The 72,089-nt window shown below is 41.4% G+C and overlaps 1 protein-coding gene across 1 annotated transcript; it reads left to right on the top strand.

Moving 5' to 3' along the window:
* Positions 1-13,997: 13,997 nt before the first annotated feature.
* CABP7 (calcium binding protein 7) lies at positions 13,998-59,860 on the top strand. Its single transcript, XM_075213279.1, has 5 exons — positions 13,998-14,106; positions 45,609-45,752; positions 51,034-51,146; positions 56,166-56,319; positions 56,808-59,860. Exons 1-5 carry the CDS (start codon positions 13,998-14,000, stop codon positions 56,933-56,935), a joined length of 648 nt encoding a protein of 215 aa, XP_075069380.1. The 3' UTR covers positions 56,936-59,860.
* The last annotated feature ends 12,229 nt before the right edge of the window (positions 59,861-72,089 follow it).

The following is a 72,089-nucleotide window of genomic DNA, read 5'->3' as shown; positions in this document are numbered from 1 at the left end:
AGTTCATATTGTGCCCAATATTGCCCCAGTTCACATTGTGCCACAGTATTGCCCCAGTTCACATTGTACCACACATAAGTGCCCCCAGTTCACATTGTGCCACACAAGTGCCCGCAGTTCACATTGTACCACAGTAATGCCCCAGTTTACATTGTGCCACAGTATTGCTCCAAGTTCACATTGTACCACACATAAGTGCCCCTAGTTCACATTGTGCCACACAAGTGCCCCCAGTTGATGTTATGCCACACAAGTTCCCCCAATTCACGTTATTCTACATTAGCCAGCTGTGTGTGCGACTCACCTCTTGTTGACATACAAGTCTTCAATTCCGCAACGGGAGTAGAGAGGAGCTGCTGCACATGCGCAGTAGTTCCATTTCAGCGATCTTCTGCTTGAGTGAAAGATGCTTCGACGTGCCAGACAGCACAACGCTGCGCACCATGTATGCCATGGGTGTCAGGGGCTGCAGACCCCTGCTCTTCAGTAATACAGTGCTGTAGAGGGAACAGGAATATGCAGACAAATATCTAGATATACGGTTTCAGAGAAAATCTGTGTCTGTAGACAATCACTTGTAATGTAGAAGTATCTCTGACACTGATTCACAATAGTAAACAGTCTCTGGTATAAATGATGAACACTTAAGGCAGATAACATAGTCAAAAAAGCAGTTGAGCACACAGAAAAACAGTGGCACACTGGCACTACAGAGACAGACTCGGAGCCCCTCAGTGATAATGAACTGAGAGTAAGTACTCTAGTATGTAACTGTAGCAGAGTTTCCTTTGAGTAGCGTGCTGTAGATAGATGAGTTTGTAAATAAGTAGTGAGCTAGAAATCACCATACTCAGAAGGCAGAGTAAGGAACCAGTACCAATGGAGATATTGAGCCAGTGGTGGTTAGGAGCCAGAGGACACCGTAATATAGAGCCAGGAGTCAGGAGCCAGAAGCCAACTGGTGCAGACAAACTATTGTGTAAACATTGTCACTGGCAATAATAATCTGGACAGGTGAGAACCACAACAGGATTAGGGAGAGGATACACCTCCAACAGTTACTTGTCGCTTTATTGCCCCCAGATGTTTATGCCCCAAGATGAACCAGAACAAGTTGGCAACATGCAAATGAACATACCTACCTGGAAAATGGAAGAAAATGATCATTTGCAAATCCCAACAATAGGTATGTGTCCAATTTTTGACCCTGGAATATTGGGAGGAATGCATTGGGACCCATAAGTGTAGTCAGCTGATAATAGTACATGGATCTGTAGTCATAAACAAAATGCATTTTTAGCAGAATACAATTAAAATCTGGATGGATTGTAATGTTTCTCACAAAAACAATTAAATTAAATTACCAATGTTTCTCCCACTATATCTTCTGGGATTTGTTCCAAGCAGCTACTACTCTTTCGTTAATATATTTTTTAACGTTATGTCTGATCTGCCCCCACTAGTTTTAGACAGTAAGGGCAACTGATGACACAGCAAAAATGCAGGTCCCCATTGCATTAAGTTCTATACAGATGTGCCTATCTCTTGCCTTCATGCAATATTTACACTGGTTGCCATGGGTTACACTTTTGGACACATCGTAGACGATAAGCAGGAATTATCATAAGGATGAATTACAGCCCCAGGTGGAAAGTTGGGTTTGTAACACTTTCAATAAGTGTTGCAACGGGTCCCAGCTTTGCAAATAACCCCAATTGTGTTTCACTTTTCACTTTTCACCTTTCCAAGCATGTTGATGTCAGTGATGAGAAAATAAATTAAGTTGTTGCAAGATCACATTATATAATTGATTGAAGAAATTAATTTTCATGGAATGTTAAAAATCTGGGGGACTATTTGAGTGAGTGTCTGGTTGTATGAGTTAGTAGAGAGTACAGTGACCACTCAATAAAGAAAAGCCCCTTATGACTAAGGAGCAGAGACCCTGGGTATATTGACGTGGGTAGAAGCACACACACAGATATTCATTATATTTAAATGTGTTTATTGAAATAACAGAAAGTCAAGCAAACAAAATATAGACTGTACTTCAATTGGCCACAGACTACACACATTGGGTCTGAGTCATCAAGGCATGTATCTTCCAATTTTGAGCTTATCGTACATTAAATCAGTCTGCGTATGCCCAGAACAGGGCCATACACCAATAAACGCAGCCCTGTCCACCACGTCTTCAAATGTATAGGACACTTACTTCAGCCTATGATTTAGGGGCGGTAAAGGGGCATTGTGCCATGGTAAATGTCGCGGGCGTGCCAAACTCAAGCGCATACAGCCACATCTGAATTAAGCTCTGAGCAGGGGCGGGCTGAGCATACGCCCCCCGGTTCGGACAAGAAAAGATTACTTTGGGCCGGTCCCTACAGTCAGACTAGGTGGCTGGCCCCTCCCTCAGGACCAGCCACCTTCTCCCGTTGGCTGCGGTTGCTTGATCCTTCTCCCCTCCCTCCTACTCTGTGTGCTTCTCTAATGTAGTAACATGGGACGTGCACCACATGACTGATGCTGTCCCATGTTTGAAGAAGAGAGGAAGAAAATAAAGTAAGTAAGTAAGGGGGGTGGCGGGTGGTAGTGTGTGTTTGGGTCAGCATATGAATGTAGTGTTTGTGACAGCATATGAATGTAGTGTGTGTGTGTGTGTGTGTGTGTGTGTGTGTGTGTGTGTGAGCAGGGTCGGCGCTACCATTAGGCAGTTGCCTAGGGCACCGGCCTCTGAGGGGTGGGGACCCAATAATGATCTCTAAATGAATGCAGGTGGTGCTATAGTGCAGCACCACATTTTAAAATCTGCCCGGCGCCCGGCTTTTGGCAGCGTTGTGAAAAAGGAGCCGACAGGAGTCAGACAGAGACAGAAGAAAGAAGCAGGAATCAAGAAACTAGAGGCGGGCAAGAAGAGAGAGGAAGGAAAATGAAGAAGCTAAGTTGAGTACATAAAAGAGGAGGCTACAGAAAAACAGAGGGGAATTTGGGAACGGAAGTTATACAAAGGGGGTGAGAACGGAGGCTACAGAAAGGGGGGAGAATGGAGACTATACAAAGGGGGGAGAACGGATACTATACAAAGGGGGGAGAATGGAGACTATACAAAGGGGGGAGAACGGATACTATACAAAGGGGGGAGAATGGAGACTATACAAAGGGCGGATAATGGAGGCTACACAAAGGGGGGGGGGGTGTGGAGACTATAGAAAGGGGGGGTGGAGGCTATAGAAAGGGGGGACAATGGATGCTATAGAAAGGGGGCAGAAATGGATGCTGTAAAAAGGGGGAAATGGATGCTATAGAAAGAGGGAGAGTGCATGCCATAGAAAGGGGGAGAATGGATGCTATAGAAGGGGGGGAACGGATGCGATAGAAGGGGGGGGTGAATGCAGGCTATATAAAGGGGAGATTGAGGCTATAGAAAGGGGGGAATGGCTGCTATAAAAAGGGGGCAGAAATGAATGTTATAAAAAGGGGGGGATGGATGCTATAAAAAGGGGGAATGGATGCTAGAGAAAGGGGGGAATAGATGCTATAAAAAGGGGGGAATGGATGCCATAGAAAGGGGGAGAATGGATGCTATAGAAACGGGGAGGGAGAAAGGATGCTACAGAAAAGTTAAAGACTATGGGGTCTATGTACTATAATAGTGCAGTGACAAATTGCAGCGATGCATAATGAAGCACCGTTGTTATTCACCAAGCCGGGGCTACTCTAGGATAGTTGAGGAACCATTTATGTTTTTTACTATTTGCCCTCTATTTGGCTCTCATTTGTTGCTTTCTATTAGTATAATTAATTTTACATCTACATAATACATTAACAAATGCAAATAATTATAGAACTGTCTAGATTATCTATATCGTTTACATTACCTTTATTTATTTATTTGCATGTGTTAGTATATTTAATATTACATCTACAGAATACATTAATAGACAGCAACAGAGGAGAGCCAAGTAGTGGGCAAATACTAAAAAAATAAATGGTTGCTCAACCAATAAGCATTAAGATGTTTATTAAATGTTTGTAGACAAAAGGGTTTGTGGAAAAAATCTGGTTTGCAAGGAGGTATGTGAGAGGAAAGCAGTTTGGCAAAGAAACATGTTTGGGGAAAGCAGGTGGACAAGGAGGGCATTTTAAAGAAAAGCTGGTGGGCAAAATGCTGGCTACAGCACTTAGGACAGCGGTGTATGTGAGAGATAAGTTGGTGGGCAGGGGGGCATGTGAGTGAAGCTGGTGTTATGTGGGTAGTGACAAAAGCTGATGGGCAAGGGGTGGCATATGTGAGAATAGCTATTGGGCAGATGGGCATGTGTGAGAAAAGTTGTGGGGCAACAGGGGACATGTCAATGTGTAACAGGTGAGTGATGTCAAGTTTTTTTTATGTTTTGTTCTGAAATCTGACATTTGGAGCCTCCCCTCTAGATATCCTGTGTTTGCTCCTGGGCAGCAGTGAAGTCTGTACAGCATTCTGCGTCAGACATCAGTTCATCTAGACTTCAGTGCATCTGGACATCAGTGCATCTGGACATCAGTGCATCTGGACATCAGTGCATCTGGACTGCGGCCTTACCTGCCAGCCAGGAGGTGGTAAGAGTTATTATTTTATTTTAGAAATGTCAAGTGTGTTAGGGGCTGGGAAGTGAGATTTTTGGGAAGGAGAAGGGGCGGAAAGTTTAAGTTTTGCCTAGGGCGCCAAGCAACATTGCACCGGCCCTGTGTGTGAGGGGTCAGCATATGAATGTAGTTTGTGTGTGTGAGGGGTCAGCATATGAATGTAGTGTGTGTGTGTGAGGGGTCAGCATATGTATGTAGTGTGTGGGGGTGAGGGGTCAGCAGATGAATGTAGTGTGTGTTTGTGTCAGCATATGAATGTAGACATTAACAGAATCCAGCATATGAATTTAGTGTTGGTGTCACCATATGAATCTAGTGTGTGTGTGTGATAGCGCAGCATATAAATGTAGTATGTGTGTGTGTGAGGGGGCAGCATATGAGTGTAGTGTGTGTGTGTGTGTGGGGACAGCATATGAATGTAGTGTGTGTGTGTGTGTGTGTGTGTGTGTGTGTGTGGTAGCGCAACATATAAATGTAGTGTGTGTGTGATGGCGCAGCATATGAATGTAGTGTGTATGTGTGATGGCGCAGCATATGAATGTAGTGTGTGTGTGTGTGTGTGTGTGTGAGGAGCCAGCATATGAATACAGTGTGTGTGTTCGGGGGCAGCATATGAATGTAGTGTGTGTGAGGAGCTAGCATATGAATGCAGTGTGTGTGTGAGGGGGCAGCATATGAATGTAGTGTGTGTGTGAGGGGCCAACATATGAATGCAGTGTGTGTGTGAGGGGGCAGCATATGAATGTAGTGTGTGTGAGGGGCAGCATTTGAATGTAGTGTATGTGTGAGGGGTCAGCATATAAATGTGGTGTGTGTGTGAGGGGGCAGCATATGAATGCAGTGTGTGTGTGTGAGGGGGCAGCATATGAATGTAGTGTGTGTGTGTGTGTGTGATAGCGCAGCATATAAATGTAGTGTGTGTGTGATGGCGCAGCATATGAATGTAGTGTGTATGTGTGATGGCGCAGCATATGAATGTAGTGTGTGTGTGTGTGTGTGTGTGAGGAGCCAGCATATGAATACAGTGTATGTGTTCGGGGGCAGCATATGAATGTAGTGTGTGTGAGGGGCAGCATTTGAATGTAGTGTATGTGTGAGGGGTCAGCATATAAATGTGGTGTGTGTGTGAGGGGGCAGCATATGAATGCAGTGTGTGTGTGTGAGGGGGCAGCATATGAATGTAGTGTTTGTGTCACCATATGAATCTAGTTTGTGTGTGATAGCGCAGCATATAAATGTAGTGTGTGTGTGAGGGGGCAGCATATGAGTGTAGTGTGTGTGTATGTGATGGCGCAGCATATGAATGTACTGTGTGTGTGAGGAGCCAGCATATGAATGTAGTGTGTGTGTGAGGGGGCAGCATATGAATGTAGTGTGTGTGTGAGGGGGTAGCATATGAATGCAGTGTGTGTGTGTGTGAGGGGGCAGGATATGAATGTAGTGTGTGTGTGTGTGTGTGTGTGAGGGGGCAGCATATGAATGTAGTGTGTGTGTGTGTCAGGGGGCAGCATATGAATGTAGTGTGTGTGTGTGATAGCGCAGCTTATGAATGCAGTGTGTGTGTGATGGCGCAGCATATGAATGTAGTGTGTGTGTGTGTGTGATGGCGCAGCATATGAATGTAGTGTGTGTGTGTGATGGCGTAGCATATGAATGTAGTGTGTGTGTGTGTGTGTGATGGCGCAGCATATGAATGTAGTGTGTGTGTGTGTGTGATGGCGCAGCATATGAATGTAGTGTGTGTGTGTGAGGGGGCAGCATATGAATGTAGTGTGTGTGTGTGAGATGGCGCAGCATATGAATGTAGTGTGTGTGTGTGTGATGGCGCAGCATATGAATGTAGTGTGTGTGTGAGGGGGCAGCATATGAATGTAGTGTGTGTGTGATGGCGCAGAATATGAATGCAGTGTGTGTGTGTGTGTGTGTGAGTGATGGCGCAGCATATGAATGTAGTGTGTGTGTGTGTGTGTGATGGCGCAGCATATGAATGTACTGTGTGTGATGGCGCAGCATATGAATGTAGTGTGTGTGTGTGTGATGGCGCAGCATATGAATGTAGTGTGTGTGTGTGATGGCGCAGCATATGAATGTAGTGTGTGTGTGTGTGTGTGTGATGGCGCAGAATATGAATGTAGTGTGTGTGTGTGATGGCGCAGCATATAAATGCAGTGTGTGTGTGAAGGGCAAGAAATGAATGCAGTGTGTGTGTGAGGTGGTAGCATATGAATGCAGTGTGTGTGTGTGTGTGTGTGTGTGTGGGGGCCAGTAAATGAATCTAGTGTGTGTGTGGGGGGGCCAGTAAATTAATGTAGTGTGTGTGTGTGTGTGTGTGGGGGGGGGGGGGCAGTAAATGAATGTAGTGTGTCTATGGGGGCTAGTAAATGACTGTCGTGTCCTTAATATAATGTGAGAGGTAGGCTATTAATTTAATTGTGAAGTGCAGGTGGGGGCTAATTATTGGGTGCTATTTTATTTGTGGGATGATGGTGGGACAATTTAATTTAATAGCGGGGCCTATGAATTTATAATGGGGTAATTGGACCTTTAATTTAATGCTGGGATGATTTGGGAACTATTTATTGATTGTGGGCTGTTTGTGGAAAATGAGGTCTATTTATTAAATGTAATTATGTATTATTTAATGCCTGTGATTGTTGTGGGAATTGGTAATATTTGTTAAATGTAAATGCTATTTAAATTTCTCTCCCTCTTTGGAGGGAGAGAAATAGGTTTATATATTAAATGTGTTTGCTCTCTAATATCAAGGTTGGTTGGAGGGAAAGAGATCTATTTAGCAAAAGGGGAATATTATTATTTTAATATTGTGGCTGGAGGGAGACCTAATTATAAAATGTGGGTGCTATTGATTTAACACTGGGACTGGTTGGAGTTTTCTAAATTTTATGTACCCATTTTTTTTTTTTCAAGATAGGGCCTCCAATATTCCAGGATCCAACCAACCAGCAAATGAGCTAAAGTAACCAGCAGCCACAAGTGGTGAAAGTGACAAGACCAGGTAGGAGAGCGCAGGAGAGTCTGCCAACTGTCCTGAATCTGGTGGGGCTGTCCCACATTTGGGTGACTGTCTCGCTTAGGACATTTGGGAGGTATGTCCGGCTTCACCATGTACTGCTCGTGAAGGCAGCACTGTGTGCACCTAACAGTAGTGTACACAGTATTGCCTGTGTATTTGTCTAAAATGATAACCATGCTACATCATAGGGGGTTACCCTGTCTAAAGTGCCCAGGCCTGCCAGAGCCTTAATCCATCTCTGGGCCTGGGCATAAAAATATATATATGGATTAAGCCACACTAAAATAGCCTCTTTTTATATAGATAAATATATATTGTACCAAAAACCAGCCTTTAAGGAAGGGTTGCTACTTATGGGCCAGTACTGTGTGCTTGCCCCCTCTGGTACAGTCTAAACTTTTTCTTTACATAGTTTGATCATTAATGCCTTTAAACTGGTCTCATTAATACATTTCTTTTTCTGCTTCTTTTGCAAATGTATAATCCCCATAGGCTTTGCACTTGTTGTGCAGTGTCTTGTGTAGTAGAACACAGCAGATCTACAGCCCAAATTCAACAGTGTACATATCTTGTGATCCGTGCCTTGCTGAATTCCGGCGTGTGCAAAATACGTGTGTTTTGCGCTCAGTGTGTGTGTCTGGATGAATCAGGCCCTTTAAGAGATTGGCTCCCACTCAATACGCTGTGACTGCTCCACACAGGTCTATTACAGACTTAGCAGCGGTCAAGTCCAGACATCTCTCTACTTTTAGCAGGCCCACACTGGTAAGTTACATTTCAACTGGAAATCACTTGTGTCCTTGCACGACTGTTGCCTGTAGAATTATCAACTGCTTCCAATCACCTTGGTCCAGCAGGAACCATAATCCTCAGCCTGAACTGAACAGGACTACATTCTTCTTACGAAGTTTAGGTGTTTTATACCTCATGTGATTCATATTGTCTGAATTTATCAGGAGGGTGTTCTTGGACATCAATGGAAGAGTGTTCAGAATTTAGGTATCAACTTCACCAAGATGTTTGTGGTGGGGTTGATTAGGGGTATGCTAGAATTTACGTTCTTCATCCATTAGAGACCACTCCTAATTGGCTTCTCATCTATTAAGTAGGCAGGCTTAGCGGGCGTTAACTCATTTGGCAACGAGAGCTCCTCTGGAGCAGTTGGCTTAGTCTGTTTGCTTTTTCCCTTATGGATTACATTGGATCAAGAAAAGAAGAAGATCCCAGGTAAGTATTTATTAGCGACACTGCACTGCAGAAAATATTATGAGGGAAATAATATTAACATATTATAATATTAAGTAGTGCTTTTTGGGCTGGCCACAGGCTCATGCACAACAAGCACATTGACAGACTAGACAGAGCCGTCGCTTCTGGTCCTCGGCAATAGGAGACAACTCGTAGTGCTCTCCCTGCCAATAGTGGTTTCTCTCCTTCCTCTTTGGGAAAGACCTGTGTGATTCCTACTGATTTAATTAAAAGGGATTTTTAGGCAGGCCCTGTTTTGCACCATTGTGCTACAAAGATGTTCCACATACACCTCTCAACAAACATTCTCTATAATGGAGCATTTTAAAAACAGCAACCGCAACAGGTTGACAGATGGAAACCTCTCTGCGGAATTGCATTGTGGCGGGTCCAGCCTTTCACCTAACTTTCAAAACCTGGTGGACAATCTGGTTATCAAGAAGTCACATTGAATTTTCAGATGTGTTTATTATACCTTGTGTTTATATTACATTATAAAGCCTCCAGATATGTTATTACAGATAGGTGTCTCTTTCTTTGAATAAATGTATTGTTTTAACTTCTTACTGAGATTAAAGGTAATTTGTAGTCCTTGAAGTATATATCATGTTATCTATCATTGGACTAGATCCACAGAAGTGGTAACCGTTAAACCTTATAGGATAAAAAAAATTAATGCATTCAAGTTCATAACTTTTAAATCAAGCATCAATGACTGTGTGGAATTGGTGATCTCTGCACTAACCATTTAATCCTCTGTAACAATTAGAATAACTGCATAGGTAGTGTTCTTTAAGGGCATCCTGGAAGCAGTAGCTTCAGCTCAGCCACACACTACCCACTACCTTTTCTTGACATATCTGGGGGGAGGGGGGACAGTTTTTCTATTTTCCAGAGACTGTAAGTGTAACAAGAGAAGTTTGTAGCTCTACAGGAATTCTGAAAGAAGGTAGCTGGGTGGTACTTGTTAGCTGCCCATACTGGGTGAGGATAGGCTGCAAGGGTCCCTGGGAAAGATCCAGAATGGCACTATCTGGACACATGGATGGAATTCCTTTGTTTCCAGAGAGAAGAGCCCCAAAGAAAGGAGCCAATGGGATCTCTAAAAATAGACAGCAACTTGCAGAAACTGAGTGTGAGCTGACTACAGGTTCTTAGCCTAGACAGGGTTCCCTTGTATCCTCCAGCAGAGGACCAGACTTTCCTGGACCAGCTCCTGTAACTGTGATACTGTGTGCTCCCATCCAGTGTGAGGAGACACAGATCTAGTGTGCGTCTTGATGTGGTAAAACATCCTGAATATAGCACTGGAGGAAATTGCTACATCCATCCTTCTTAGGAAACAGACCTGCAACAGAAACTTACTAGTTCGTGTAAGGTTCCCTCTTTTTTTTTTTTTATTAGTATAAACTTGTTTTTATTGAAATCGATTAGTATAAAGTGCAGCCAGCAAAAAACACTATATAATAAGCACTCCATTTTTCCCTTATTATTTTTAAACAATCACTAGAACAAGAGAGAAGAAAAAAATAAAATGATTGGGGGGTGAGGGCAGAAAACTCAAACAGACTAACAAAAAGGAGGAAATGTTGGAAAGGAGAGGGAAGGAGTCAGGAACAAACATTACAGTAGGAAGCATTTCCTGACTGCACTATAAGATACCCAAATAACTGTATTAAAATATAATAACCACTATATGTATCCCATTCTTTAAAGGTTGTCAGCTGAACCAAGTTGCAGTGAACTCTGCATTTCTGTCTAATGCGGCCAAGGTGACGTCCTCCATTGACGTATAGAAATCCAATCTATTACACTAATCCTTAACCGATGGGAGGGATAGTGGGTTTCCATGTAACCAAGATGACCGCCTTTGACACATTATTTAAATGCTTTATTAGGGATTTCTTATATGAAGAAATTGGGATCTTAATCATGTTCAGAATACAAAAGTCCCCTTATTATAAACCTGGGGTAGATAAACCAACCTGGAGTGCAGTGTGATATTTATTCAACTGTATGATAAAAGACTCTGAGATGTTCTTACTTTTTGAATTAATGTAGATAAATGTTATTATGAGTAGCTGCATTGTATGGTACACCATAAATAAAAATAGTTTTTGCTTTCAGGTATATCTACCTTGATGTGAACCTCATTCTAAATAGTGCAACTGCGTTGTATTGATAGGGGTGGACGCAGTTCATCTCAGTCTCTGACCATCCTCCATGCCAAACGTTAGTGCCAGTATGAAGTAAGACTCCAGTCCCCAGATAGAAGAATGTGAAACTGAGTCCCTGGACTCCTAACCAGTTGAGGGATGGGCGGTCTGACCTTGGAGGAAATGTTGTTTGTGCATGTGCCGCATTTAAAGGTATGCGTCTATCCACCCAACTCCTCCCATCAGAGGGAGCAAAACTGAACAACTCCTTATTCATCATATCTGTCTTGCTGATGTGCAAAGCCATGTGCTTATACAGAGGTTACAGAGGTTATGACCAGGAATGGGTATGTAGACTGTGAGGCCCTGGGAGTCCCTCAGATTACAAAGTGGCAGCTTCAAGCTGCCTACAGAGGCAAAGGAAACTTTTACTTTTAGCATCAATAGTTTTTATTGAGATTTTCAAACTTTAGTGATATAGAAAATAAAGTGTGTGCATAGGAATAAAAAACAACAGGAAATAAAAGGGGGAAAGAAACAATGTATTGTAACATTTTTTAACAACAGAACAATATTATGCACATCATTATATTGTAAACAGGTAACAAACATAGGTCAAATATGTTATTAGGCTTGTGGGGACTGGTTGAGGCTATAAGGTAAGGGGTCATAAATAGTATTGGGGTCAGGCAATGGTAGACCTTCTCCATCAGTAACATATTCATGCCATGGAGACTATTTGATAAAAGTGGAGGAAAGTTCTCCTTTTCCGGGGATCATTAGTAGATCCATGAAATATGCATCTAATGGGAACTGGATTTCTAGTTACGATTAGATACATTTTTCATTGGATATATTTATGCTGGCAGTAAGGATGTCCTTTGTGTAAGAGGAAGCAAGAGTCATATGTCAGTCGGCAAGGTCAATCTTGGTGAACAATAATAAATATTAAGCAAAAATTATTAAACTAGAAAGTTGAAAAAAATACAAATGAAATGAATGAGCAAAGGGACAGTGCTGAGGGGGGAGGGGGGATGGCAACTTGGGCTCAGAACTTACATTGGGCTGTTGGACCAAGCAATTCTATTGTTTCAGCATTGTGAGAAAAGGATAGGATAGTGACTGTAATATATATATATATATATATATATATTAATAGGCTGGGATTCACTTCATGATTGTACACAATTTGTGAGAGTAACATGACAGAGGAAACATGTATGTATGTATGCTGTATTACAAAATGGTGCAGGACTGAGTAGTAGAATGAAAAAAAAAGGAATGAGACATCATATCACCTTGGCATAAACACTGGAATGTGTGTGGATAGATAGATAGATAGACAGATAGATAGATAGATAGATAGATAGATAGATAGATTCTATGAATTATATTTATTCCCATTAATGCTTTGTTTAAACACATAGATCAGCTGGTATGCAGGGTACTGCTTTATCTAATTATGAGGACCCAAGTAGTGAAGGAAAAAAACTGATTCACACCCATAAACTATCGTTTATGCCCAATCAATATCCAGACCCTATCAGTCTGTATACCTAAAATCGGGAGATTCACCAACGATCCCTGCTACTGCACATGCTGCGAACAATTGCCAGATGAAATCCTTTGAGTGTATATTCTCACAATCAGTATCAATCTTATTCAAATAGTGGTTGCCTGTGCTCTTAACCTTTTTCATTTAGATACATTAGAAGTGTGAATTCTGAGAGGTCAAGCAATAAAGATTTCTAATTCCCAAAAACAGGACTGTCCTAGGTAAACGGCATTGCTTTGCAGCTCACAACATGAGATTGAGTTATGAATACTATGTTATTAACATCGCAAACTATGATTTCTAGGTTTGGTTATTTGAGGCACGCACAGCAAATCTTTCATGTTTTTATGTAAGACTGGAACAACATGCTTCTGTGTTGGTGCAATATATCTTTGTAAATATGTCCATTCCATTAGTAAAACAAAAAGTATTCTTTAGTGAAATAAGGATTGTCAGTAAACACTCTAACCTGTAACATGTAACATGCAGATTCTTTCCTGAGGAGAGCGGAGTCAGTCACATGCAGGGGGTAATGTAATCGGGAGCGAAGGCTTTGTGTACTCCGTGTAGTTAGTTATAGGAAAGCTTTTAGGTAGGTCCTCACGACCTCTCATTCAATCTCTCCCATATCTGCACTTTTGTATCCCTCCTTCTTTCCCTCTGCTTCCCTGTCTCCAATCTCCCTCTCGCCTTCCTTCCAATTCTCTTTTCCTTCTCTCTCCATCTCTCTCAGTGCCCCCCCCCCCTCTAATTTTTTTCCTCCCCAATCCCTCTTTCATTCTGCCTTTCTTCTACCCTTTCTCCTGTTGCCTGTCTCATTTTTCTGCATTTCTCCTTGCCTTCCTCTCGTAGTCACACTCTCTTTCCTTATCTCCCTATTACAGTCACTGTCATTCTTTTTCTGTCTAAAATTCTCCTTTTCATCTTTCTCTCTCCCCCTTTTTTCTCCATCTTCATTTGCCACTGTACTGTACAGCAATTTCTTGTTCTCCCCCTTCTCTACCTGAGTCCTACCGCATGCTGTCTCTCATGTGACATTCCCTCTCTCTGCTGTTTCTCCATATGACATTCCCTCTCTCTGCCGTCTCTTCATGTGACATTCCCTCATCCTTCTGTCTCTTCATGTAACATCCCCTTTCTCTGCTGTCTCTTCATATGACATCCCGCTCACTCTGCTGTCTGTGACATTCCCTCTGTATGTAGCACACACTCTCACTGTGACAGCGGCAGTCTGTCCGCATGCAGCTCACCTGTGACACTCGTCCATTGACAGTCCTTGCACTGTTTGTTGGTGGTCATCTGACAGTCTCTCGGTGATAGACACTCCGTATGCTGCCCCTTCGGGTTGTATCTGCCCCCGGGTGTCCCATCGCCCGCAGAGATGCCTTTTCACCCGGTAACGGCGGCGTTAATGTACCGGGGGGTCTACACCATCCCCGAATTACTGAGAGAGCACGCACCTACTCAGCTACCCGAAGACGAGATAGAGGGTAAGTTGATGCATTGGGTATAAGGAAGATGTGTGCTTAGGGTCTATGTAGGTGAGGGGAATTAACCCAAACGGGAGGGGAGGTTTCAACAGGTGAGCAGATTGTAAAGGTGTTTTATATAATGGGAGTATCCTAAAGGTGAAGAGGTCACAAGTATACCCCTGTCTAATTCAGGCTTGGCCATAGTAAGACATGTATGAGATGAGGAATTGGAGGTGGGTTTATATATAGTAAGGGCGACCAAATTATTTATACGTATACACACACACACACACACACACACACACACACACACACAGATAGATATAGATATATAGATATATAATAGGTTTGTGTGCATGGACAGGGAATGATCCTTCAACTTTACCCCTCCCCCCATGCACCAGGTGCTCCCATCAGGAGTACTGTATGTCAATAAGGATGTTAGAAAGCTCTTGAGGCGCTTGTGATGTTGGCAAAGGTTGTAATGTGGGTGAGGAAGTCTATGGCATGTCAGGAGGCTGTTCCCATATGTCTTTTATGTATTTCATTCATAGATTGTGGAGTGGGGGTGGTGTATTGAGTAGATGGTAATTGGTGTAAAGCAGTTGTCATAGAGTGTACTGATAGAAGGAACTGTTGCCATTCTGGTGTCAAAGGATGTCATAAAAGGAGAAACTGACCACAAATAGGAACCATTAGGTTTACACCAGAAATCTGCTGCTGCCAACTGTGAAACCACAAACCAGTGTGATGTTTAGCTTATAGAAGCAGTTTACAAAAGAAGCAGTTGAATTTGTTATACTGATATCATTATGCACCATGGCTGGAAGTTTTTTCCATAATCAACCACTCTTAAGTAAACCATCCATGCAAGCCGCCTGTTCCTGAGCTCTTTGCTAGAATATACTACACTTTTGTTATCTTTCAAATTCCCCAAATTGAATGGACACAATATTTTCATCTTTACCTACTGTATTTTGCTGGTACATTTTCTAACTTCTAGGATAATTTAGCACATAATTGGAATAAATAGGAATTATAAAAGAACAATACATGTGGAAAATGGGGTAGCTAAGTTCATTGCCTTCAGTTTCTTGGGGTTCAGTGATGGGGTCATCATCTTGCCGCTTTCATATCCCCTTACCTACCTGTACCTTAAAGTGAAGCTAGACCCAAAACAAATGTGTCTGTCTGCCCCCTAAATTTAGTATGACATTCACATTGTGTGTTTTCTCAAATTAAAGCTCCACCCACTAATGTCTATGTACAGTGAGCTGTGTTTCATATAGTTCATCAATAAATCCATATTTTAGAACATTAATACAGAAATCAAAATGAAATTCTAATTGTCATGTAACCTAAATTGACTGTAAATTTGGCATTTGTAAATTAATAGTCTGTGCATTTAAATTGCAAGTAAATCCAGATTTATTTTCTTCCAAACCCCAAATATTGCTAAAAACTTAGTTCCTAACTGAATCCCAAACTGAATCTTGGATTCGGCGCATCTCTAGTTTTATGTGAATTTGTATGTGAAATTCTGACTCCATCGTTGCTTGTCCACAAACAGAAGTAAAAGTTGGTCAGTACACTGTTATCCATAAATAAATTGTCCTGTCGCAGCAGTACATTTGTTTACTTTGCCAATCCTTTTTTAAAAAAAAAAAAAAAAGCAGACCACAAGAGGAGATAATTTTCATTATGATTTTCTTTCAGTGTGTGTGTGTGTGTGTGTGTGTGTGTGTATACATTAGAGAGAGAGAGAGGGAGATGAAATGATGAAATCTGGGGACTCCGCCTTCTAAAAATTAGCTCCAGTGCCAGTCAAGTATGCAAATAATGTAAAAGTTCAGCTGATAAGGAGTCCACAGGTGTCTTGAAACGGTTTTGGAATAAACTGAATTTTTACATACTTTCCTGGAATCAGTCTATCTGTCTAATCTGTTTATCTGACATATATATATATATATATATATATATATATATATATATATATATATATATATATAAGATACCATTCTTTCAGTTTTAATCAAATAAGCATTTTGGCCATGCATTATTTTAGTAGTTCTATTTTTGTAAGATTCCATCTGCTACACTATAAGCGTTCTTCTGTTGTTTCTCATATATATGTATAAACGTGTATATATACTGTGTGTATCATCATCATCATCATCTATTTATATAGCGCTACTAATTCCGCAGCGCTGTACAGAGAACTCATTCACATCAGTCCCTGCCCCATTGGAGTTTACATTCTAATCCCTAATATAGACACACACGGCACAGACAGACAGAGAGGGAGAGAGGGAGAGACTAAGGTCAATTTTGATAGCAGCCAATTAACCTACCAGTATGTTTTTGGAGTGTGGGAGGAAACCAAGGCACCTGGAGGAAACCCACGAAAATACAGGGAGAACATACAAACTCCACACAGATGAGTGTGTGTGTGTGTATCTATCTATATATATATATATATATATATATATATATATATATATATATATAAATATATATATATATATATATTCTGTAATTTCCCACTCCATATTAACACGGACCTGAGATAAGCAAGTGTACACCACATATATAATTGCCTCTTAAGTTACAATTAAAAAGAGGTCTTTTTAATTTTGGGGGGTTTACTTCTACATTATTCCCCACCCCCCCACAGCTTTGAGATGGACAATGGTTTTTGCACACCAGCCTTGCAGTGTTGTGCACATGCAGTCTCCTGAAAGTAGATTATTTAAGTGTGATACCTGGGCTGTGGATCCATGGGCACTTTTTGCCCAGGGCATCAGGTTGCATGAAAACGTTTCTTGCCTTAAAAGCATTGAGAGATGAGAGTTGAAGCCAGGGAATAACTTAACATGACTCATTTAATTAGATGCTGATATATTAAAAACTATATATGAGACATTGTATCTCTTTTTCAGACTGAATTTATTACATTCACAGTTTTACCTGGTTTATTATGTAGACCATGCACAATTCAGACAGTATCTCATTTATTTGTGTCCTTCTGGATATGGGTGTCTGAGTGTTATGTGAGTATTACTACGTGGTCTGGTCCCTTTTAGTATAAATTACAAGGTTTTGTCATAAATCGTGTACAAAACATTTAAGGGACATTAATAAGGAAATGTTTTGTTTGGAAATTAATGTAAACAATGTTAGTTTTGTTTATCATTAAATTGCAAGTGTATAGTTGCAATTTTCTGATGAAATGTATTTATTAAAATGGCTACAAACCCAGTCATGTGTGATTGATGGGGAGGTATGTCAAGATTTTGTAAGTGTTATTTATTTATTTACAGTATATTATGCAGCGCTGTACAGAGAATATGTAATCATCCACATTAGTCCCTGGCCCATTGAAGCGTGCGATCTAAACTCCCTAGAACAATATACATACATACTAGGGCCCATGTTATCAGAAGCCAATTAACCTACCACTATAGGGCATATTCAATTGTTGGCTTTACTGGCCAAAGTAACGCGGCGCGCGCACTATTACCATCATTACGGTAATTGTGCGCTTAAATACCGTAATTACGGTACCTTTCACACTGGATTTTAGTTCGCGGCTCAGGGAGCTGTAAGCTGAAATCCGGCTTAGTATTACCGTACTAACAGTAATACTTTTTATGCCGCGGAAAACAGGAACAATTGAATATGCCCTTATGTATTTGAATGTGGGAGGAAGCTGGAGCACTTGGAGAAAACCGATGCCAACATGGGGAAAACATACAAACCCCACACAGGTAGGACCCTTGTCAGAATTGAACCCATAATTCCAGCGCTTTCACAGCAATGCTAGCCACTGTGCTACTCTGCTGCCCAACAGTTTATATAATTAATGTTCCTGTTGCTTAGATCATGAGGATGAAAACTTTTTTCGGAATGTGCACCGAGAGCATAAGGGTCCTCTCCGTTGTGTGGCTCATTAGCAGTTCTACGTTCATACAAACAATGATGGTCATTTATGAAAAATGAGGAAGGTACAGTGTACAAACAGCTTTGGACCTGTCATGCTTCTCAATTTGCTCAAATGTGCTTAGACTTTTACTGAAGCACATGGGTTTAGGGTGTTTGTGAAGGATCAAAGGTTTGCACCAGCCGATGGGAAGAGCTGGATGGAGTGAAGACGCTCCTGGCCAAGTACAGAGTAGGTACGCTGGTGCACAGAGCTATGGAGAGCAGTGCAGAATGAGATATCAATTCTCAAAGCAAGATTATCAAAATACTATGAAGAGGGGAGATGCATATTAGGGAAGTCCACTCTCTCATTTTATCATCCCCCCCCACTACCTGCCCCCTGGATCCCATCCCCTCCCACCTTCTTCGCTCCCTTTCCCCCACCACCTGCTCCCACCTCGCTCACCTCTTTAATCTCTCCCTCTCCACTGGCATCTTCCCCTCCTCCTTCAAACATGCTCTCGTATCCCCCATTCTTAAGAAACCTAATCTCGACTCCACTTCTCTCTCGAACTATCGCCCCATATCTCTTCTCCCATTTGCCTCCAAAATTCTTGAGAGGCTCGTCTGCAGCCGTCTCACCTCCTACCTTTCTGAATACTCCCTCCTTGATCCTCTCCAGTCTGGTTTCCGCCCCCTCCACTCCACTGAAACTGCCCTGGCTAAAGTCACCAATGACCTCCTCTCTGCAAAAGCCAGGGGCCACTTCTCCCTTCTCATCCTCCTTGACCTCTCTGCAGCCTTTGACACCGTTGACCACCCCCTCCTCCTTCACACCCTCCAGTCTTTCGGCCTCTCCGGCCCAGTCCTGTCCTGGTTCACCTCTTACCTTACTCACCGTTCCTTCTCTGTCACCACCTCTGGGTCTCTCTCCCCCCCATCCACCCTTCCAGTCGGGGTCCCTCAGGGCTCTGTTTTGGGACCCTTACTCTTCTCTCTATACACCTCCTCCCTGGGTGAACTCATCAGCTCCTTCGGCTTCAGCTACCACCTTTACGCTGACGACACTCAACTATACCTCTCCTCTCCTGATCTCTCTCCCTCCCTCCTCTCTAGGGTGTCCGCCTGCCTCTCTGCCATCTCCTCCTGGATGTCCTCTCGATTCCTCAAACTTAACCTTGCCAAAACTGAGCTCATAGTTTTTCCTCCCTCTCATACCCCATCCCCTTCTGACCTCTCCATCACTGTCGACAACACCTCTATCTCCCCTGTCCCCCAACTTCGCTGCCTTGGTGTCATCCTCGACTCCTCTCTCTCCTTTGGCCCCCACATCCTCTCTCTTGCTAAATCCTGCCGCTTCCAGCTGCGCAACATCGCTCGCATCCGGCCCTTCCTCTCCCAAGATGCCACCAAATGCCTTATCCACTCTCTGATCATCTCCCGCCTGGACTACTGCAACCTCCTCCTCACTGGCCTCCCCCACTCTCATCTCGATCCCCTTCGATCCGTCCTTAACGCTGCAGCTAGGCTTATTTTCCTCTCTCGCCGCTCCTCTTTTGTCTCCCCCCTCTACCTAGCCCTTCACTGGCTCCCATTCCCCTTCAGAATCCTCTTTAAGCTCCTCACACTCACCTACAAGGCCCTCGCCAACTCCACTGCGCCCTACATCTCCACCCTCCTCTCTATTCATGCTCCATCCCGCCCTCTCCGTTCTGCCTCTGACCGTCGCCTCTCTTCCCCCCTTATAACCTCCTCCCACGCGCGTATCCAAGACTTCGCCCGCGCTGCCCCCCTCCACTGGAACAAGCTCCCTCCCGCCATCAGAACTTCCCCTAATCTATCCAGCTTCAAACGGGCCCTAAAAACCCACCTTTTTCTTAAAGCCTTTCTGTCTCCCACTTAACTTCCTACCTTATCTTCTGCCTCTGTCCCCCTACTCTCCCTCTCTCCCCTGCGTCTCTCTGTCTGTCCACCCCTCCCCTTAGATTGTACGCTCCTCTGAGCAGGGCCATCTCTCCTCCTGTTTCCACCACTTCTAACTCTGCTCTCCAGCTACTTAGCCCTCCTCCTCAAAGGTCCTCCACCCCACATCCACTTTCGCTCCCTCCTCCCCCCTGGGGGTCTCCCTGTCTTCCACGCCCCCCTTCTTGGGCCCCGTCATTTTCGGATCCTCCCTCCCCCTTCCCCGCCCTCTCTAGCTGTGCATTGAGCGTACTGAGTTGCTGTGTTTACTGTACTGTGCTGTCTCCCATTGTATTGTGATTTTGTTTGTCTCTGTACGGCGCTGCGGATGCCTTGTAGCGCCTTATAAATAAATATTAATAATAATTAATAATAATGTTCCTTGCTGGGTGGAGGGGACTATGGTCTTTTCCACACTGCAGTATGAGTGTTGACGGTCTTCGGGTCTCGTCCTATATAAATTATACTTAAATCTCTTTATTTAAGGTTTAGCAGGGTACAGAAGGTTGAACATTATAGACAGTTATTAAGAAACAACAGACAGCAAGTCATAAATCAGTTGATATTATTTTTTTCACGGTTGTAACATACTCAATGTAACCTCAATAAATCATTAATTAATTCAATTGTACAGTGCTTAAAGGCAGCATTCTACAATACAGAAGGGAAGGGTGTTGTTGGTTGGTGTAACCATGTTTTTTTGGGTGGCAGGAGGGTAGATGGGAAAGAGATTTAGGGGGAAAGAGGACAGGAGTGAGCCAGGTGGGAGGGCCATGGGAGGTGACCCTATTCATAGGGTGCTTGGTAAAGCGCAGCTATAATGGGAGTACCATGGATCCCAAGTTTTGTCGAATTTTGCAGCGGTATTGTTCTGTATGCTGGTAATATATTTCATATTAGCAATGAACCATGAATTATTGATTACTTCCTGCAGTGAAGGGGGGGTTGCTTTTTTCCAGTTACGTACTATTTGGCATTTGCGCAACATATAGGTATGATAAGTTTGTCTGTGTGTTTATCAATGTAGGCTGTGAGGGTGCATCACATTAGGGCTTTGAGTAAATGCTGTGATATCATATCAGTGATATCATAGCAGTCATAGGGTGTAGTGAGCGGGCAGAACCACCAAATGTGTATGCAGCTTCCACTCTGTCCAGACTGCCTCTAGCACTGATCTAAGGTCTGGGGCGGTACACCTGTCATACCGTAACACAGGTGTCCTAAGGCGAGCTCAGGGAGGACAGAAACCTCCCGTTGTGCAGAAGGGCTGTTCTGGGACCAGGTTCCACCTACTAATAAAAAGGTTCACACAAAAAAAAAGTTTAAGAGGAAATTTGCATACTCTTAAATGCTTTTGTTTTTCAAATATATGTAGTAGCGTTCTGTAACAATATTACAAAGATGAAAGCATGCTTTTCTCTGATTTATTGATTTGAAATCTCTATGTCTCTATGAGAACTGTACAGGAGATATTGTGTGCATGTTTGGAGAGCAAATTTGGCCATTATAGATCATTGTGTGTCCCCATCTGGTCAAAATCTGATTGCATGTGGTCTGAAAAACCAACTTGGTATGTGAGGAGCAAGTGCAGGAAATTAGAGTGTGATCCAGTTGATCAGTAAGCATTTTAGCTCCACATGTGTATTGCTTAAAGATGTGATTAGGAGATGAGCTGAAAGATTAGATTGCAACATGTGTGGATAAATGAATCTAGCCACACACAGGCCAATCCTGACACTCAACCCAAGCAACAGGATCCCTATCCAATTTCACTACACACATGGTTGGCCAACTTGGCTATTTAGCCCTCTAGGTGAATCTTCTGATCACCTTCACTGGGGACTGATAGTGTGTTCGGAGGAAGTGTGGCTAATAGCCCTCATCTTCCAACTATATTTTCCTACCTGTCAAATTATCCTATTGGTTTTGATCAGATCATTGTCAGGCATCTGCTTGTTTTGCAGAGTGAGAGGCATTAGTCTGGCTCAGTCTCCCAAGGTTGTAGATAACACTACAGGTCATTTACTGGAATACAGCTACCAACTATTTGCAGAACAGTGAAAAGTGAGAAATGATTGAGACTAAGCATGTAGAGATATTTATACCAACAATACCAACAGAAATAACTTGTGTTACTAAAATAAGATATATATGTCCACAATTAAAGCTATGCCATTAACAGAAAGATTAAATTATAAGTCATTTTAATAATATTGTTTTAAGAACATGGGCACTAGAGCAACTTTGTTGTTACAATGAACAAGATAATCTAAAATATGTAGCAGCTGTACAGCAGATATATCCATATAAGACATCACTGGGACCTTCCAGTCATATACTGTATTTAGTGCTTGGCTGCTTCATTGAGATGTGCAACTACAAATCTGAGCATGAATCCATCTACTTCCAGCATCAATTGATCCCAGTGCAGAGGTATTATACAACAGTGTGGCAACAACTGCAAATCATTTGTCAATTACCGTGCCTTTGTATAGACTGTATGTAAAACACCTCAGCTGTAACTATGCTTAAATTAATATCCCCTCAAAACAATAACCAGTGATTCAGCAAAAAAAACATATCATACCAATCTAAAATATGCATGCTTTCTATATAAGAATTTGTTACGGAATATACGGAACACATTACTTCCTTGACTGAAACCAAGGAACTAATGTGTCAGCATGAAGGGCTTATTCACACATATCTGATGTTAATGTGCTTTTCAGCCACTATGGCCTGAAAACTGTATTTAAAATAGGGTGAATGTCTTCTTATGGGATATACCCAGCATTGCTTTATAAAATTTGAATGTCATGTTTAGCATTTTAGAATGCCGCGCAACCTGTTGCTAATGTGTAAGCATGCACTACCAGTACTATAGATTGTATTAGTTAAAGCACAATGCATCAAAGACACATGGAAAATGCATTGAATGCACCACTACGATACAGAGCTGGATTAAGGCTTTTTGGAGCCTGGGGCACTTAAGACAGGATGGGGCCCTATTTTAGTACCCCCTTGATGATTGAAATTCATAATAGTGCCCCCTTGATGAGTGTAATTAAAAATAATGTCATCTTTGATGATATACTTAGCTTAGGCCTCCTAATAACGCTGCAATGCTTAAGGGAGTCAGGAGTCACTGCATAGATTCAAGTCTGGGAACAGGTGCTTTTGGGGCTGTTAGGGCAGCAGTAACTGTTGCCTCAACAGCCCTGGCAGCACCTGTTCCCAGACAGACAATGCCACTTGGTCCAGGGAGGCCCATGAGACTGAGGGGCCAGGGGGCATGTGCCAGCTCTAATACAATGCATCTAGAGCCATTTAAAAGCTTATACAGTTTTTCGATGAGCCTGGATTGGGTAATAAGAATTCTACCTGAATCAACACCGTGAAATAATATTTTTATTGACATAATCTTCTCTGTAAGCTAATTGTACACTCATGTATTCCTAAATGTTGAAAACGATCTTCTGTGTTACTAGTGAAACTTCTTTTCTACTAGGATGGAGGGATGCCCATGTATTTTATATACCTGTGACTAAAAAAATTTTCTTGAGATGTTTATAGAATGATCAATTAGTTAATTGATAGTGATATTATTATTTCAACATGCTTCATAACTAATATTCTCCATATCCATAATTAATCCATATCTATCATTGTGCTATTTCATATTCAAAATGCTCAAAACTATATACCTACTGATTATTATTATGGAACTACAATTGATAGGCCTTTTTCAAAGTTTTTGTGTAAGTTTAATTCTTTTCTTGTCCCTATATTTGACAAAGTCCTTTGTCAATGTGTAAGCCTTGTGACCGGTAGATTTTCATGCTGTGAAATGGAAATGTAAGCTGAGCAACTATGCTCTTTTGATTCTACTATCCTTTTTATATTTATATTCTTTTTATATTTATATCCATTGGATATAAAAGACTTTTATTCTGAATGCTGAATGGTTTCTATAAAGGTGCATGTCCATTTATAAGGACCTGTAAGACAACCTTAGATACAGGGGAGGGCTTGCAAATTTCAGCCCAGGGACAAGACTTGACTCAGCTGCCCGTTTTAATGGGAAAAAAATGCAGATGCCCCCCTGCCCCCCAGCCCAGCCTGCCCCTGCTTAGATATATATAGTACCTATGTTAGGTGCGTGGCATGCCGTATATTTGGACATTAGTATAATTTGTGGGATACACAGAGAGGACTATGGATATATATATTTTATTTTTTTATTTTATTATTATTTTTTTTCTATGCACTTCTTTTGCACTAGATTACATTTTAGATTCTTCAACTTTTAAAGCTTCTGTTTGCATTCCAAATGCAAAGCACAATGCATATAACCAGTTCTACCAGTCTTTTCGTGCAAGTATGTAAGTTTTTAGACGACTTGTTCTCTTTCAAACAGGAAGCTGTATTAAATAAACCAGGCCCATACATACATATTTGTCAATACAAAATGTTTTGTTTAGAAGATACAGCACTGCCTGGCACCCTGTGGAGTAATCCTGTTTAGATTGGTTGCTCTGGGCCACAGACACGGATATACAGCCTTGGGATTGTCTGGCTCACCCCTTCTGACTTCTCTGCATGTTACTGATTCTGCAGCGGTTAAAGTTTAATGTAAGTAGGATTTACACAGTAGCTGGTTAAACCAGACTATAGACAACTTGGCAATGACATCACTAGGGAGAGACAGATAACATTTAGTGCTATGTTATGAATGCAATGGATAATGGTTGATGTCGTTTTGTGCCACAATCTTTGCACACAGAGCAGTGATGTTACTGCAGGCTGCACCTCCAAAACCAAGACTGCATTTTGAAAAAATAGAAACCCCCCCAAGAAAAAAAAACAACAATTAATCATAAGCAGAAATTTCCGTGGTCACAATTAAATAATCAACAAAACAAGGAACAATTTCTCAGTCAAACATTCGTTTTATTACAAATATTTTTAAAAGTAAAAATTACCCTATATGTCATTTGGTTTCTATTACCGAGGTCCGACACACTTATCTGTCTCCCATTGACCTCCATGCTCCGGCCGTTGGCATCCTGTTTTTGGCTCTGCACATGTGCAGACTTGATCTTCGAAGTCCTCTGCATGCTCCCTATTGGATAATCAATTCTGGCTCCAAACTTTAAAAGGCACTTCCCGCTACTCTTCAGTGCCTGTTGATCATGTTACCTGCCTGGTATCTGACGTGCCATCTCTACTCCCTGCGAGTTCTATTGATCTTCAGAGCTCATACTCCATCTCACGCCGCTGTACCGCTGGCTACAAGAGCTCACATCTCATTCCGCTGTACCGCTGGCTCCAAGAGCTTACGCTCCATCTCACACCGCTGTACTGCAGTCTACAAGAGCTCACGCTCCATCTTATTCTGCTGTACCGCTGGCTCCAAGAGCTTACGCTCCATCTCACACCGCTGTACCGCTGGCTCCAAGAGCTTATGCTCCATCTCAGACCTCTGTACCGCTGGCTCCAAGAGCTTATGCTCCATCTCACACCTCTGTACCGCTGGCTACAAGAGCTTAAGCTCCACCGCACTCCACTGTACCACTGGCTATTAGAGCTTACTCTCCATCTCACTCCACTGTACTGCTGGTTACAAGAGCTTACGCTTCATCTCACACCGCTGTACCGCTGGCTACAAGAGCTCACGCTCCATCTCATTCCGCTGTACCGCTGGCTCCAAGAGCTTATGCTCCATCTCACACCTCTGTACCGCTGGCTACAAGAGCTTAAGCTCCATCTCACTCCACTGTACCATTAGCTATTAGAGCTTACGCTCCATCTCACTCCGCTGTACTGCTGGTTACAAGAGCTCACGCTCCATCTCGTTCCGCTGTGCCGCTGGCTTCGAGAGCTTACGCTCCATCTCTTTCTGCTGTACTGCTTGTCTACAAGAGCTTACGCTTCATCTCACTTCGCTGTACGGCTTGTCTACTGAGCTCATGCTCCGCCACTCCGCTGTACTAATTCTCTACAAGAGCTTACACTCCACCATTCCGCTGTACCGCTTGTCTACAGAGCTTACACTCCACCATTCAGCTGTACCACTTGTCTACAGAGTTTACGCTCCACTACTTCATTGTACTAATTGTCTACAGAGCTTGTGCTCCATCTTTCTTTTCTGCCGTTACCTGCTAGTGTCATTCTACTCATTCCCCCAAAAAGATGTCGCCTGATACTCCTGGTAGGGGCCGCGACCTGCGGGCGGACGCAGCTAAGACCAAACCGCCTTGCGGCGGTCCCTGGTGAACACCGTCCATTCGTTAGACTCCGCGCCTTGCTAGGAGTAGTGCCAAATTGGGCAGATCAGAGATTCCTATCTACAAAACCGTGACACATACCCATGCTCAGAAACCGTTTAGGTTTATCTTGCTCTCAAGCATTTTTAGTTTGTTAACGTAGCTTGTTGCATTCCTGGAGAATGCAGCATAAATACTATACTTTTTCTCTTTCTCAGTTTCCTGGAATGTGAAAATATATCTAAATGTGAGAATGTTTTAATATAACCACCTCAGCCATGCTGTTTACTGTACAGGATGCTGTGTGCCATAAATTAGGCTCCTCAGTCTACTTTCTTCCGTCTCCTGCTATGTAATGTCCTTTTAGGAAGTTATTATTTATCCCTTCTCTATAACGCTGGTTCATTTTTCTATTAAACTTTTATAGTTTGTGTGGATCATCATAGCGTTATATACTTGTTAACCATCCTACTCCTCCCCCCTTTTAAAACATAGTTTGTATTCATTTTTACTTTGCAGTGGGGACACTATAGAGCTTTGCAGACCTTCTTTCGGAATGCTAATGTATAATGATAAAATATGGAAGATTTGTAAGTCTGCCGGTAAATGCTCTTTTATGACATCACATTTACTTTTGTTTAGTACACTTTTTCCGTAAATCCGCGTGGATATGTGAACCAAAATGGGGTATCGGCAGGGGTGCAAATTTTTGAACTTTCCCATCTGGGCATATCAGAGTGTGGCTTGATAATTGCACATGAGGGGCCTGAGTTATTAAGAACAGCAAGGCAAAAGAAGGAGTAAATTTGATCCTGGACAAACCATGTTACAAAGCAAGAGGTTCAAATTAGTTTATTATTTCGTACATACAGGCCCGGCGCTCCCATTAGGCAAGGTTAGGCAGTTGCCTAGGGCGCCGGGCTCTGGAGGGCGCCACAGAATGAAAATTACTTTAAAACTGTGCGGCAACCGCTGACCATACCTATCACGGCCGCAGCACAGCGTTCAGATAAATACACGGGGAGGGGGGGAAGAGGCTATTGATTAACACTGCCGCCTCTCTGCTCCGTCTCCTCCCCTCCACTCACTGATTGTAAGATTAATGGAAAACTTAAAGCAGTGAGCCGTAGTTGAGAGTTGATATTAATAAAGGGGGCATGTATAAAGTGGAAGTAGGTTGGACTTCTATTTGACGTTTTTACTGCCCACCATGCACACTTTGTGGAGCATCCACACACCCTCAGATGTGCCCCCCTTTACAGGGGAGCATGTATAGGCCAGGAAATGTACATGCAGCATGAAATCCACTTGGCAGACAGTTTGGCCCAATTATGCAAATAATAATAGAAGTAATTATGTCTTATTGAGTGAATTGTGGATCTTACTATGTGCAAAATAAATGTAATTTAGACTGTAGACTGTAAGCTCAAATGGGTCAGGGACTGATGTGAGTGAGTCTCTGTACAGTGCTGCGGAATTAGTGGCGCTATATAAATACATGATGATGATGATGGTTTCATTTCCCTGGAATTCTGGAACTTTCAAGTGTAACACGCGAATTTGGGGCATATAACTTATTATTCTTAGGAGGTGCAATGTAAGTTTATTTAACACAGCCATCACCGTGTGTAGCATTGGTGCATGTGATGGGCACCAGGGGGACATCTGCCCTCCAGGTCAGTCCCAGAGTGGCTTTGGCCTGGGTCACTGGGCTACCTGCATTGTTTCCTTTAAAATGTTCCTGAAAGGCTGCTGAGCAGTGTTCCACCCCCTAGGCTAAAATTTGCTAGCCAGCATCCGATGGGCCCCATTATATATACGGAAGATAATCGCCTATATACCACTATGTAATGTTTTGAAAGTGTCTGTAGTGTTTGTGAAGTACTATTAATTTTTGGTGATAATGGGAGTCTTTTAGTGGTGCCATGTGCCTTGATTCGAGAAAGGGCATCTAGATTTCCACCAATGCACATACGTTTTTGGAGTAAGAGCATTTGTGAAGGAGCAAAAGTTTGCACCAGTCAATGAGAGTAGTTTGGCAGAGTGAGGATTTCAATTGAGTGGGCGCTTTGTTGCATCTAGTTTTGCCAAGCAGTTCAAAAATGAGACCTCATGGTCTCCCTGGCATAGCGGAAACCATTACCTAGAGCCTAGAGCTAGTCTGCCTGGGCTGATTTCCAATATAACAAGGATAACATGATAGCCGGTGGGATTTTCGCACACACTCTGGACTGTGGAGGCCAGATTAGTGACATCTTTCTTAATCCCCTGTAGCCCAAATGGAAAATAAAATCTTTTTCAATATCAGTTGTAGTCCGGTTGGGGCTGGTTCTGTCTATAGTAGGGGAACACACACTCTTCCGGCCTCCCTGTTCTAGTAGAATCCAGACAAGGCCATTTAGCACTGGGGCTTGTTGAGGATTTGAAGGTAAGCGGGGTGGGGGGGGGGGGCACTGCCCATTTTTCTATTTATTTTTTTATTTTACACAGGGCACTGTATATGGCATCTGTTTTATTACAGGTGGTCGATCTGCTCTTCTCTGCCAAACAGATCATTAAAAGTGTAGGTCTTCTGCAGACAATCACGTTTCTGAGCGCCTTTTTTGGGCTATTTATGCACCATTCTCTGGAAGCATCATGCTAAATGTGATGCAGCTTAGGCATAGCCCAACCCTGTCTCTTCTTCAATTGGGACAGGCGGTGTAACTTGTCCCATTGGAGGTATGACTACATCACAGTGCGGACCTGGGGACCTGGGGACCTGAGGGCGTGCCTACTGCTCTTGAAGTGCAAGGCTGCCACGTACTCTCCTCCCCTCCAAACACCACTCAACAGTGCACGCGGCACTCTTTCATTGAATGAGACATACTTACCAAATTTCCCACCCCTGGGACAAAGCTCTCCCAATTGGGATGGCGGAACATAGCCATCAAATCAGGACTGACTTAAATCGGACCAGCAAGGAGGTATGGCTAAGGGATTTCCTACCCAGTTAACCCATTTCTTATTCTTTCTGATTTTGACTGAATTCTTCATGTCTAAAGACTTTTGACGTCATACTTTACATGGGAGTCTAAATATTTTAGCCAAATTCTGGCACTGATGGGCAACTGTTAGCATTGGCTTTCTTTGTCAGGAAAAAAAATCTCAAATGTTATTTATAACTAATTCTAACCAAAGAATTTATGGAAACACACAATAAAGATTGATAAGACCTACAGGTTTTATCAGTGTTCCAAAGTGTTCAAGGGGGGTATAGAAAGCTTTGTCTACCATAGAATTACATTGGATTTTCACAATGAAAACACTACATCCACAGGGTCTGAACATAAATATTTATTGTATATTTTATCTTTCCATACTTGTAAAATGGAACCAACATATATACTTTAATACTTTGATAGAATGTTTTTTTTATGCAGTTTATCACTTTGTATTGAAAGTTGTTATTAGGCATGTTTTCTATATTATTTTTTGTATGAAACAATTTTACTGATAATTTAACTTTAATTTATGTAATTTGCTATTATTCATACCTATTAGCTATGCAATTGTATATCTATATTTTCTATTTGTATTTTAAATCACTATTATATATTCTTAAAGTAGTTTACTTATTACCACTGTGGGACATATACAGAGGGCGCTAAGACTGGAAAGATATTCCCTGATGAAGACATTAGGGTGAAACTAGTTGGAACCGCACCAGTTGTAGTTTACATTTGGCATCATGGTCAAAGATATTATATACTCCCAGTAGTGTTTCCTATCTCACAGCTGTGAGTGTATAATTTTTATCTATATTGAATCTACAATAAAAACATCTGTACTATGGGCCTGATGCAGAGTTGACTGCAAAACGGACATAATTTAGGCTCAAAAAAGCCAGAAGTAAAAATAGGGTTTATATGCACATATGCTGAGCCGTACGTATCTTAAGATTTGCAAGTTGGCACCAGTAGAATATGTGCCTAATTTACGCCAGGCACACATCACGGACACGACTGAATTTCACCCATGGTTTCATCCATGTGTTTTATGTGCGACAAATGCAATCACTATTAGATATCAATAAAACTTTAAAAACCTCTCTAATACAGCAGAAACAATTTCCCACCCTGTGTACAAAAATTGTTGCTTAAACACACACAAAAGCATATTATGTGCCTGAGCGATGAAGAAAGCACCAATTGGCATCAGCAGTGCAATCCTAAAAAGCCAATCACAAGCAGTTCACTAGTGTTTGGTCCACTATTTGCACCTGTTCCTGAGCAGCTTTCTCAGGCATTTATGTATATTTCCCAGTCTGCATCCGTTGATAAGTCCCTGTCCCACCTCTCCAGCCACAGGCTTGTGTAAGTGGCAGAATCACACATATCTGCACAGACACATATGCATGTGCCCATTTTCTGGCTTTTCATGCAACATATACTTTGCAGATTGGTGTAGCGCTCACTCTGAGAATTTCTCTGCTTTCTTGAGCACCAGTGCTGTAGAATACAAATGCTATTTCTAACTAGCCTACAAAATACTTATGTACTTTGCTTCCCCCTATATTTTTGCAACCTTGCTTCTCCAATCTGGGCATGTTTTATTTTATTTTCATTGCAGATTCCTGCACTGTAAGTGCCAAAAAAAAAATCTCAATAATTTCACCAAATTTGTTTTCTTATTCATCCCATATTCTTGCACAAAGGAAAAAGCGATAGCACCATGTGGACATTTGCATATATCCAGGTGTTACTATCGCTGTTTCCCATCTATGATATTGGGGGAATCTTTTCTGTTTGCCCTTGTTAGTCAGACTTTTTCTTACTTTTCCATCTTGCCAAATCTGGCAAAAAAGCTATGTAATCAACTCAAGAAGTAAATTAATAAGTTCCAATGATTGCAGTATCTCTCATCTTGTTGACTGTTTCCACCAACCATATCAGCAAGAAGCGGCTGCATGACGGGACCCAAACTTCAGTCTCCAGTGGCAACTAAAGTTTTAAACATTCCTTAAAAACTCACTTCAAAGTCTACCGGTCTGCTATCTAATTACACTCTTGCTGGCCCATACTCACTATGTGTCACTAACCTCTTGTTTTAGTATAAAAGAATATGATAATGTCAAAGAAGGGCTAATAATGAAGCAAATACTTTAATGACCATTTAATAATGAATCTCCTTAATCGCTTTAATTAACCGCTCTCTTTTCTGTACTGAAAAAAAAAGGTTGGTTAGACTTATGTGTCACTATATACTATTGACATGCATACCATAGCCGACATCCTATAGTTGGGACTTACAATCACATAGGTGGTACATAGAACATTCTTCCAGCCACTTACACACAGATTCTGCTATATATTTATACAGTACGAATAGATAACCATATATGCTTTGACACATAAAATACCAAACGTAAAGATTTCGCATGCAGGAACTTCATTTAAGATTATATATAATCTTATTAATTAAATAATCTCCTCTAACAAATTTATACATAATATAAAATAGTATTGCAAAGGTGGCACTATACTTTATAAAGTATTCTTTGTCTGTTTTACCTTCCTTGTGTGTTTGTGTATGCGTATCCCCAATTCCATCACAGCTCACATTCTTACTCACAGTACAAACTACAACCACCATTCTCACAACAACAATAATATTATTACCATAAAACGGTGATGGGAAACTCAGTGTACTCCAAGGTTGTTGCAGGCAGGAGATAGGAGGTTGTTATGAGCTGAACAGTAGATTTATTGAAGTAGTGAAATATGTACAGACAATCAATGCAAATATCATAAAAGCAGGATTTGAATTTAGGATGAAAACAGACAAGGCAATATGACATAATCTGCCACAATGATGACAAGGCTGTAGGTCTCTGACAGGATAATAAACCACAGAAAGGCACTGACGCAAACAGTAAATGGCACAGTATAGATAATTTACTGACTCAGCTGGTGAATTTGCATAGTATGGCAGGAACCACTTGGCACAGATGATGAATGGCACAGTAAGCTGGTATGCAAGTTAGACAATGATAAACAGTCTGTTGTTCAAAGGCTTAACCCAACCAGCAGGGTAATTGAATTAAAGTACTGTACAGTGTAGCAGTCACTCCAGGCACAATGCCCCTCAATGTAAAACAGTTAGGTCCACACACCACTAGTTAGTACACAGTACCCAATAGACAAAGCAAAAAATCCTCAATTTCCAGGCAGATAGTGATATCCAGAAGCCTCAGCTGTCCAGAACCAGAGTCAAGCCCATAACTCAATACAACCATTAAGATGTCAAAGGAAATGCTATCTGAGCTCCCCAATCAGGTTAGAGAGAGCACATGCCTCCAATCATTTAGATCACCTGATCAGCTTTGATGAACACAAAAGAGAAATAAGAAATCAGAAACACTGTAGTGAAAAACATGATTGAAAACAGGCTGTCAGAAAACAAAGTGATCATATGCAAATTATATGCAGATCATAACGTGGCTCTCCAACCTAAAAAAAACGTTCTGTCGCTTACTCTTCCTCCATCTGACACTCACACCTCCTCTTACATGTCTAAAACATTTACCTGCACAGAGAAAGGAGAGAGAGCGCATGGTGCAGAATGCACTGCATTCCCTCATTCTGCTCTGATTAGACATGCTGCATGCACACTGCAGGGAGTTCATGCAGCATGTCTGATTAGACATGCTGCATGAACTCCCTGCAGTGTGCATGGAAGTCACATGCTGCAGAAGCTGGCTGCCCCAGTCTTATTCTCTGCTTTGTTATAAAGCAGAGTATAAATCAGATTAGGAGCACAAAGCTAGCGGCAATGGGTGAAGGCGCGGCAGGCGCTTGCTTACCACTTCCATATATCCACCATATACTCCTATTTTACATCATATATGCACCACATACAAGACTAATAATAGTATGCCATATGTATCGCACTTAAAGATGCTGTCTTCCATAATGATTCTTATATATGCACTCATATATACACACTATACAGTGCCCCAAAATCCAACCCTCTGCAGTGCCCCAATATCCCACACTCTGCAGTGCTCCAACATCCCACACTCTGCAGTGCTCCAACATCCCACACTCTGCGGTGTCCAAATATCCCACACTCTGCAGTGCCCCAATATCCCACACTCTGCAGTGCCCCAATATCCCACACTCTGCAGTGTTCCAATATCCCACATGTCCCCATATCAGCAGCAATGTCCCATATCAACTTCTGGGCCACATACTGACCGATGGCCGACCCATTCTTGCCTAATCAATGCTTGGAGTTTGTCAGAATTTGTGTAGGGTTTTTTGTCCACCCGCCTCTTGAGGATGGACCACAAGTTCCAAATGAGATTAAGATCTGAGGAGTTTCCTGGCCATGGACCCAATATTTCGATGTTTTGATCCCCAAGCAACTTAGTTACCACTTTTGCCTTATTGTAAGGTGCTCCATCATGCTGGAAAAGGCATTGTTCGTCACCAAATGGTTTGGAGAAGTTGCTCTTGCAGGATGTTTTGGTACCATGTTTTATTCATGTCTGTGTTCTTAGGCAAAATTGTGAATGAGTCCACTCCCATGGCTGAGAAGCAACCCCACACATGAATGGTCTCAGGATGCTTTACTGTTGGCAACAGGACTAATGGTAGCGCTCACCTTTCCTTCTCCGGACAAGTGTTTTTCCAGATGCCCCAAACAATCTGAAAGGGGATTCATAAGAGAAAAGGACTTTACTCCAGTCCTTAGCAGTCCATTCCCTGTACCTTTTGCAGAATATCAGTCTGTCCCTGATGTTTTTCCTGGAGAGAAGTGGCATCTTTGCTGGCCTTCTTGACACCAGGCCATCCTCCAAAAGTCTTCGCCTCACTGTGCGTGCAGATGCACTCACACCTGCCTGCTGCCATTCCTGAGCAAGCTTTGCACTAGTGGTACCCCGATCCTGCAGCTGAATCAACTTTAGAAGACCTGGCGCTTGCTGGTTGTTTTTAGGCGCCCTGAAGCCTTCTTCACAACTATTGAACCTCTCTCCTTGAAGTTCTTGATGATCCGATAAATGGTTGATTTAGGTGCAATCTTACTGGCAGCAATATCCTTGCCTGTGAAACCCTTTTTGTGCAAAGAAATGATGACTGCACGTGTTTCCTTGCAGCTAACCATGGTTAACAGAGGAAGAACAATGATTTTGAGCATGTCCTCCTTTTAAAGCTCTGTCTGTTATTCTAACTCAATCAGCATGACAAAGTGATCTCCAGCCTTGTCCAACACTCTCACCTGTGTTAACAAGAGAATCACTGACCTGATGTCAGCTGGTCCTTTTGTGGCAGGGCTGAAATGCAGCGGAATTGTTGTGTTAGGGATAAAGTTCATTATTAAAGAGGGACTTTGAAATTAATTGCAATTCATCTGATCACTCTTCATGATATTCTGGAGTATATGCAAATTGACATCATAAAAACTGAGGCAGCAGACTTTGTGAAAAATAATATTTGCGTCATTCTCAAAACTTTTGGCCATGACTGTAGGATAGTTTGGCCTTAAATAGCCCACCTTCCCTCCCAGTGTCCTTAGCATCCACGTGTGTGTGATGAAGTCTCCTGTTGCTGACCAGTTCCCCAAGGTCGCTCCTTCGCCTTACCTCCCCCTATAAGATTGTAAGCTCTCATGAGCAGGACTCTTTCTCCTCCTGTCTTCTAGCCTGCTCCCACCTTGTCATGTATCATGCCTCTTGTTCTGAACAACACTTATTTGTTATATACCTTACCTATTATTGCCCTGTATTTCTGCAGTAACATAAAAAAGGAAAAATTTCAGTAAGGATCATGTATGAACTGTAAGAAATATGGGTACACAATGCAAAGACCCTTTCTACTTTTGTGATAGGTACATAATAGAGACAAAAAGCATTTGAAATTTATAGGGATTAAGAAGGTGGTAAAAGCATGCAGAAGAGAGGATTATGGTTAAAGAATTCCACAAGAAAAGAGTAAATGGATATTTAATATGCATTGTCCCTGCAGGGTCTTACTGTGGACTTTGAATTATCATAATTTTTAGAGTGATTTTTTTTGAGATTCTGTATGTAAATATAAAAGGAAGTAAGTGTGAAAATGTATTGGAGTTAGAAAACTTTATGGGCCTGATTCATTGAGAAGCGTAAATGCAGATAAGCACCGTGTTTTGTGTAAAATCGAACTGTGCAAGCCCCGAACCAGACCATACACCAGTGAACACAGCAACGTCCAATTCATCTTCGAGTGCAAAGGACCCTTACTACAACCTACTATTTCAGGGGCGAGATGGAGAGGGACTGGGTGTATGCACGTAGTGTACGTGTTTTTCAGTCTTATCAGCTACAGGTCGGGTATAACTGGTGACTAATGTTGATTGTCGTGTATGCATGTTTTTGCAATCAAGAGGAACTGTAAAAATGAATTTTATGTACAGTAGACATAGCTAACCTCCTAATAAATGTATTTTATGGAGAGAAAAAATTAAAAACAAATTTATTTTTTATTTTTTAATGTTTTGTCATTAATGACTATATTATTAACAGGAGACAATCATTGATTTTTTTTTCTGTGCATTCTTTTGTGACTTTATATTCCACAGATGTATTGGACGTATCTTGCAGTATATTGTCTGGTAGAGCACAGTGGGCCTAGACACGTATTCATTAACAGACGTATCTTTACACCCTCTTCTTACTGAATACAGACATGGGAATGCCCAATGTAGTGCGTTTTTTAAAAAACATATATTACGTTCGTTTTGTGTTTGTTACTAAATCAGGCCAGTGGCGGAACTACCATACATAGGGCCCATGGAGATAATGGGGCCCGTTGCATGATAGATGCAGAGGGTCAGGGCCCTGGTTCCCTCCTCCTTGCCCACCCGCACCGGGGCCCACAGCTCGTTAGTCCTGCCTCTGAATCAGGCCCTATATGGCTTTATGATTTTGGATTTTACTTAGTTTGTTTTAAGAATCTAAAACATCTGTATGTTAAATGTCCCCTTTCAACTTTTAAGGTGACACCTACTGATGTAATTTATGGCTAAAATATATAGTTAAGAATTTTTAGTGGGATATATTCTATAGCACTTTGTAGTAACATTTTGGACATTTAGTGGTCCTTCTGTTGGGGAGATGTTTTCATTAGTGCTTTATTTGGTTTTTGAAACTTAAGGTCGTTCCTTGTTTTCTTCTTATTTTATTAAAAATGGGTATTATAAAGATTTAAGTATTTGTACATGAATAATATACCTAATTGATTATACTTATCATACAATCCATTGTCCATTTTTAATTTACTGTTGATATATTTGATTTTATCTATTACGATTTTATTTGTTTTTATTGCCATCTGTAATTGGTTCTCTTTACAATGTGATTGGTTGAAAAAATTGGGACACTCTCCTTCTCTTTATTGAGGAGATCTGAGTAGAAATACCTCAGTCTTATTTGAATATAAGGGAAGAGAGGACAGGAGACAACACCCCCATCAGTGGTCGAAGTGAAAATTTAGAAGTGGTGGTATGGAAAATGGAATGGGAATGTAAGTGAATGGAAATGTATAGTTTTACAATGATGACAGTAGGAGAAGTGGCGGTATGGCATACCACCGTATATACCCCCACTTCCATCACTGATCCCCATGAAGACGTCTCTGTGAGACGGAACACATTAGTTTTGATTAAGTCGAGCATCTGTCTAAAGTAAACGGAAGCAATTTGTGTTCCACCTGGAACACTTGAAGATGTAGGAAATACAGAGAAAGTACTGAGCAGTAAGGTATACTGGATCATTCTTTATTAAATTGCACATAACAGTATGCAATGAGCACTTGAAAGTATGTTCGATTTCTTACCCTGGACCACTTTTGGAAATTTGTGACTTGGACTAATACTTTTAGGATTGGACTAATACTTTTGGATGCTTGTTAGGAGTAATTTACGATAAAAAAAGGTAAAGTCATACTGGCATACGACCTGCGTTCACTGGCGTATGGTCCGGTTCTGGGCATAATCAGAGCCATTTAACACAAAATACGGCAGGTATTAACATGTATGTTCCTTGACAAATCTGGCCCTATATGTTTATTCACAGTATTATATTATATCATTTGACCCCCGTGAAGTGGTTTTGGTTTTGGGTCTGTATTTTTTAATTTTGCTCTTTTTTTTTGATCCCACATTATTATTAACCTCACTAACACTAATTTAAAGTCATTTGCAGTTAATTTTGACCACCTCACAGGTCACAATATTATTTTCATATACTTTCTAACAAAGATTGCAGCAGTTCTTGCCAGTGATAAGAGAAAGGCCATTGTCATGCCTGGGCAGAAGACCAAAAATCCACCTCTTATGTGTGCAATTATTTTTACACAAATCCTGGCAACAATTGTCTAGCCATTTGTAGCGTTTTAAAAGCCACACTCAGTAGAGGTAGGGACCTTAACCATCTAGGATCCTCATCCATATTACGGCATTTGAAGAGAGTTCATGGAAAGCTGTTGGTAAAATCAGAAACTTATGTTGAAAAAATTAACAACAAGCAGTCCAGCATCATCTACCTCCCTTCTCTCATCTAGATCCCAGCACCTGCAATATACACCCCCAACACCTTCATCATCAATATCCTCACAAGTGATGGGAGTTAGTCCTGCATCCAAGTTGCTAAGGCTAACCATCATTCCTCTGAAGAATTATTGAGCGTTAGTCCCGCTGCTGCTGCTGCTGCTGCTGCTGGGGGTCGATCTTCAACCCAGAAGAATACTACTAGTAGTTTACAACAATTGACTGTTAAACAATCCTTTGCTAGAGGAAGAAAGTAAGAAAGCTGTCACCCAGGCGCAAAGCGGATCACAGACGCCATGGGTACTATGCTAGTATTACATCTGCGTCCAATGTCCACTATTAATGCAGCTGATTTTAGACAGTTACTTAAGGTCTTCTGTCCCTATTTCCAAATTCCATCACAACACCATTTTACTAGAAAAGCTATTACTCACCTCTACCAGAAAGTTCGTAAAAATGTAATTATTGGGCTACAAAATGCCATTCTACCCACTGTACACTTAACCACAGATATGGGGATAAGCGGAACTGGGCAAACTAAAGATTATATGACTGTGACAACCCACTGGGTTGGTGATTCGCCTTCACCAGTAGGAACAGCAGCAACATGTACCCAAGTACATCACATATTTCAGAAGTAGGCTACTCTGTGTATCAGCGGCTTCACTAAGAGGCATACAGCTGACAATCTGTTGCAAAAACTAACATTACAACATGGCTAATCCTGCTTGGACACTCCTGAGGATATGTGATTTCTGATACCGCAACCAATATTGTTACAGCATTACAGCTGGGGGAATTTCATCACATTTCCTGTTTTGCTCACACAATCAACTTGGTGTTACAAAACTTTTTAAATGATAATGACATGCAGGAGATGCTGTCTGTGTCCCGAAAAATTTAGAGTCATTTTCGGGATTCTGCAACAGCATGTAAAAGAATGCAGCAGCTGCAAGAAGACTAGAATTTGAGGGGGAATGTACTTTAGTCCAGCGAAGTAGTCACCTGTGAAGAGAGTGCAGACACGGTTAGCTTGAGTCAAGTGATTGCCTTAATTATACTTTTTGACAAGCAGCCAGAAAAATTGAAAGATGAAATTAAACTAAGCAAACCCGCTAACTATATTGTAATTGTAGAACTAGGACTTAATTTGCTTCACCAGGATCCAAGAGCTATCAAAATCTTGTAATGACGTCTCCTCCTTCAGTTTCTCTGGCAACTGCTTCTCAGAAAAAACTTTACTTTCCCAAGACAACCAGTGGTGATGCAGATGAGTCAGCACAACATTTTGACATTTGCTCTGCTCTAAAAGAATTGCCCAAAAATCGTGACAGCTCTGCCATAAAATGAACTACACATTCCATGAGGAAGGCCATTATCGGCAATTACATCAAAGTACACAGACTTCTGTGATGATGAATTAGTATTGTTTGAGGAAGATGTACACAATGATGAGGGTGAATATGATGACAGTGTAGAATGCAGGTGCTGAAACATAGCTAAGTGAGCGGAGCTACCTGATGCTGGTATGCCTGGTAATATTTTGGGTAGAATGGTATCTTGGCAATTTTATTTTTTTCTACAGTAAACTTTCACCTTTTTTAGAGAGGTTTTTTTTTTCTTTAAAAAGGTACAAGCTTTTTATTTACATTTTTGTTTCCCTGACTTAAAACCACTATTCATTTGAACATAGGCTTTAGCACAATAGGTAGAGGGATTAGTGTAATCATGACTGAGACTGGAGAGTGACAACAACAATGTCACCCCTCCTGTTTCTGTATGAGCTATGGCATAATACAATGTCACTGGAGACTTTGAAGAACACTGACAGCCCTATTATTACAATTTCTGTTTCAGCACTGAACCATGCCACCTCTCCTGTTTCTGAGTGAGCTATGGTACAGTAAAATGTAACTGCAGATTTAGACCAAGTCAGCCAGCCCTATAATTTCAATTTCAGCACTGACTCTTAGCAATGAAGCACTCCTCTTTGTCTGTTACCTATGTAACGCAGTAGAATTTGCCTGCAAATTCAGAAGACAAGGACTAGTATTTGTATTTCAGCAATGACAATTAGCAATGGAGCTCTTTTCTTTGGGTGTATATAACACCCTACTCTTTTTGGTGCAAATCCAGAAGAAAAGCCTGCAAGGACTAGTATTTGTATTTCAGCAATGACAATTAGCAACGCAGCTCTCCTTTTTGTGTTACCTGTAGAATTTTACTGCAGAATTACACCAACCCTGACAGCACTAGATTTTTATTTTTATGCAATGAGAATTACCAACGCAGCTGTCCTTTTTGTGTGTTACCTAAAAAATACAGTAGAATTGGACTGCAGAATTACACCAACCCTGCCAGCAGCAATAGTATTTGTATTTTTCTGCAAAGATATTTAACACTGGAGCAATGGAGCTCTCCTAAATGTCACTGATTACTTTCTTTAACACTGCTATAACCCTGCTCTTTCAATTCTCTAACTTTGCCTGCCCAAGTGCTCTACACTCTATGCTACCCCTTCTGTATCCCTCTTTCAAATGGCGCTAGATCGCCATGGAGGGCGGTATTTATAGATTCCAAAACTCCCGAGATCCGAGTACGTCACAATGACGTTTTTCCTCATTTTGGAGACCAAAAAAGTGCGAAAGTACCGAGCCGATCCCCTAAGTTTGGGTGTGTTCAGTTTCCGAGGAACCGAGCCTGAGCATCTCTATAGAGAAAGGAAGCAGGGCAAAGCAGACCCAGACTAGCAGCCTTGAAGGGAAAATCAGACCCTAGAGGACGTGAGAGAGTTCCACAAGACACATTGGGCGAGTTGGGCCGAGAGGTAGTATCATTTAAATAATTTGTAATTCCCAGGCCATCGCGCCGGGAAAACCTCTGGAGAACCCGGGGTGGTACGTGGCTCATCTGCCCGCCTAGATAAATTTGGATGATTCATGCTGAAGAAATTTAAAGTCGTAGAGGGGTATACGGATGGGGAGGGTTTGCAAGAGATATAAAAGCCATGGAAGTATATTACTTTTATCCGCGTTAATAAGGCCTATCCAGAAAATTAACTGATGAGACGAGAAAATAGTTTTATTTGAGATAAGGTGTGGGGGAAGTCGACCTGAAAGAGCTGATCATGATTTTTAGTAAGATACAATCCCAGGTGCTTGAGCTTCTGAAGCCACGAAGTAAATGGAAATCTGTGTTTTAGGAACAATTTTTCAGTTTGGGAAATGTAGAAGTCTAGAGTCTCGGTTTTGTTCGGATTAATTTTGTACCCTGAGAAATGGCCATAAGTGTCGAGCTCAGATAAGAGGGGGGGAAGGGAGGAGATTGGGTGGGATATGCTTAGCAGGACATTGTCTGCTTTCAATTGGATTAGTTTGTTCTACTTCAGTGCGTTTTATGAGTAAGATTACATTTATAAATCTCCAAAAAACAATGTAATTAAAAATGTACACATGCAAGATGTGATAAAGACAGCCCCAATGTCTGCTCAACTTCATGTCTTTATACAAATGAGGTTTGAAAGAATAATATTTTGGGAGAGAAAAAGGAAAACATTTAATGAACTGTGGGGTAGCCCAAATGTGGTAGCATGCAGGACATTTAAGAGTTGTTATTAATTCACTTATGCATTGGTGACATTTCGGAATAAACAGTTTGGAGAGAAATATAGACCGGTAGTAGAGCCTATGTTCCTCTTTTGTTGAGACACGCTTGAATCCCACTATCAATAGCTCAACACTCAGTTTTTCAAAGTACCTATTGCTGAATTCTGGCAGTATTATCCTGATGGGCATTTTCGCTTCTTCATAAGGCTTAAAGAGTAGAAGTGCAAAGCTGCAGCACACATGCTTTTTGATGTCATGCACCTAATTTTAACTTAATATACCTATTTCTACGGGCAATCACATTGCTTTGGTAGATAAGATAGTATCATCTGACAATATAGTATCCTCTGTGATGTAGAAATCCTTTGCACCATCTGATCAGATGAGTCTGGCAGATTGAAGGCATTCCTTACTATGTACCTTTTAAGTGCAGGAGTGCACCTATCGTTGTACCCACATGCAAAACTGAAATTTTGCTTAGTGGGATAGGATTATTCAAATAAAATGAAGGGTTACATAGGGCACATTTAGAGGGTGCATAGCCTTTTTCTCCTTCCAAAAAGACTTGATGTAACAAACACCTCTGAGTTAGAAGGCTATGGATCTCATCTTGTCCATTTTGTATCTTCCAGCCTTCGTTTTACAGAGTGCTTCTACCAATGTAACAACATTGAAACATATAAAAGTTAGACGTGATAAAGGCAGAATCAATGTCACCTTAATAAGGGTACACTAATCAATATTTTAGGAGAAAAATGAAATGCTTAAATTGGGAAGGGGTTGGTCGTACAGTGGTAATAGGCTGACTAGGTTCACTATGCACATCTGCAGTTGTATTTGCAAACCTTAAAGCTAGCTGGAGATTGATTTTTCAGCGGCACTTCCATTGGCCGTGAAGAAGACGTGCACCTTGAGATGCATAGGGTGGACAAACAGATGCAGTTGCGCAAATATAGATGCTGCGCAGGTGTGTAAATGTCCCCTACTTTAATTTTGGTCTCCACTGTCCTATACTCCACTTGTGCTTGCCATAAACTATATTTCATCTAATTGCATGATAAATTACAATAATAAGAATGATAATGACAGTCCATTAATTTGGTAACAATCACACATGAAAATCCTTTGAAATGCAACCGCTGATAAAAACTTATAATGACCATAATATAAGACATACAGCACAGCCAGAATAATAGACACTGCCTCTTAATTTTATTTTAAAAACAGAAAGATAACTATAAAACCACATGAGCATACATTACTCCCATAGCTGATTATTGGCTGTGGCTAATATGCAGCCATTCGAGACATGCTTTATGCTTACTGTGAGCAAATAAAATGTAGTGAAAATTAAAATAGTGTTGATAAAAGTCACTGTTTTGCTGGTTATACTTCAGTATAAATGTATCTGGTTATAATTCAGTGTAAACCCTGCGCACAGTGTGAATATACATACAGAGCACTTAACGGTGTATTGAGTGTGTTGCAGGTGTGTACATTGTAGGTGCCTGTCGGGTGTCATTGTCTTGCTCACATTAAAATTCCACTCAGGTTTCAGTGAGGAATTCAATTTGTTCAAACACGAGGCACAAAGGAGTGAGCTGAGGAGACCTGGAGACTGCGGTGTATGTGTGTGCATGCGTAGCGTGTGTAAAAATGTGCAGATGTAATGTATTTGTGCATGGTTATGTTTAGAATTTAAATCGTTTACACAATGTCTGCAGAGCTTTAAATGATAAAAACACATGAGGAGATACGATTCAATGACAGGCAGTGGGAATGAAGGCAGCCAGTGGCTGAAGAAAAAGGGAAAAATCCACATGGAGCTTGCCTATGTGTGTATATTATGTGTGTGTGTTTTGTGTATGTGAATTTTGCTATGTGAGGAGTCAGCATGTGTATGTTTAGAGGCTGCAGTGTGTATGTGTTTATACTGTGTATGGCAAGCTCTGCCTGCAGAAGGGAAATGTTTACATTGTATGGCTGTGTACTGTGTCTATGCGCTGTGATTCCAAAGATGTATGTGACGACAGTGTATAAGTGCCTGCATATGTGTAACAGAATTCCACATCTTTAAGTCTATGGGTGAAGTTTATGTATGCAAATGTGTACGACTACATTGCAGATCTATGTATAGTAATGTGTGTTGCTCATTTGCTCATCACCTGACTGCAGTGTACATGACATCTTCAGGTGCTTGCATTTTGTTCATCATATACAGCATATCATTATTTTTTAATATGTGTTTGCAACACTGCAGTATATTTGTACATGTTTGAAGCGCAGTGCGAATAATGAAGGGATATAGGCATGACCCTACAGTTTATCACATCCCCCCTACTCTTTTCCTCCTCCTCTCTCTCTTCTCCCTCCTTACACTTTTCTGTTGTTTTTTTTTTCTCCCTAACATTTTTTGTTACATAATACAGACAGCATTTCAGTCGCTTCTCTCCTCAACTCAGATGTACAAGTAGTGATCGTTGGTTTCTTAGGTCCTTCTGGAGATGTGACCTCTGCAGATATCCATCTCACCGCTGCTTGTTCAAGAGGTGTTAGTCTACGTTATAGTCCTGTAACATTAATTTCTACTGGTTATCAAATGTTTATACTCAGCAAACACAGCCCCCACAAAAGAGTACCCTTGTTTATTGCCCCTACATATACTCATTTGTGAATATTTATTTGATCAGTATACTACAATATTTTAGCTGCTTTATAGAAAAACATAACCATAAATACAATAGAATATTGCATTACGGTATAAGAACAGACATACGTGCCAAGCTCTATGCCCTGCAAGCTTTAAAATTAGAATATATAAACTTTACCAATGTATGTGCTTCTTTTAATGTGTTTCCTTTATTGGTATGTATCTATCTGTGTATGTAAATAGCTATATCTATGCCGGCTTACAAATCTGTTGCAAGTGACAGAGATCACAGTAGCTAAAATGCAGCTGACTTATGATGCAGCTTTATCAAGGAACAATTCAAAACAATTATGTATTTTCTTGCAATGTGAAGTGACAGTTCAATACATTCTGCAGCAAAATAGTTCCCTTTTCAATTGTCCGGGGAGATGTGTCATAGAGGCCTATTCATCTTCATAACTGGAGATCAGCTTGACAAAGCAACCTTGCCAGCTGCCACATACAGTTTATCTACATAGTATACACTTCCCCCGCGTCTTGCACAAGCACACTTATCTTTCAACTCCCCTGCTCCCCACTTTGCTAGCATTTACTGAAGAACCATCAATTGGTTTTGTGGGTCAAAACCCTTGATTTTAGTTTGCATCTCACTAAAATGTAAACTGACTTAATTTTAATTCTCTAAATTCTTTAATGCAATTGGGTGGGGATTTATTAAAACAAAAGTATATCTTTGCATTACGCAGCAATAATTCTAAAAGAAAATCTAAAAGTTTATGGAGTCTATCTTTGAATGCTACTATACTTCTTAGTATCAAACACTGCTCTTTGGCTGAAGATCTAACGACAAGAAACTAGAACAGGGGACGAATAGAAGAGACAGTGGTGACAATGATACTAGGTGCTTATGTGCACAATGCAGAATTGGTGTACTGAAAAGATTCAAAACTTCAGTAGGTTCTTGCCCCCCTGTCCCCTCCCCCTCCCCTTTGAAGTCTTTGTATTATGTGTATTTGAATGTTTCTTGTGTTATTGTTTTTTGTTACTTTTTTGATTGTTTGTTTATGGGCAGTTCTGTCTGATTTATTGGATTTACATTATGCACTGTACTCTGTTGTAATTGCTATGTTTGTTATATATTCTTTTACTAAAAACTTAATAAAAACCTTTTAAGTTAAAAAAAACCAAAACTTCAGTAGGTGCCAATTATTATGTTACTGTGTGTCCATTTGACACCAAAAAAGAGGGAATGGTTGTAAAAGGGAGCTCACCTTATACAAACCACTACATCACAACAGTTGTACTCTCAAGAGTCCTTGCTGTTGAACATGTTGCATCATTCTGCATTTTGCACAGTAGCACCTATTATCCTTGTCACTTTAAGTTTATTCAACATTTTCACCTGTACATAGGTATCCTGCTCATTTTTTTTTTGTTTTTTTTAATTAAACCAATATTATGTGACTTTCTTGCAGGAGGGTCCAAGGCAATGTGTTAGAGGTATATAATGGGAGGGAAATGGTTATTCTTCTTTATCTATCTACACAGAGATTCGAGAAGCCTTCAAGGTGTTTGATCGGGACGGAAATGGATTCATCTCCAAGCAGGAGCTGGGGACTGCAATGAGGTCTCTGGGGTATATGCCCAATGAGGTGGAACTGGAGGTCATTATACAGAGGCTGGATATGGATGGTAAGGCCTGGGAGCATTGTCTGTACTTCACCTCGATACTGTACAGTGCAACTAAATTCAGAGTTTATACCTGATCTCAGAGATATTGAACGGAATCTCTCTACATATCCTTATTGCTGTGAATAGTAATCTGTCTGTAGTTTCTTTGCTTTCAGAGGTTAAAGAACATTGCATGTGTATTCTCTGTTTATGCTGTTCCATATATTATGTGCATAAGTACTTTTTACTCTAGATAAACACAAAAATATTACCTATCATTTAGAACCTTATACAATAACCTTTTGTATTACAGTGAAAATAGTCTATGGATAGTTGCTATGATCTAAATAGATTACAGTTTACTATATTGCATTTGTGTTTCTACTCTGAGGAGGGACAGTGTAACTCCCATCTAGATGCAGGAGTATGAGCAATACCCTGAGGGTTCCACCCCCTGGTGCATGACATATAATAAGCCTGATTTTTAAAGGAAAACTAAACAAAAAAAAAATAGTAACTTTTAACCTTGGCAAAACCATGTTGCATTGAAGGGAGGAGGCAAATTTAAAATGTGATGGCAGATTTATAGTTGGGGAAAGGCATGTTCTAGATCAACTTTACATTTCAGTGTACATATAAAGCTATCAAGTATTTGTGTGCTACATGAAAAAACAGCCAGTGTTTATCTTATGTGCAAAATAATAAACTAATTTGCAGCCCTTGCATTGTAACATGGTTTTGTCAAGGTGAAAACGTATTCCTTTTTTTTTTACTTACTTTCTTTAATAAATCAGGCTCACTGTGTGGCAGGATAGGGATTTTTTTAATGACCTTCTCAGATAGCCTGGATGAATTTCAAGTACATGTGTAAGTTCTGAGTTAACATGCAATGGAGTTATTTGATTTAATTCTGACTGTGACTCTCATCAGGTGTTTACAGTCATGGCCAAAGTTTTGAGAATGACACAAATATTATTTTTCACAAAGTCTGCTGCCTCAGTTTTTATGATGCCAATTTGCATATACTCCAGAATGTCATGAAGAATGAGCAGATGAATTGCAATTGATATCAAAGTTGCCATGACAATGAATTTTATCCCAAAAACAACATTTCCACTGCATTTCAGCCCTGCCACAAAAGGACCAGCTGACATCAGGTCAGTGATTCTCTCGTTAACACAGGTGAGAGTGTTGATGAGGACAAGGCTGGAGATCACTCTGTCATGCTGATTGAGTTAGAAAAACAGACTGTAAGCTTTAAAACAAGGGTGGTGCTTGAAATAATTTTTCTTCCTCTTTTAGCAATGGTTAGCTGCAAGGAAACACGTGCCACAAAAAGGGCTTCACAGGCAAACATATTGCTGCTAGTAAGATTGCACCTAATCAACCATTTATTGGATCATCAAGAACTTCAAGGAGAGAGGTTCAATAGTTGTGAAGAAGGCTTCAGGCCGCCCAAGAACGTCCAGCAAGCGCCAGGACCATCTCCTAAAGTTGATTCAGCTCCGGGATCGGGGCACCACCAGTGCAGAGCTTGCTCAGGAATGACAGCAGGCAGTTGTGAGTGCATCTGCACGCACAGTGAGGCGAAGACTTTTTGAGGATGGCCTGGTGTCAAGAAGGCCAGCAAAGAAACCATTTCTCTCCAGGAAAAACATCAGGGACAGACTGATCTTCTGCAAAAGGTACAGGGATTGGGCTGCTGAGGACTGGGGTAAAGTCATTTTCTCTGATGAATCCCCCTTCAGATTGTTTGGGGCAACTGGAAAAACGCTTGTCCGGAGAACGACAGATGAACGCTACCATTAGTCCTGTGTCATGTCAACAGTAAAGCATCCTCAGACCATTCATTTGTGGTGTTGCGTCTCAGTCAATGGAGTGGGCTAACTCACAATTTTGATTAAGAACACAGCCATGAATAAAGAATGGTACCAAAACATCCTCCAAGAGCACCTTCTCCTAACCATCCAAGAACAGTTTGGTGATGAACATTGCCTTTTCCAGCATGATAGAGCTTCTTGCCATAAGGCAAAAGTGATAACTAAGTTGCTTTGGGATCAAAACATGAAAATTTTGGGTCCATGGCCAAGAAACTCCCCAGACCTTAATCACATTGAGAACTTGTGGACAAACAAAAACCCACTCCAAGCATTGATTATACAAGAATGAGCGGCCATCAGTCAGTATGTGGCCCAGAAGTTGATTGTCAGCATGTCAGGTCAAATTGCAGAGTTCTTCAAAATGAAGGGTTAACACTGCAAATATTGACTCTTTACATAAAGTTAATGTAATTGTCAATAAAAGCCTTTGACACTTATGAAATGCTTGTAATTTTACTTCAGTATACCATAGCAACATCTGTCAAAACGGTCTAAAAACACTGAAGCAGCAAACTTGAAAACCAATACTTGTTTCATTCCCAAAACTTTTGGCCATGAATGTAGACAGATAGCACAAAGTCTCCTTTGTCTGTAGTAAGAGGGAAGAGATAGTGATTATATGTTAGCTCAATGTAAGCGATCTGTACAAAGTGTAGTAAACCTAACCTGTTGGGAAATAAAGTAGCAAGTTCAGGAGATTGCTAGCAGGAGCTTGTGTAATCTATTCCTGCATTAAGGTTGACAGCAAAGAGCAAGACCCAATGCTGAGTGACAGCAAGGGAAACATGCAGAGACTGGCTGTATAAAGGTGACAGGTCGACAGACATGGTGACAGTCCCAATGGATACGCAGACAGCTCTTGAGATGGTGTATCCCACTGCCTTCATGTTTAACATACTAAAGAACTGCCCTGGAGAGAGATCATAAAATGTAATAAAACCGTTCATTTATTTTAACAAGTGAGCTGGGCTGCTGTATTCAATTACTACATCTGTGTCAGCTGATCATCAGCTACCTTATTACCAAACCTGCATGCACAGGGGCATCTGTCTACTTTAAACCCACCAGACCCTGTCACTGATCAGTCACTCAAGGCTGCCATGAGTGACTGATCAGGAGGTAAATGCCAAAGGGATCCTTTGCCAGTAACCAAGGGGATACGTGGAGTATACGTTATATGTGGAGATTTGCTAACTGCTGTGACAGTGTCTGTTGACATGTTTTGTCTAACTTTTTAGAATTAGAACTTTGCATGAGAATCACAGAACACTAGCAGGAAACTCCCCATGACTAGTGGAATAAGCTAAATGTAAATAAATGTTATGTATCCATTTGGTTAACCTTATGGAAAGCAGTCAGCTGTCAAGCTTTCCACAAACCTGAGGAGATGTGCAGTCACTATGGCAAATAAGAGCCCAACAAATATATTGCCAGACAGGCCAGATACACATAATCTAAATGTAACTTTTCCAAGCTTCCCTATCTAATGAAATGGTAAGGATAATTTTGGTAATAGTTACTTCATATATATTTTTAAATGTTGATAATTAAAAACTAAATAATTCAATGCCTTGAAAAAGTATTCTGCTATCATCCCTTTCTCTTAATATTCAGGCCAAAAAGTTTCACTTTTATCTCCTCAAATCACAAAGACTTTCTGCCACATCTCTGTAGAATCTTCTACAAGGAGTTTTACAAACTCTTTGCGGGAAAGCATATGGGTCTTATCAGCCAGGGCTCCATCTTTTTGACCTTGTATAATGGTACTTTTTGTGAAATGCTTTGGAGATTGTTGACCCTAGTACATTATCTCCCATAGCAGCCACTAACTTCTCTAACTCGTTCAATAATAGTTAGTCTTGCAGCAGCTGTACAATGCATCCGAGGGATGTTCACTGCCCTTGCAAAGGACTTGTACCCTTCACCAGATTTGTGTCTTCACTTATAACTCTGACTATTCTTTTGTGTTCATTTTGAGTTCTTTTTTGAAAGCCTGTGCCATGCTGTAGAATGTTATAGTGAGAAATATTTATATATAGAAGACTGGCAACAGGTTATCCCCATTGGATGTATGTTTACCACCTCTGAGGTGGCCCAGTAAAGTAGTGGGTGGACAGAAGCACTTAAGTGTCCACTCAGGTGGCTGGGATAAAAACCTCAGTTTCAGATGAAAAAAATTCTGGTATAGCTCACTTTAGAGGCTAAGGGATATATTTACGGATATATTTACGGATTTGAACAAGTGGAGATGTTGCTATAGCAACCAATCAGAGTCTACTTATCATTTATTTAGTACATTCTACAAAATGATAGCTAGATTGGTTGCTATAGGCAACATCTCTACTTGTTCAAATCCGCAGTTTGGTAAATATACCCCAAAAGTCCTTATGCAGTATTGGATGCAATTTACTTTTACAACATAAGTGTCAATTGCCTCCTATATTTAACAATATATTCTGAGTCAGACTTAGCTTAAGATACATGCAAATAGGAATAATATGCAATATACATACATTTTCATAAGACAGGCTTAAAGCATATTCCATGTTAACAGCTTATGATACGCTTTAGGCCTACAGAACTCAGACAAATTTAAAATAAAAACTAATGTGACCCCCCCAAAAAGCATAGCCAGCCCTAGTGCTGCCAGCCTAGGCTGGTACTGGCAAAATCGAGGTGACATCATTATTACTCCAGGTATCCTGATAAATGAAAATATATTATCTCAAAAATTGCTCCTGAACTTGACTCTTATGTTCTTGCCATTGAATGGTGGAGTGATAGTAAAAATAGTTTGACTCCCAATTTCTTGCATAAAGATCTCCAAAACTGGGCCCAAATTGTTCCTCACAATCCAAAACCATTTCCTGTGGGAGGCTCTCTCTCTGTTGCAGATATCAGCAAGAAGGGAAGAGGAAAGAAAGCCTCCGGACGGATTAAATGGGTCATTTTAGAAAAACGATGTCCCGTATAACATGCACGCCTTTTTTAAACCGGTAAATCAGTGATAAAACCCACCGAAACGTGTGTCCAGTGCTTACCTGGAATGGGAAAAGGCTTTAGAAGTCATGTAGGAGACTGATGAGAGACCTTGTTTTGTGCAAACCAAAAACAAACTGCAATATACTCTATACCATCTTTCCAGAAATTGGGCCACCAGTAACGTCCACACAAAGATCTAGAGGCAGCAAGGGGCTAGGTAATATGCAGTAAGAGAAATTAAAGTGACATCAGGAGGAACAGTTAGGGGTTTTATGGCTTTTTTTTCCACACAGACATATATGAATGAGAATAGACAAGTTGACAAAATAAGAGTTCAGCTAATAATACACAAGAGCTATCAGCTGTTTTTGGAACTTTGTATGGAACACGTTATTGTCTCCCTGACTGATTTTTTTTACCCTTCGATTTCTTTCTTCCAGGGGATGGTCAGGTGGACTTTGAGGAGTTTGTGACATTATTGGGACCAAAGATCACAACTTCTGGGATCCCTGATAAGTTTCGTGGTGCTGACTTTGACACTGTGTTTTGGAAGGTATTGTGCATGAGTTTTCAGATATTTACACACTAGAAGTGCCTCAGATAGTGTAGCTTTACCTTTGTATTGCAACATCAGAACACATACATACATACATACATACATACATACATACATACATACATACATACATAGGCTGGAGTATTATAAAGATGAGTTGTCACCATAATATTTTCCAGGTGAAGAGTTTGTGTGTGGAAGTTGTGCTTTAAACACTAGCATTTCTCCAGCTCAATCCCACTTGTGACCGGTTGAAATGGAGGAGGAAATGCCCCCTAACCCTAATAAGTAGGAATAATTAACCCCTGAAGATGCTGCATTTTGGAAAAGAGCTAGTTTTGAAAGCACCTGTGTGATGCTACCCTAAGTTGACTTTCTTCTCGGATCAGTGAGCAGCCACTAGAGCAGGCAGCATTCTTTCTTGCAACATAACTGTAATTAGAACTTGGCATGGACAGGGAGCAGGCGGGCCCATCATACAACATGCCTCCTAAAGGAGAAGGAAGATTAATAACACTCTGGTTCTGATTTGTGTAGTTTCCTCAGGCTGTTTCAGATTTTGCTGCAGTTTCTGAGAGGGTATCTAAGCCTTCACTTTGTTCTCCAGCCATACCAGCTGATGATGCAGGTTTTGCTGTCACATGAAGATCCAGGAGCTGTGCCATGCATCTGTCATAGCAGTCCTTCTGATTTTTCTGTAGTCTATGTAGATATGAATGGACTTTTAAAAGTGTTGTAGCTATATGAAGTGTGCTATACAGAAGACTGCCCATTAGCTGGTGTGCTGGGGAAAATGGCAACCCAGCCACTGGAGTGTTTCAGATTTGAAACTGGCAAATGTAGGTCTGTCTAATTTTGTTTTGTCTTATAAAAACAACGTTGGACTGTTTGTATTATATGTTCTGCTTATCCATTAGATTGGGGGTAATCTGGACTAGGGCGATCGCCCCCCCTAGCAGGGGCTTGCTGCTGACAGCTGCACACTGTGCAGGTCCGTTCAGCATTGACAGTGTGCTGCCCGGCTGCTCTGATTGTGTTTTAAACACAATCAGAGCAGCGGGACAGCACACTGCCAATGCTGAACGGACCTGCACATACTGTGCAGCCATCAGCAGCCTTAGAAATTAGAAAGGGGGTGGGGCCTAAATCCCCCCCCCCCCTAAAATCGCCCCGGGTAGAGCAGTTGCCTAGATCCGCCCCTGTGTCTACAATGATTGTACCTATGACTGAAGTTCCGATCAGTCAGTCGATTCATGTGTACACACTATACACGCTTTAAACAATATTGGTACAGACAGGGTGGACGCTGGTGTACAATTATACAAGGTGACATATCAATACACATCTATATAAATTGATTCCTACTAAGCCACTATTTTAAGAAAGTTCAATACACATAGAGGTTTTAATGGCCATAATATGTACAATCAAAATAAATAAATATATTACTATTATGCCAAAGTATTTAAAAAGGAATTAATATAATATGAAATCAAATAGATGAACACATGTCACATCAGGAAATAAATTATACTTTAATGAGAATACATATTTTCACATGTGATAAGAATACATGTTGTATACACTTGAATATAGGAACACATAAATGTCATATGGAGCATGTAAAACAGGTTTATTATTGCTTCTCCATTAAAAGCACATTATTGTAATTTGATTGATGTTTTGACACTGCACCAATTGGGAGAGTAGAGACAATATCGTAAATCTAGGGTCCCAGGCGTAAATCTGGGTCCCATGCGCCGCCCGATTGGTATTTTTTTTTTGTTTTGTTTTTCTCTCTTCCTGGCCATGGCAGGATGCAGAGGGGTCAGAGAGGACAGAGCGAGGGGGCAGAGAGGGCACAGCAAGGATGCAGAGGGGGCACAGCGAGGATGCAGAGGGGCACATTGAGGATGCAGAGGGGGCACAGCGAGGATGCAGAGGGGGCAGAGTGTGGATGCGGGGGGCACAGAGTGTGTGGATGCAGGGGGCACAGAGTGTGTGGACGTAGAGGGGGCACAGAGTGTGTGGACGCAGAGGGGCACAGAGTGTGGGGACGCAGTGGGGCACAGAGTGTGGAGATGATGAGGGGGCACAGAGTGTGGAGATGATGAGGGGGCACAGAGTGTGAAGATGATGAGGAGGCACAGAGTGTGGAGATGATGCAGGGGGGCACAGAGTGTGGAAATAATGCAGGAGCACAGTGTGTGTGGAGATAATGCAGGGGCACAGAGTGTGTGGAGATGATGTAGGGGCACAGAGTGAGTTAGCTGTAAATAATTCTTTGACAGAAATATAATTGAAAAAAATATATAAAAATATTATTTTCCCTTGGATTTATGTGTATTTTTGCATACAACTAAATAATTATTTCTGTCCTGACCTAAATACTTATTACGTTTTTTGACCCAGCTACTTATAAAATGGGACTGCTCTGTAATTATTTTGGAGGGGTGCCTTGAAAATATTATGGAGACTCTAAGGGTGCCGCAAACTGCAGAAGTTTGGGAACCTCTGGGTTAATGGCTAGAATTATTTGAAGGCCTTCTACTATCAGAAGTTAGGTCTGCAGTAATAGCCAGTGACGTGTACCTTTAATGACAGAATACCACACTTTTAGTATTATATAGTGTACTAGAAACAATTTAAATCAATTTTAAGCCATTAATTCTTTTTCATTGAGCTAGACATTTCAAAACAAAAACCTATGGTAATGTGTACTATAAGCTCCACAGGACCTGAGCTTGTGACTACATCCATATGTAGCGCAGAGAAGCTCTTAAACCAACTTGATATTTGATAAATCTACAGTAATAATTACATTCTTCCTAATTTTTGGGGTATTTGTGCTGCCAACAACTGACAAAACTTTCATCTCTGTAGTTACTGTGTACACTCTGGTACTTGTCAGTGCTTTGGCTCTGCAGATATCCATTTCTTTGGGAAGTGTTAATTTGGGGTTATTAAGCAGTCTCTCAATTAATTTATATTTAGTAACATTGAACTATATCTTGTCTTGCTGTTTCCTTTAACTCTGCGTCTGCTTCTTTGTCATATTTGTGCTGCCAAAACTGATATCTTTCAAAAAGCAGGTTTTCTCCTGGTTTCACAGCAATCTTTCATTGGTTTGAAGGTTTTTTCGTGTGGTGTTCTGGATCTAAGTTTTGCATTGTATTAGAAGTCTCTAGTGCCTTGTCTTCAATGCAGTACAGAAATTTTAAATTCCTCTGGCTGAAACTTGATTAGGGTACAGTCAAATATTGTCTTGTTAACACATAAATGGTGAGACTCACACAATGTGACTTCATAGAGGTTTTAGAAATCCATAACAGTTTCATTAAAATAAATACTAACATTCATATAACATGACATTGCAATAATGTTAAAACCATAATTACTAACTTTGTAATTAAGTGAATTGGCAGTACATGGGGAGGCGCAAATCACATTCATTTGCCCTAACTCTGCAGTGAAATGACTCAAAGGCATCATTTCATCACAGAGGCGGGGGCCAAAATGGGGTGATTCCTGGCAAAACGCATCATTGAAGTCCCCCTTCCCACCTATGAAGTGGGCAGCATACAGGACACATTCTGGAAGAGTGGTCAAATGTGGGCAAAACAATACACAGCATGGGCTGACTGGCACATTTAAGCCCAGGGGGGGCAAGACTTATCTCAACAGCCTATTAGGAACATTTTAAAGGTAAAAAAATGCAGGTAACCAGTAACCCAGCACAAGGTAGCTCACTACGGGGCCGGCCCGGGGGGCAGATGCCCCCTCCCCAAAATAAAAAATAACTGTGTAAAACACATGCTTCATTGCAAGCATCCATTTGTCATGTCCTGCATCACCACTTTCTGTTGCCACCAAGGTAACCATCCACTACCAGGGACCAAGCCTTACAAATAATAAGCATATACTGAGAAGTACCATTTTCTATACCAACAACTTTGACAGCCCCAGATACCCCCACCAAGGCTGCCCTGACAAAATGATATCAATAAGAAATGTGAGAAGAGAGGGTGGGAGTGGGAATGTCTTTATATAACTATCTTCCTTGTGGCTTAATTCCCCCTGAAACTAAACTCTGTTATGACTTGTATTTGTTTAGTAGCAAGCAATTACCATGTATATATGGAAGACCTTAGTTTTCACAGCTTTTTTTTCACACTTAGTTTTACAGCTAATATTCATAGCGGCCATCCTCTGTCTTTCAGTGTCTTCTCCCCACAATGCTCTGTTAAGCATCAGAGGAACAGCATTACTACTAATACAACCACACTGTGGTTATTTGTGAAAGCCCTTTTATGCTTCCTAAGTCAAATCAGATCCTTTACTTGTCCATAACGAATAATGCTCCTTGCCTGATCCCTGCCATGTCTCTCCTCAGGCTCAGTTAGAGCCCTACTTTGGGGCTCAGTGGGCTTTAGTGACTCTGTGATAAATGCGCAGTTTCTGCTCCAGTCACCTCCAGTTTTTACCCAGATTGTCAGTAACTCTGCGCTAGAACTATTACATGCCAACCTGCAGCCAGTGAAGTCTGCAAGATGGTAGTTGGATAGGGATGCAAATCCAGGCACCTCTGACCAATGTAATAGAATCTAACCGAAGTGTTTGTATTTCTTAGTTTAGTTTCTCCGTTAGTCAGTGAACAGCAGCTGGAACAGACAGCATTTTAAATTACAACATAACATAACTAAAACCATACAACTAACTGACATGACAGGGAGCAAGAAGGACCAAAATAGCACATCTATCACTTCTTTATATGGTGTACCACAAGCGATGTTAGTGTCATATCACAGTCACACTTCCATTTGTATAACTAGTTTGGTTCCCTAGTCCTGAGACACTAAAATTCTCGATAACAAATTATACTCGGAATTGTACCTGACAAACTCCACACCACTTTTCTGATTACTATTATGACATGCCTGTGGCTTGCCATTGTTAGATATTTATCAGTCTGATGTCCCTTGAGCAGTGAACCATATCCCTGGTGTGTCCCTGCAGTGTGACATGCAGTCACTGTCAGTGGAGGAACTTAAGCGGTTGTTGTACGACACATTCTGTGAGCACCTGTCCATGCGAGACATTGAGAACATCATCTTGACTGAGGAGGCTGGAAACCTGGGTACAAGAGGGGATTGTCCCGTCGATATGGAGAGTAAGTGTTATTTAGTTATGTGGCTACACAAGTGAACTGTGCCCTTTATTATTGACTGTTACAATTTTCCAGAATCTTAACCCACAAACTAAATGTAAACCTGGCTGAGTACTGAATGAGAAAATCAAAAAGAGTGAGTCAGCTCTCAAAGGTAAAATATCTAATTATAACAACCTCACCCCATATCTGATAGTACCAGACCTAGAGACATCCCAGCACCTTAGATGAACCAGTTGTTCAGCTAGTCCCTCCAAAGCTGAGACCAGGGGTGGGACATAAGCATAAACTTCTAAATTAGTAATCAATGGGATGACATTATTAATATAAATGGTCATTGTGTTATACACTTACCCAAGATGTTATATAAATGGATAACTAATCAAATTATGTGTCCATTTAATGCACAAATATCCGCCTTCCCTTATTCTTAGTGATTATGTAATAAGCAAGTCGTACTTGGTAATGAAACTTGTTTTCCTTTGTTTCAGGTTCCCCAAATCAACAAATCCGCCAGACCTGTGTGCGCAAGAGCCTGATCTGCGCCTTCGCCATCGCTTTCATCATCAGTGTGATGCTTATAGCAGCAAATCAGGTTTTGCGCAGTGGTATGAAGTGACAAAGTGGGGATATCAAGCCATGAACTTTGATGTACTTTCAGGAGTCTCTCCTGCCTCTTCCCCACCCATAAAAGGACTGCGACATACAGAGAGGGAACCCCAAGTCATTCAAAACTATGGGACACTCCCTCCAGTGTCTGAATGTGCATGGGAGGATTTGCATGGAAAATGCATGGGCATTTAAATTGTCAGGTGACCATCTGTGCTTTTAAAATCTGTCACACGAAGGGACTCTCTCTATATATAATAGGTGTATATATGTATACGGATATATAACTCTATATTTATGAGCAATAACACTTTTGGTCGATAAAGGGTTAACTCTGTTTGCTGGGCACAGGGTCAATAGGGTTAATGAGCTCCTGTGAACATGTAAGCTTTTCTACACTGCAAGAAGAGAGGCAGCATGAAGGTTAATTTGTCTTCCCTTCCCCCAGAGTCATCCGCCTTAGCCCCTAAAATGCTGAATGGTTTGATGTTAAATGTGGCTCTACTTATTTTCCTTCCACATGTCTCTATATTGAAATATCTGCTTGAAGTATAATTGGCCCACATCCTGTTTGGACATTATCTCTTGTGACACTCTGGGATTGCTGTAAAGCCTTGATCCCCTATGCTGCAAATACACTGGATACTAATAAGCTGCAGGTTGCTTCCAGAGCGAAAGAGTTGATATTGTTGTTTTTCAAACCAAGAATGTTCATCATCATCATCATGATAAAATGTCTGCATGCAGAATATTCACTAGTTCTTTATTTTGCTGCTGATTTGCATCTTCATATTCCTTTCCCCTGACTTATTAACTCACCCACTGCATCCATCTTAAGGTTTTCCTACCACATCTTATATTAATTCAACACCCTATTAATTCACTGTACCCTTCTACATCAATATAGGTCACTTACATCTGCATCTTCAGCTTTTACAATTTCTATAGAATATTTCATTGTTATTTTTATCTATCTCCCAAATGTCTTTTTGTGTGTTCTGTATTTCCCAGGGGACCCAAATTATGTCTTATGAATCAGCTTTACAACCTGTAGATTTCATGAATATTGTACTTCCCCTTGTCTACACCTTATGTATGGTATTGCTAACAATATACAATGAAAAGGAAATTGGGTACAGAATAATAATATTAACCCCTTGTTTTGCAAGCATTGAAATCATACACAATCTACTATTGTATTCATATACCATCTAGTGATCATTATTGGAACTTTTCAACATCATTTAGATGTTGCTTGAGAGCAACTCTACCAAGGAAAGGATAAAAATGCAAACACTATTACATAATGTGAAATTCAGGTAGCTTAAGAGCAACAGTAAATGGTTAAGACATGCTTATTAATCAGTTTATTAGTTGCTAGTACTCAAGTAGTTTCCAAAGAAAAGATCACAAGGACCCATTATAAATGGTATGATAACCCATGATTGGAGTCCCAACTTTTACGGAACTCCTTGTAGCTTCCCCCACATTATTTCCTGCCTACCTATCTACCTACGTTGCGGAGTTAGAGGAGCTATATAAATAAATGATGATAATACCTCCATTTTTCACATGCTACTACTGATCTTAATCACTACTCTCAACTATCATTTTTTTCTCCTCTTCCATTGCGCTTCCTAACTCTCACCTACTAACCAGCTGTCATTTCTATTCCATGTTCCATTTGTATTATTACAACTATTTTATTCACCCCTGCAAGCAGACCCATTTCTTTGGCTTTTTTGTCACCATTGTTGCCTGGCAGTACTCCCTCTATAACACAGTAGACACCAGTCTTACTCCTGTAATTCTTTCACGGTTACCTATTCATACATCATTTGTGTGGATTCTTTATTTTGTAATAAAACTCTCCATGTGTCTGAAGTGTACTTCTACCTGTGTAGTGAAAGAGCAGAGAGTAAAAGACTGGAATTCCTGAGATTGCATAGGCACTTTTCAGTATCACATCGCACTGCAGGAGATGACCGTTTGGCAAGCAGTCAGGTATATGAAAGGAATTGCAATTTGATGTTCTTTTTATGTAAGGCACTTCGGTGGTTATGTCTCTCTTCAGGGGTTATATAGCCTGTATTTCATTGCACGTTATTTGACATTGTAGATAGCCTCTCCAGCAGCTATGAGCCATTCTGATTCCCTGCACATAAGACTAATCTGCTGCCTTCATGCTCACTCCTTGGCGGAAGTTATTGTTTCATCACAATGAGAGACGGGATAATGAGATCTCAGAGTGACAGCCTGCAATAATCAGCTAATGCTGCATTCATCCCACAGCCCTCGCTCACCTCTGCTCTCACCACCTGTCTCTTTCATTACCACACCTCCTGTCCTCCTCATTCTCGCACCCCTTTTGTCCTTCGCACTCCTTTTTTTCTTAAATATTTTGATAGCAAAGTCACAGGATGATGTAAATCTCATTTTCATGTCTGTCAACATCATGAAGGGATGAGATAATAACAGTAACACCTCTTCTCCATGCCTTGCGCACCTTCTGCATTACATACATTTTTGTAGTTATCCACTCTTGCTTTGGTTCCCACTCTGGCCATGTTTTCTACCTTGGTGGTTTTCCGCTCCATTTACCTCATACTTCTTGTTCAGACACATACATTATTATTTATAAGCTGCTAAAGCCATACATGGCTTATATTATACCAAAGTAATGTATTACATTACACCAGAGGGTGCAGCAACACAATGTTCAGACTGCATTTCATGCTAGTTTAGAATGTAACTGGTTCCTCTGGTAACATGGATGGCACAGACAGTGTAGTAGTGATTTGTATAAATGGGTTTTGAGAAGGTTGAAGACCATAGATGCTCAGGTTTCTCATCTCCCCTAGTGATATCATTCTTCTGCAAAACATTTGTTTATTATACAATGTACATAATAAACCCATATTTATAATTTCTTATATGTCATGGCTACTGACAACATTATCCACTTCATCTGACTAATGTTTACAAATGGACTTCATTTATACCTTTAATTCTCTAATATTAGAATTAGAGTTAGTTTCATGACTGCCAGTTTTGTTTTGGCTAATGTCATAAATGACATACCACACCCTGAAGGGGTGTGTGTGCCTGTGTGTATCAAAAGTCCTGAAATGTTTCATAGGATAAATATAACACATTTATGTTGTATCGATCAATCTGGAATCCCAAATTACATGCTTTCATCAACTAACTTATGTCTTCAAAATAGCAATTATGCCTCTACCATTTTCAAGCAAAACAATTGTGTTACTTCCCATTTGTCCCGACGTTGCAAAGGCGATCTTAGCACAACCAACATTAATGATAAGTAATAGTGGCAGCTATTGTTCTCCGGTACTATCCAATGACATGTTATTAAGGCTTTTATAGTTAATAGCGACATAATATGGAAGGATTAAAAGACAAAATGATCTATACAGGATTTACATTAAAAACTATTCTATACAATGTAAGTTTCTACCTAAATAAATTAAATCTACAAATTGTTTAAGCAAAAAAAGAAATCATCCAAGAATGGTTGATGTATAGGCTACATTTCAGTCTGTTGATGGCCTACATATCAAAGGACAAGTGCATTTGTAAAGGAATATCTCCTTAAAATGTTTATATATGTCATACAGTATGCAAACCATAAGTAAGTGATCACTTTCCCAACGCCATTACTTAAGTCTAATTCTTAAATATCTCCCTTTCAAGCTGACAATCTGTAAGTACACGGTGCAGTGGAGATGGTTGGCACATGGTACAGTAGGTGAAATGTATACTGCAGTCATCCTAATATTGAATTATCTGGCCACTGACACAGAGCACCTTAAGAAAAGTATACATACAGTTCTTAGGATTGATCCTTGAATGTTAAAGAGTGGCAAATCAATGTTTTGCTAGTATATTTCCATTATTGTTGCTGAATTATTTATTTAGGTTGAGGTATAATTTCTTTTCCCTTTGCTTACAGCTGTGGATGCAATGTATTCACCTACAGAACATGTATTATCTATGCAAAATGGAAAGAACATACTTCATGTTGTTTGTATATTGTGGATATTTTTGACACTGTCCTCTGCATTATATCCTTCATGGAAAACTGCAGCTAAACAACAAATTGAACTTGTTTGACAGACCATTATGTTAACAAGCAGAAAAATATATGTACATGTTTTCGACAAAGTGCATAGACTGTTCCCGCGCACCTATATTAAACATAGTATAGATTATGCTAACAAACCAGTTAATTTCATCTTTTAATTTTTCTATTTACACACAATGTAGACAGTCATTCTTTGGGCTAAACTTATGAATATGCAGTCTATCAATTCACTAAGAGCTAGCTAGTGCAATATTAATATTTCCTGACAAATTGCCTCTAGGAAAGCGTTGGCTAACCTGTGACACTCCAGGTCCCAGCATGCTTTGCCAACATATAGCAGCTTATTGCTGGAAGGGTATGCTGGGACTTGTAGTTTCACAACACCTGGAGTGTCACAGGTTAGCCAACACTGCTCTAGGACAACACTACTTTCTAGTGAATGCTCATGAATATTGGTTCAGTACACAACATGACTGCCTCCATTTTGTATAGGTGATAGGTGACAGTTATACTTTAAAGACTAATACCACCTTTATAATAGATATTAGGAAAATGTACCCACCACCCCCTTACCTAAATTATGGGGTTCTCCTCCAGGAACCCTCCTGTGTGCTGTTGAACTCCATGTTTCTATCGAGTCCCTGCTGGGGCCAATGTACAAACAGGCTGCAAGCTGAGCCCTACTGGCTCCATCTGCGGGTTTCATCATTAAACCGCTGCAGACCCATGCTGTTCTGGTCCCAGCATAATACGGATTTAGCTGGGACCTAAGCCATCAGCCTGAACAGGCACAATGTTGGAAGCAGGAAACAACACAGGACTTGGCTTGTACCCTACTCACAAATCAGGCCATCCACTTGGGATTTGACAAAATCATAGAGAAAGGAGTAGTCCAGGGGGAGTGACAACCATAATTCAGGCAAGAAGGTAATTTCAAAATTCCATTGTAAATGAAGAAATAGCCTTTAAGCACAGAAATTGCTTATTTAAAAGAGACAAATGCAGAGGATTGAACTCATGCTCATTTGAAAGGCTCCCTGTAATGTTGTCTATTGCTCTATGCACAAATACGCTGGGACATTAAGAAAAGTTGCAGATAAAAGCATCAAATAAAATGTCACATGTTTTTGCAGACAGTGACGTAGTTCTGTGCTGGACGCCAAATGAAATCAGCTGTGCTGCAGCAACTGCAGGTTCAAAAAGTGGGAAATGTTTATGTGCAACCTGCTGCTTTCATTGTACAGCAGAAAAAACTACGTATTCAAGACTCCAAAAAAGTGAGTGATATATCTCTCATTAGTAATCTGTGTGAGAATATGCACATGATCCAGTCTACTTAATGACACTACAGAAATGCATGGCTCATCCACAACTGTTTCGGAACTGATCACGGAATACTTACGTCTTATTGTTGAGCCCTACTATTCTTAGATGCTTCAATTTTATTTTTGCTACATTTTGGTACTACATTGAACCCTTTTGCAGTATGAAAACCCCTAGTCATACACACTTGTTTTAATTTAATTTTTAGTAAAGGCAACTCAATACTGCAGATAAAGCTTTAAAATTACACAAGGAGCTTCATGTAGTAAGAATAAGAGAAGTGGTGGGAAAGTCGAATATGTATCAGCTTGGTCTTTTACCTTCACACAATAACTTCAACATGTAACTTTTTTTCTTTGAGCAGTCCCATTTTAAAGGTGGAAGCACAAACTAGCATATAAGCCAGTGTGCATATCCATAAATGAGACTGAAAAATGCCCATTATGTGCGGTCATTTTCTGACCTTCTCTTTCCTTCTAGCAGTGGCAATTATCTGTCCTATTACAACAAACTATGCTCTTTCCACTATTCTTCGGGACTCCTTTAAGTCTTGCTTCTGCACTTTTCCACTGAGATGACAGTAAGAAAAGTCTTCTTTCCTTCAATTCCATCTGGTGGACTCCAGGTTTAAGGTGGTCTTCAGAAACTCAGTGAAAATACATCATAGCCCCCATTGCTTGACATACGAATCTAGACATCTTTGCTGCTTTTAACTTGACAATTGCAAGCAATCATGTGTAATTAGAATGGGGGCTTACCACATTGATTTCTTTGCCAAAAGTAATGTAGGCAAGAACACTTTTATTTTAATTTTAGGACATATGTCAATTTTTCCCGAAATTGTTAGAATAATATAAGAACTTTTGTCACACATCATACATTTAGTAATCCCTTAAAAGCCAATGAGTGTAACATTTATTTCAGTGTCCAATAAGAGTTAGGACTAGTTTTATAAAACATTAGTATCCACTTCTTTAAATTTAACAGCTCATATACACCTGGACGTTCAGAAAGCCTATTTAATGCATAAACCAGTGCTTCTACTTTTCCTCGTTTACAGCTACCTAATCGTTTCTATATACCCAGATTGTATTGTGAGTGCATGAGAAGTACCCCTAATGAGCTCAATTACCATCCAAAATAACAGAGTGAATGTTTGTTGAATGCATGTGTTAATGTTTCACTAATACAGGGTGATTCAAAAGTCGCAGTACACCCTTTTATTTCAAAAACTCTACAGGAAATTGGGAAACCTGAATACTCCAGTAAGGTATGGGTGACGTGGTCCATCTTTTACGGTATGTACCAAACATGGGCGCCATCTTGAAATCGGCCAATCGGCCCAATTCCTGTAGAGTTTTTGAAATAAAAGGGTGTCCTGCGACTTTTGAATCACCCTGTAGACATTTATTTTTAGACTTGTTAGGCACACACAATCAGAGACTTGGCCCAAAACAATTGGCACAACTGAAAATTATCCAATTAAGATCAATAGGGTTTTTGTTTACATGATTGAAAATCTAGTTGGCAGGTGACTGATATGGGTCAAAAGACACGAAAATAAAGTAAATATAATGAGATCACAATTGCATCTTGTATGGAGCTTTCAGCAATTCTATCAATTGTATGGTTTACAGAAGTGGTGCTATTATCCAGAACATCTCCATGGAAAACACATGGTTAACACTGCTGTCTCAGAGAGCCATGAGTTTGATTCTGGCCAGGACCCTATCTGTTTGGAGATTGTATATTCTCCCCATCTTTACATAGGTTTCCTCTGGGTGCTCTGGTTACATCCCACAGTCTAAAAACATACTGGTAAGATAATTAGCTGCTGACAAAAATTGACCCTAGTATATGTGTGTTTCTGTGGTAGAGCATTTAGACCAGGCCTGTCCAACCTGCGGCCCTCCAGGTGTTGTGAAACTACAAGTCCCAGCATGCCCTTCCAGCTATCAACTGGTTGTCTAATGGCAAAGCATGCTGGGGCTTATAGTCCACAACACCTGGAGGGCTGCAGGTTGGACATACCTGATTTAGACTGTAAGCTCTAATTGGAGGAACTGACGTGAATGACTAAATATTCTCTGTACAGCACTGTGTAATATGGTGATGATTAATAAATAAACTACAATAATAATAATCAATAACATAGCCTTAACATAGATATTCCAAGCCTCACTATTAAAATGTAACCATTGCTGCAGATTTCATAGAGGGTGAATGTCTACAGCAAAAAGTTTCAGGTTATTTCATATACGCAGCTTTATTTATGGTTTTTGTTGTTTTTTTTCCAGTAAAAGGATTGCAAAATACATAAGAAGGATGAGAGGGAAATAAAAACAACCTATATGCAAGTACATTTTGTAAAGATTTTTGATTATATACTACAGAGTAACAATAACATGATTTTACCTAACTTCGATGAATGAGGATTTAAAAGAGTCTGGATGAGCATTACAATCTCAATCCCATCCTGCCTAAGATTGGATGTGTGGTGGCCGAGTACTGATGGGAGTTCCTTCCCTTACCTTGTCCTCCAGACACGAGTCAGGTTCTTTTTTGGTCGGATATCCGGTGGTCAGGAGATAAATTCTTCAATGAAAGGGACAAGGATTGGACAAATAACTTGGGTTTATTAATAATGCGGTAAAGATAATTTTGGTAAGCAACCGCGCCACTGACCCCTTCAACTCAATGGTAATGACAAAATATTAATTTGATCAACATAGAGCACAATAGCATTTAACATATAATAATAAATCAATTTTCAGGTAAATCACTTAACATTAATATTCAACTAAAACATTTGGTGCACCAATATTATCTTGGTAACGTTACCATATTTTACACTCAGTCCTGGGTTGAACTGTGCACAGGAATTTAGTAGAAGTGCTGCACGTGGTTGGGGCCCATAAATTACTTTTTCACACCAAATAAACTGATGATCTTTTGTATTACACAGTCTCTTTTGTGTGTATTCACAGACCTCTCTATTTTCTCTCCTCTCACACTGTTCTCAGTACATAGCTCAGTCTGTTTAGTGTGATGTCACAGATCTCTATACTGCTTATTTGTTTTCAGTACTTTCCTTTTTACTCACACCTCTCTTTGGCTCACTTCTTATCTTCTTCTCTCTCAGTCTATGCAGACACAGGGATCTCTCTCCCTCAGAAGTCTAGAACTTTCCTCTTCCCACTGCCTTCTGGGAGTTCACAGTTATTACCAATGTTAGTGGACTTGTTGCTATGCCACACACTCCTCCTTCCTGTCACTCCCGGCAACCACCAACTTCTCCCTCAAGAAACATTTTTTTAAAAAAAATCTTTATAAACACTTTTAACAATTAACAAATTAAATTAACAAATTAAAAACATATAGATACACCCCATGGTACTCAGATTTTGGGGCACCACATTTGCACTTCACATCAATGTGACTGGGGCACAATGTCGCTTCATCCACCAGAGAGATTCCAAAGAGAGTGTCCACCATGTACTTATTGTCATTGCAATAAGTACATAATAGTAAGGTACATTCATAATAACTATTAATAACTCTTATGCTCAAGAATTATTGGGAGATAAAGTAGTGGAAAATATACAACTTGTATTAAGTCCAGTTGAATACATGTTACCTGTGACTACACAATACAAGAGGACATCTTTATATGCAACCTTCCTAAACTTTCGTCTTGTACCATGACAACCTATGGACATTGAGGGCCTGATTCATATTTGGACGCAAGTTCATTTGTGTGCCATATCTTGCGTGAAATAGCTCTGCGCATGCGCCAGAACAGTGAATTCAATTGACTGCAGTTCATGGCTAAACACAAATGACATTTACGACTGCATACACCTTGAAAGGCGGAGCAGGGGTGGACTGATGTAGGCAATGTACAGTAAGAACCTGGCAATGCAGATGCCATCCATCTAGGTTCTGGATTTTTCTTAAGTACATGTTTCTTAGCCGTATCATTTGCACCAGCTACAGGGCAGGTGTAAGTGCGGACTGATGGTGACGACTACACGTATGTGTGCCACTAGATAACACAGAACGTGTGTGCCAGTAAGAGAAACTATAAAAATGCATTTTATGTACATTATGCATTAAGAACATCCTGGTTTATGTATTTCATGTAAAAAATTAATTAATAAAAAAAATAAAAAAATATTATTAATGAGTATAGTTTTATGAGTTGTTCATTTATAAAATAGTTTTTATTTTGCATGCGTTCTGATGGGACTTTATATTGCACATATGCATGTGCGTATCCTGCAGTCTGTTCTGTATGTCTACATATGGCAAGTAACGTATAGCCAGAGGGTACTTATAATTCGCTTAACGGGTGACATCTTACCTTTACAGTGTTATTGACAGAGTTAACATACCACTATGAAATAAAGACACGGAGACTTTGTTTTGGCTAAATGAAAGGTCAGTAATTTATTGAAATGTTCAATATATTAAGAAGAGGTGGCCCATATAAGCAGACCAATCAGCCCCTAAGCCACACCCATGCGCTATCTAACTCCGCCCCGCTAGATTGGGTAGGACTGGGGCCCGCCCGCCCAAGCGGAGCCCCCTAAACCCGAATGGGTATACTCCCTAAGTGCTCACCCCCTAAGGGGGGAGTGCCTACTGCGTCATGAGTGTGACCAAATTGTCTGCTGACTGGGCTGCTTACCGCCACAGCTGGGTCCCGCTAGGAACCCAAGCCCGCCACCAACTGATCTCTCATAGCCAAAACACTAAAGATCTGCTCTATGAAATACTCTAACCCTGTATCCGCCAAATGCACCCCATCAGGCCTATATAGATTTGTGAAGCGTGCTCTGATGCCCGGGTAGCTGATAAACTCGCCCCCTATCTCTGAGAATATTCTCCTCGCAGCCCTGTTAACCTTCCCGCGAGCCTTTTCAATACGGGTTGGCCTATCCGCCCCCCTCCAGATAATTCTAAGGATGATATCCGACCAGATGAGGTGTACTGCTGGCCAATGTTGTTTAATAGCTCTAATATCCGCTTTGATCCTTACTATAAGCTCAACACCTTTCCACTTACCCAAGTCATTGCCCCTGCGGTGGATTAAAATTACCGCAGGGCGTCCGAACCTGACCTCGCTATCCCTTAGAACCTTCAAAAGCGACTCCCAACACAGCCCCCTACGACCTATCCACCTCACTGAACTTGCCTGGGGGTATCTGGCCGAGTTATGAGCGGGCCCACTTTTACCGGCCCAAAAGATGAATGAATGACCCACCAACCAAATATTTTTGCCATCCTGACGGGAACCTGTAAAATGGATTGATATGTGTGTCAACCAGAGCCGTAAAACACGTTTAATAACTATCGAGAAGGAAAACACTACCGCTTGTGCAAGATAGGGTGACCCATGTGGAGGTAAAACCAGAAACCCAGAGGTGCCAACAGCCAATCAGGCCCCCAAAGAAAAGAAAATGGCGAAACCCTCCGCGCCTCCTTTCAACAAGGTAAGCAACCTATGTCATGGGTCAACCTCCCGGAATTGATGCCCACACACTACCATGCCACAGGTGGCCGAACATATTTCCTAAAACACTTTGACTTCCACCTCCCCAACCTCTTAATGTCCTGCTCTGAAGCACCCTCTTCAGCCGCTACAGTAGCTGCTCCTATTCTGAATGAATGTGTCCCATAATATGCGATATTCAAACCCAGCTTCGCAGCGCACTTCTTGAAAACCGCTGAAAACTGGTACTTTGTAAGGGGGGAACCATCATGGTGCCTAAGCCAATTATCACCCGGGGAGGGGCCCATGCCCTCATACAACCTAGCCAGCTCAACTGGACAAACTGTACTGTCTCCACTCCGATGTAAGGCAATCCACCACCCTCTACTAATTGGATCTGTCTTTGACCTATGTATTTTACATACCAAGTCATCGCTCTGTACCACCACATTCTTGCGAAGTAACCCTGACCCGGGTGCCCACCTGGAAGATGCCACCAACTCGCTTATTCTGAAAGCACCGAAAAAGGCCATTGAGAAGGATAACCTTAACAGCAGTCTCAAAGACATTGCTAGCTACTAGCTGTATCACCTTGATCATCCCTGCCAATAATACTTTATCAATGGGCCTACGTCTGTCCTCCACCGCTGAGGACATCCTAGCCCAGCCCTTTACTGCCCTGCGAACCAGCTTCTGCTTAGTAACGTCTGGCCTGCCGTGCAACTGCAAAAAGAATGAAATACCTGCCAATGCTGATACCATGTAAGGCTGAGACTTACCCACCTGAAAACAATGCCACACAAAAGACAATATGCGCTGCTGATCAGTCTTACCTGCGGCCTCCCTTGATGCAGTATACCCTTTCCATGATGACCAAGCCTCCTGATATTTCTTCAAGGTACCTGGCACTATCAACTGCCTTGCCAAGTCCGCTATCCCGTCCTTATAATCTGCCAGACAAAATCAGGGCATGAAACACCAGACTCCTTAGCCCCAGGGGCTAGCAAACGAAACCTCACCCAATCAAACCTAGACAAAGCATCTGCAATCCCATTATCAGACCCAGGTACATGCCTTGCCCTAAAGATAATGTTACACAATAAGCACTTGAATACTAGATGCCTCAATAGCCTCAGCGCCGGAAGGGAGGTAGCCTTCTGGTTGTTGATAGCGTGCACTACTCCCAAATTATCGCACCAAAAAACTATACTCCTATCTCTCAGGCTATTTCCCCACAATTCCATTGCTACAATAATTGGGAACAATTCCAGTAATAAGAGATTTCTTGTGAGACCTTCCTGCTGCCACGACGGAGGCCACGCGGCCGCACACCACTCCCCGTTCAGGTACGCTCCAAAACCAGATGAGTCAGCCGCATCCGTAAACAATTGAAGCTCCGCATTATTGGCGACTGGCGGCAACCACAAACAAACCTCGTTGTAGTTCTCCAAAAACAAACGCTACATGACCAGATCATCCCTAATCTCCCTGGAAATCCTGACCATATGACCAGCCTTTGTCACCCCTACCGTAGCCCTCTCCAGTTTCCTGCAAAAAACCCTGCCCATGGGGATAGCCCGACAAGCAAAATTAAGTAAACCCAGCAGGGATTGAACCTTCTTTAACTGAGCCTTGGCCCTGCCCTGCAACGAGTCAATCACAACCTTCAGCTTAGCTACCTTCTCCGCAGGGAGCCTACAACACCTTGCTCTGGTGTCAATTTCAATACCCAGGAATGACAATCTCTCAGTCGGACCTTCTGATTTGTCCGCAGCCACTGGAACTCCCATAATTCTAAACAATGACTGAGCAGAAAACAACTAATCCTGACACACCGTGGACCCACTTGGCCCAATGAACAAGAAATCATCCAGGTAATGGGCCACACTTTGATGCCCTGTCCCCGCAACCAGACACCAATGTAGAAAATTGCTGAAACACTCGAAAAATGCGCAAGACACTGAACAGCCCATAGGCAAACATTTATCCACGAAATAACCCCCTGGCAAATGAAAACCCATGTATTTAAATGAAGATGGATGCAAAGGCAGCAGCCTAAATGCTGACTCAATATCAAGCTTCGCCAGCAATGCCCCAGCACCGCAGCGATGCACTTTCAACAAAGCGTCCTCAAATGATTGATAACCCACTGAACATTCAAATTCTGCAATTGCGTCATTCACAGACATACCCTGAGGGTGAGACAGATGCTGTATCAGCCCAAACCTACCCACCTCCTTCTTTGGTACCACACCTACCGGGGAAATGACCAAACCTTGAATAGGAGGAGTAGCAAAGGGACCACACATTCTACTCAACTCAACCTCTTTATCCACTTTCCCCCGTATCACCAGAGGCAATTCTCGCAAAGATTTCAGGTTCCTGGGCGACCCCGTATGAATATCCCCACTTACCGGTAACTTGAACCCATGCCTAAAACCTTCCCTTAAAAACTCTGAAGCCTGTCTATTGGAGTACCAACCCAGCCATTTATCCAGCTCAGACAATACGATGGGAGAAAAGGCCTTACTGCGCAGGAGCTCCTGCGGACGTTCTTCCCATGGCACCTGGACCACTCCTCTTGGTACATTCCCTTCTGGGGTGGCCTCCTCCACACGCGGCACAGGCATGCTTAAACTTACAGGCCGCCCCTCTATCACAATGGCCCCCGTTATATGCAAAACACTTCCCACGAACGGGCTGGGCCACTCTACTCGGAGGTTGCCTCTGCCTCCATGTCCCCGCATCACTTGCTCCTGGTCTGGGCTGTGTCACTTCCAGCCACACTTCCACATCCTTACAGCCCAGGTCCATCACTATTAAACCATCTTGTTTCCTGTGAAACGCTTCGTCATACCGCCTTCACATGTTACCTCTGGAGCAAGTGTGCATACCTTGTATCAAGAATATGTATTTAATGATGTTCATATGTTCCTCTGGCCTGCTTTCCAGATAACAGGCTGCGAACACCAGGAACCCCTCTAACCAGTTGTTAAAATTCTTATAGCCCTCCTCACCCACGCCAGAGCGTGACATTGCTGTTGCCAAATCGTCCTTCTTCTTGTTGGTAATGGCAAACATGTCTACAAAACGACCTGTGCGTATCTTGTCACGCACCCTGTTTCTTATGTCCCGCAGGACGGCTATATTGGAACAGCGCACCACATCATCACCCGTCAACCTGCCACTGGGGCTGTTATTCACCACCTCCCACTCAACTTCCTCTCCAGCAGCCTTATTAATCTCGCTTCCGAACTCCTGGACCTGGCTGGAGCCTCACCCTCAGAGGAAGAAGAAGAGCCTGAGTCAGAGCTCATACCTGACATCCCACCGGCAAGATCACCGGTTGCCTCCTGGCTACCACCGTCCGCTCCCGATGATGCTCCGGCCGTGCCCGCAGCGACTTCCGCATAAGAAGCGTGCCTGGACCCCCGTCCCGATGACGTATGCGTTTTGGAACCTGCAGAGGAGGAAGCAGAAAGAGAGCTCCCTGGACCGAGAGCTGAGGACCCCGCAAGCACTGACGGTTCTGTATTATGCGCTAATAATCTGGGTTCCGGCACCGAACCCGCACCGGCTTGCTGGGTTGGGGGAACTAAATTTGGACCGACCGTGCAAGGGGTGACCCGAGAACCCGTCAGAGAGGACGTCTGACCCTGCCCTGCACCGGGCCCTCCGGCCACCAACTGCACGTTCTGGGAACCTGATGACACTAAAGGGGCTAATGCAGATGTCTGCGTGCCATCTGCCCCTGAGGGGGTGGGCGCGATGGAAACTGTGGAAGCAAAGGCACCTGTGGTTAAACCGTAACTGCTGGGACAGGGAGGAACGGAAAAATAAGGAGCGTAGGTAGAGGGGGTGGGGGGGGTAGCAGGTAGTAAGGCTGAGGGCTGGGTCCGAAACGGGGTAAGGAAAGGGGGGAGCCCTTGGCTATGAGGCGCCCAGCCAGAGGTACCGCTCATCCAGGGGAAGGAGGGATGAACGAAAGCGGGAAAAGACGTGGTGTTAGCACCCTGACCCACAGGCCAATGCTAGGGGCCTCAGACGGCCTGCAGGTAGGGGGAGGGGTGCTATGGCTGGGGAGAACATGGGGGTGGGTGGGACTGTAGCTCTGCCCTGTGTCCCCAAGGCTGTGGTCTGGGACACAGGGGTTAACAGGATGCCCGCCAGGGAATGTGGTAGATGAGCTGGGGGCCCACTAATGTTGTAATCCCCTCTGGCAGTATTGATATGGCCCTGTGT

Source organism: Mixophyes fleayi, chromosome 1, assembly GCF_038048845.1.
Source record: "Mixophyes fleayi isolate aMixFle1 chromosome 1, aMixFle1.hap1, whole genome shotgun sequence".
In the NCBI taxonomy this organism is placed as follows: Eukaryota; Metazoa; Chordata; class Amphibia; order Anura; family Limnodynastidae; genus Mixophyes; species Mixophyes fleayi.
Note: the sequence above shows the minus strand (reverse complement) of the source record. Positions and strands in the feature narration are given on the sequence as shown.

Bases quoted from the DNA above. Each gene is read 5' to 3' on its own strand.
- CABP7 (XM_075213279.1), top strand. From the start codon at position 13,998: ATGCCTTTTCACCCGGTAACGGCGGCGTTAATGTACCGGGGGGTCTAC. The intron at 14,107-45,608 runs GTAAGTTGATGC...CTATCTACACAG, and splicing joins ACCCGAAGACGAGATAGAGG to AGATTCGAGAAGCCTTCAAG. The intron at 51,147-56,165 runs GTATTGTGCATG...GTGTCCCTGCAG, and splicing joins TTGACACTGTGTTTTGGAAG to TGTGACATGCAGTCACTGTC.